This window comes from Cyprinodon tularosa, unplaced genomic scaffold, assembly GCF_016077235.1.
Source record: "Cyprinodon tularosa strain WSP-4 unplaced genomic scaffold, ASM1607723v1 ctg298, whole genome shotgun sequence".
Lineage (NCBI taxonomy): Eukaryota > Metazoa > Chordata > Actinopteri > Cyprinodontiformes > Cyprinodontidae > Cyprinodon > Cyprinodon tularosa.
The window spans coordinates 830267-902355 of NW_024039005.1; the positions used below are offsets into that span (position 1 = coordinate 830267).

Sequence of the window (72089 nt, forward strand, 5' to 3'; positions counted from 1 at the left end):
GACCAGTCATGCTTGAATTGAGGAGGTAAGTGAGACACGTTGCCAATGGAATAAGACAATTTACATTTAAAATAAGAAAACACAATTGCATTGTCTTATTTCAAGAGCATTTTATCCAAATATCTAATTTTAAGAGTAAAAATACTCATTCCACTGGCAAATCATCTCATTTGCCTGCTCAAATTAGGAGTAAATACACTTAATTTAAGACATTTTTGCTCATTTTTAGATGGTTTTTCCAGTGTGTCTCATATTGTCCACAATAAATATCACCCTAGATGCAACCAAGCTGCTTGTTTCTAATGATTAAATAATGTTGAGCAACATTTTACCGGTGCAAAGTGAATTTAGACTTCCGAGACAATATCAGATAACAATGACAGGAGTTGAGTTGCATGTTTTTATTTGATTAGATGATAAAGAATCCACTTAAGTGGTAAATTACTTTCTAATATTGTTAAAGTGGTACAAGATAAAACATTTCTGATGTTCAGTAGAGCCGTATTACAGCAGTGTTGAGCTGCGCTTTCTGCGAGCACGTAGCCCTGCAGTTGTGGTGCACTCAGTATGGCCACAGCCACACTCCTCCACATGCATGTAGGTATGGGTGAACCTGCTTCCATCCAAGCACAGCAAATCAACGGTGCGATTACTGGATCGGGTTTCCCTACAGCAAGAGCAGGAATGTTCCATAGCAGCGGCAGCTTCAGAGTACCTGAAATGGGAGTGCATATTTTCATTATCTAAGCTCCACACCTGCATTTATTAGTTCTTTTAAATAAAGAAAGAAATTGTATTATCCCTACTTGGTGAACGTATTGCAAGATCCTTCACAGTATGGCATATCCACCTCCTGTTCAGACTGACAGCCGTCCCGTGTAACGCGAGTTTTCATGTTCACTATCTTGCAGGCTTTATCTTTCTCCACACCTTTAAAAAATCCTCTGGGTTAGGTGTTTTAAACCTAATAACGTTCATCAAACTGAAAGGAAAATATCATACTCACAGATTTTACAGCAGCCATTTGCTGCAGTTTGAATTGTGTCCTGGGGAGAAAAATATACATTATAAAATAATCTTTTACTTTCATCTTTTGTGACAAATCATTATTCCAGGTTTAATGGTTGACAATAATACATACAGGTTGGCAGTTACTCTCTTGGAAAGATGGACAGATGGTGAGTGAACTTAGTGCTGTAAGTGTGTCACCAGTCCTCATACAGGTGTAGCGCTCACACATGTTTTCAGGTGGTGACCAGGTTTCTCCTTCCTTCAGATCAGCAAGTAAAGATATTTAAACACTGCGTCAAATTGTACTAATATATATGGAAATACTGAACCAATAGAGGGGAACCAACTTACCTTTAAGAGTTGCTTGGTGCCATTAAGGTTCAGGACACATTGGTTCTGTACACACTTTCCACAGCATTCATCAGAGGTAGTTTCTACATAACCATATCCCTAAAATAAAAAAAAAAAAGCAAAAAAGTTAAACTCAGTCTCATACTGAGCAGGTCCTGTTTTACAAGAAGGCATTTTGTAAATAACTGAAATTTTCTTACCATGTCACAGGTCTCATCACATAACGGAAACTCGCACACTACTTTAAACAGATCCGATTTTGGGTCGACTTCGTTGGTGCAGATACATTCCTGGCATGGATTCGCAGGAACTGAGGAACCAGGCTGAGAAAAAAAAAAAAAATTATCTCATACATGCACTCAGATACAGTCACACATCAGGGAATTTATACATATATATATATAGGTATATAAATTTTTTACCTGGTATTCAACATCCTTATGGACACAAACTCGTTTAGGCTCTAGGAATGTTCAAGAAAATGAAAAAGATAAAGTTAACATGGGAGGGAGTCAAAGCCTGCAGCAGCCATGAAGCACACCAGAAGCACATGTCAAAATAAAAGATGAACCTTTAAAACAATTACAGATTTACCAAATACTGTGGTGGAGAGCTGCAACATGCATGTCATGTTTGAATAAGTATAATTTACTCCTTGGGTTTATGAATTTATTAAAAAAGAAATACTAGTACTTAGGGTTGTCAAAAGTATCGATATTCAAAAAAGTATCGATACTGAAACGTTGTATCCGGATACAATAGTCGTTTTTAAAAGTATCGATACAGTGCTACCACCAGTGGCACCTAAGCAGTCATTCATCTAAAGTGCAGAATAGAGGAAATTGCACTTTCTGAAGACTGTGATTGAATAATTCTACGCACTTTTCAGTTTCAGACTTTTTTTTGTAACAGCTGCAGCTGCTGAGAATTATTTTTGTTTCTTAACCAGTTTGGCTAGTGTCATTGTTATGTGTGCAAAGCATAGCCAAGGAAGGAACACTTCATTTTAATTTTATAAGTTTTTTATCAAGCTTGCTTAATATTGTACACAGCATACAACCGTTATTGTATTTATTTATTGTATTTTATTTATTAATGAAAATATTTCTGTAGAATTTTGGAGTCTTTGTTTTTATCCTTGTGGTATCGAGTATCGAATATTTTCCTTAGTATCGGTATTGAGTTGAAAAGTTCAGTATCGTGATAACCCTACTAGTACTATAAAGAAATACTAGTACTATAAAGATACTATAGGTGCACCGTCTTGTAGTCCGCACATAGGTTATACCACCAATCCTGCAGCACTGTCAGCATGTTCCTTTTTTTAAAAAACATGTTTGCTCTTATCACTTTATTATTACTTTAATAACCAGCTTGAGTTTATTAGTTTTATTTTCTCAGCATTTAGACCCTAATCATGTGATCAAATTTTAACATAGTTCTTGATGCTTAAACTTTATTCTGTTGTGGAAAAGAAATCTAGTTCCATCAAACCATAATCTTATAAACCGTGTCTCTCTTTCACGGTTTCTCCACTAATGCAATGGTAAGACGTTAAATGTTGCACTTAAACCTATTCTTTCATCCTTTTTCTTACTTTATATTCGCTGAATTTGGTGTAAATTTGAGTTGAATATATTTGTTTCACTTTATTACATGTTCTGTATTTTCCCATTAATGTTTTGTCTTTTCTTTTGTTTGGTTAAATATATAATAAAACTTTAAACTGAACCACAGTGCCTCACCACATGAATATTCTGGACAACATTTTCCTTCAGGAACACTGAGGACTGGCCTGTATCCAACAGGACAGCTCTTAGAGTTTACTGGGCACGTGTTGATTTGGCATTCTGTGAAAGATTAATACATTGGCAGAGTTAAATATTGAATAGCAGCAGCAAAAATGTTTAATTAAAAAACAGGGATTGATGATAGGTGTCTTACGACAAACATAGGTAAAGCAGCAGGGATCCGCAGGATTTGTTTGGTTCACAGCAACAAACCCTGGATCTGTGCAGAGTGCACTGGGTTGTACCGGGCATGTCTTAGGTTTGCAAATCACAGTTTTGGTCGGCTTATCACAAATGCAGTCCTGGCATTTGTACTCAAACTTCTCGTTAAACTGAAAGATTAAACCCCAGTTGTGAGTTAAAAGTCTTTTGCAATAGATTTCAGGAGTATACAATCAGGAGGAGCAATGTTGTCTCACCTCGCGGGAATTACCCTCTGGATCAAGACATCCTGTTAGAGAATTAAGAGCAATACTGAATCAATTTGCGTTTGATTTAATAAATAAATTGAGGTTTTTTGCAGCTTTAGGTGAGATATATCCTGCTTACCACACTTCTTAACACATATTCCTGATTCTTTGTTGAAGAGTTTCATTCCTTCAGGGCAGAAGCAGCCCTCAGTAGTAAAATTTAGGGTTGTTTCCTCTGGACTGCAAAGGACAATTCAATTGCACAGTTTAATTATATCAGGAACAACAACACTAGTACTTTTTTTGGATAGAGGCATAAGGAAAACATGTAATACAATCATTCCATATTCTAAATCTGTGCGAGAACGTACTTGTCTTCACAAGTTGGCTGTTCTACAGGACCACAAGGCTTATATACCTTGTCAGATGGGCAGTCGTTAGCTGTTGATAACAAAAGACCAAATACTTAAAAGAAAAGATCAAACAAAATGTTGTCTTATAAAGCGTGGTTTTGTGTGTTGTTTAAGTGCTTAATGATGCAAATATAAAAATAATCCTTTTTCCATTTCAATCTGCTGCCTCAGTATAAAATATGAAGTGTATCTTACCGCAGATTTTGGTGTGGTTTCTCCAGTGGATGCAAATTCCAGCCTGAGCACAGGCAGCAGCATAAGTCTGCAAACTTGTGCACTCTACTGTAGGATTCAAAACGTGGCAGCTATCAAAAACACAACCTTTGTAGAAATTGTCTGGGGAAACGAAGGGGTGACATTCTGCAAAAACACTGCAAAAAAAAAAATACAAAGATAAACAAAATTAGGTCGTTTAAACTTACTTAAGAAAATAATTTTAGGCATAAACAGTTGGTACAGGTCTGTCTACCTTTCCTTAATCATATCGCAAATGGAGTCTGGCTTGCATGGAGTTGGTTCTAATGGTGACTCAGGTACATCAGTTGGTACTGAAGGTGGTGTTGGGCAGTTGGGTTGATAAATGTTACCCGCTGGCCAATAGTCTGCCATCACTGCACAATTTCCCACCAGTTCGCCTGTCGGCAGCCTGCAGTCATCAGCCTGATTGTTGGTGCATGTTCCTAAAAATGGTTTTAAACAGTTTTAATTCACCTAACATCCTAAATTCTAATCCGAGTAAAGATTTGAGATAGAGCTCTTACCACAATGACCCTCTGTGTTGCCTCCAAAGTTCTGATATGGAAGGTTGACACTAAAGCCAGTCATTCCAAATGTAATTACAACTTTTAGGCGAGGGATCTCATAAACCAAGTTAATCCCAGAACTCATGATCTTAATCCCATCTTTTGAATGAGGTAGTTTCAGTTTTTCACCATTTTCTAATGCCTAAAGGTACATAAAACAAAATGAAGGAAAAATGTCATATAACTGATGGAAAAATTATAAAATGAGTGCTACTCCATTGGCATTGATCAAATATCACCTCAAGCTAGTTACTACTAAATAACTTTTTAAAATTTTACCTCTAGTTGTGGAGCTCCAACAAGGTTATGATTGATGAGAGTGACAATTTTAAATCCATATTCTATAGTTAATGATCTTGGACAAGAAACATCTTCAGTGGGATCACAAAATACATTGTCAATATATATCTTTAGATTGAATTTTGGTGTGATCTCCTCCATCAAAACATAAGTACAGTTTCCTTGGTAACTGTAGTATAAACCATCAAATGTGATGTAATGAGGATCTCCCCAGCCTTCGCATACACCTAAATAAAAAAAAAAGACAATGCAATATCAAAATATAATTTGACTTAAAGGGAAACTTAAATGTTAAACATACCGGTTAGTCCGCACAGAAACACTTACAGTCACAAACATAATGTTGGCAGCAGTAGTACTCATCATATGCAAGAACAGGTTTCTTTCCATTGGAACATGTTATGTTCTGGAGTGGTGGACACTCATACGGAACTATTTCAATGGTGTTGTTCTCAATGCATTTGGCCATGGTGCAGTTGCATAAGAAAAAGGTCTCATTTTGCTTAAAGGCAGAAAATAAAAGAAGACTTTAGTACAATTTAGGATCATTTAATACAAAAATTGTAACACAATTTCCCTTTGTGAATTTCATCATTCTGCCTCATTCTATCTCTATTCTCACACTCTGCAGAATCTGTTAGTTCAATCTCTAACATTCTGTTTTCTCTGCTTTTTCTCATAGTAGCTTCATCTGGTCTGTTCCTGTTTGGCTGTGACTCCATCCTGGAGAGAAATATGGCCGCCCTATACAGTTGCCTTTTGTATCTATGCTTCTTTTTCTATGTCTGCTTCTGTCTCCTTGAACCCCAGTGGGCCTCAGCAGATGGCCGCTCACACTGAGCCTGGTTCTGCTGGAGGTTTCTTCCTGTTCAAAGGGAGTTTTTCCTCTCCACTGTCGCTACAAGCATGCTTAGTGTGAGAGGGATTACTGAAGAGTCAATGAGTCGATGCAATCAGCTGGTTTTACTTAGATAGAAAACTTTAGATCAGTCTGACTGGATGATCTGGTGAACTGGAAAGTTCCTTGAGATGACAAGAGTTGTGAATTGGCGCTATAAAAATAAACTGAATTGAACTGTATTACTTCTGCAGTTAAAGTGAAAGAGTTAAAGTTACACAGCTAGTAAGATCATTTGAGAAAAAATATTTGTATAAACAATAAATAAACCCCATAAGCATTAATTTTAGCATGCTTATTAGAGTAAATAATTGTTTATTTTTGTGTTGTGTAAAACAAATAGTGGTTTGGAACAGTTGATATAGTTCAGAATATATACATAGGATTTAAAGGGGCACAGTCACATCACATTATATGCCTATACAAAAAAAAAAAAAAGAACCATTTTATATATCCTAAAAATATGGTTATAAACACCACGCATCCATCCTGGTATTTCTTGAATATATTTTTTTTTCTTAGCCTAAATGGAATCCCTGCACCGTAATAAACATGATTAGACATGATTAGAAAGCTTGCACTAAAGCTGATCTTTTTGGCCTTTTCTCTGACAGAAAAATGATCTCTATACCTTCCAGAGATGACTACTGCATCCGTAAGCAAACCAAGACTAATTTATCACGATACACTTCACAGTAAGCCTATCTATATACAGTCAGAACTAGTCATTACTACAGAGTTACTTAACACCAACAACACCCCCCACACCCCAATGGTGACCCGAGGTCACCAGGTGTAAATAATGTCACATGGTGCTATCTTTTTATGTAAACCCAAAACACTAGCCTCGTGAGACCATCCTGATCTTGCGAGCTTTCAAGGTTTCACTCGCAGATCAGTCTGGAGACTCTCCGTTAAAGAAAATTTGGAGCCGTTCACCAAACGAACGTCCAATCAGCGTTGGCTTTGAGGCGGGTTGAGGTGTGATGCAACGAGAAGCGCGACAGTTCAGTCTAAAGAACATGCCGGCTTCAGCCGATGAAACTAGCGTTAGCGTGGCTATCGAGCAAGTTTTATCGGAATTACAGAGTATTTCTTCACTGAAAGAAGAGCAAAACACTGCTCTGGAGGCTTTTCTCAGAGGAAAAGATGTTTTTGCTGTTCTCCCAAATGGTTTCGGCAACAGTTTGAGTGCTCCCTAGCTCTGTTAGTACGTCATATGCTTCGTTGATCTGATTGGTTTATTTGGCCCGTCTATCACCAACATAGGCCAATCAGCTAACCAGTATTTTCGCCCCTTCCCAAAATGACTTCAACGGAAGGTTTCCAGATGGATATGCGGAGCAAATCCATCTGGCGGAGTCAGGTTACCAAAACACATCATCACAAGGCAATACAGCCAGTCAGATTGGTAGTTTCTATTAAAGAAAACCAGCTGATTACTCCTCCTGGATCAGCTTGTGGCTCATTTACATCTTGTTGTTGAATCTTCAGTAATCACACCAAGCATGTATGCGTTGAAAGTGGAGAGGAAAAGTCCTGTTTTAACAGAGGGTAACCCCAAGCAGAACCAGGCTCAGTGTAACCAGCCTTCTGCTGACCCTGACTTTGGTGACTCTTATGGGAGATACAAAAAAAAGCAGATATAAAAAATGTAAGTATTAAATAGCCAGATATGCTGAGCTACATCTCATCTCAAAGGATGAAAGAAAGCAAATGCATTTAGTTACAGTAAAAGACACAAGACTACATTGAAAAAAAGCCCAAACCCTACATATGCAGACAAAGGTGCTGATGGCAGCAGCCCAGATGATAATTCTTTCTTGGATGCAGTCACAATCAAACAGAAACAGAACAGATTAAGCTAATAGGACAAGAAAAAAGCAGAGAACATAAGTTTTGGTTGGAACTAAACAATATGGCAGAATAGGAGAATATAGATAGAATGAAGCAACATTATGAAAAGGGGTATCTACCTCATCCAGTAGTCTAAAAGTATTCTGTAGCAACATAACTATAGAGGCATGAGAAGGGAGTATCTATCTGGACTGAAATCTCCCCCGCCGGATCAGGCCATTCACTAAACCTCCTCCTTACAAAGCAACTAAGCAAACATCACTTTGTTTTTAACTCTAAGCTTTATCATAAAGGAAAGTTTTAAGCTTAGTCGTTAAAGTAGACAGAGTGTATTTCACAAGGACTAAAACTGGTAGGTGGTTCCAGAGTGGAGAAGCTTGAATATTACCAGATCTGTCTCCCATTCTTTTAAAAACATTTTTTGAAATTCTGGGAACCACTAGTAAACCTGCAGATTGAGAGTGAAATATTTTGTTAGGATCAGAAGGAACAATCAGATCTCTGATATAAAATGGAGCTTGGTTATTTAGGGCATCATACGTCAGTGGGAGAATTTGAAATTATATTCTGGATTTAACAGGAAGCCAATAAAGGAAAGCTAAGTTAGCAGAAATGTGACCTCTTTTAAACATTTCATCCAAACTCTGGCTGCAGCATTTTGGATCAGCTGAAGACTTTTGTGGACTTCTTGATAGAAAATAATTCAAATAGTCCATCCTTGAAGTAACAAATGCATGGTCTAGTTTCTCAGCATCATAAATGGGCATGATATTTTTAATTTCTGCAACATTACTGAGATGAGAGAAGGAAATTGTATAAACCTGTTCGATATTGGGTTTTAAATTACATGTCCTAATGAAAAATAAAACCAAGTTTTTTTATTCTATTATGTGAGATCAATTTAATCCATCTAGATGAAGTGACTGACCAATCAGTTTCTAATTGTCTTTTAGACATTTTGCTTCTATGCATACATAAGCAGTATTTTACATCGCGACTGGTTGTGTTGCTTTTGTAATTATAAATATAAGGGCTTTAATCATTAACAGACTGACAAAAAGAAAAGAAAAATCCCCAAATAACAAACTATACACCAGCAGAAGGCGGCATAAAAAAAAAAAAAAAAAAGCTATGCAACATGTTTGAGCTACTGGACTGAATAAATTAAGTTATATAACGGTAATAAGTACCTTAAAAAGTCTTCAATAAAAGAATAATTTTCACAAGAAAGAAAGAAAATTCTTACAACAGCATCCCAGTCAGGACAGGATGGTATATAGGATGTGGGAGAAGGTGAAGGTGTTGCTGCTGGGGTGCTTTGACATAATCCAGTTTTGTTATGGATTTCACAAACATCAGAACAAATCATTGTAAGACAAATGCCTGATCCAATAGGGTGCATAAGAAAAATAGTCTCCCCTAAAAGGGTGGCAGATAATGAAAGTTAGTTATTGTAATCAGATTTTTAAAATATATGAGATGAGACATTAAATTCATTACCTGGCTGATAAATTGTGCCATCAAAAATGCAGAAGCACATTGTGGTTGTACTTGGTGTAGTTTTTGCTGATGGTGGGGTTTCAGTTGTTTGTGTTGTATGTTCACTGACAAGTGGTAGAGTTGACAAGACTGGGGATGTTGGCGGGGGGCCAGTAATAATTGATTGTGTGGTTGTTGTTAACTGGGGGCTTGTTGTGGGTGATGAAAAGAGAGTTGTCATTTCCATTGTAGTAGTTGTTAGTGGAGGTAACGTAGGAAGAGATTTAGTAGTGGTACTTGGCTCTATGGTCAAAGGTGGACGTTTTGTTGTTTTAGGTGGTTCAGAGGTTGGAGCAGGCGGTGGTGTTGGGGAATGAATGGCTTTTGTGGTTGTGGATGGTGCTATAATATGTGTAGTTGAGATCTCAATTGAAGGGATCACTTTTGTGGTGCTGGAGAGTTTTGGTGTTGTTGAAGATGATAATGTAGGTGTGGATATGGTGGTAGTAGATTGTTCAACGACTGTTGTGGAGGGTTGGGAAGTTGTTGTAGGGGATGTACTGGTTGGAGTTGTAATTTTTGTAGTTGTAGGTGGCCTTGGGGTTTGTGGTGTAGGAGTAGCCTTTGTGGCTGTTGATGGTTCAGAAGTTGTAGGTTTCTCTGTTGAGGAAGAAATTACCTTTGTGGTTGAGGACTGCTCTGAGATAGCTGTTGATGATGTTTGAGGTGGAAGGGTCACTTTTGTTGTCGATGATTTTGGTGTTGTTGTAGATGTTGGTGTAGGGATGATCTTGGTGGTTGTGGCTGGTTCAGAAGTTGCTGTAGGAGGTGCGCTGGTTGGAGTTGTAATTCTTGTTGTTGTAGGTGGCCTTGGGGTTTGTGGTGTAGGAGTAGCCTTCGTGGCTGTTGATGGTTCAGGAGTTGTAGGTTTCTCTGTCGAGGAAGAAATTACCTTTGTGGTCGAGGACTGCTCTGAGATAGCTGTTGAGGATGTTTGAGGTGGAAGGGTCACTTTTGTTGTCGATGATTTTGGTGTTGTTGTAGATGTTGGGGTAGGGATGATCTTGGTGGTTGTGGCTGGTTGAGAAGTTGCTGTAGGAGGTGCGCTGGTTGGAGTTGTAATTCTTGTTGTTGTTGGTGGCCTTGGGGTTTGTGGTGTAGGAGTAGCCTTCGTGGCTGTTGATGGTTCAGGAGTTGTAGGTTTCTCTGTCGAGGAAGAAATTACCTTTGTGGTTGAGGACTGCTCTGAGAAAGCTGTTGATGATGTTTGAGGTGGAAGGGTCACTTTTGTTGTCGATGATTTTGGTGTTGTTGTAGATGTTGGTGTAGGGATGATCTTGGTGGTTGTGACTGGTTCAGAAGTTGTTGTAGGAGGTGCGCTGGTTGGAGTTGTAATTTTTGTTGTTGTAGGTGGCCTTGGGGTTTGTGGTGTAGGAGTAGCCTTTGTGGCTGTTGATGGTTCAGAAGTTGTAGGTTTCTCTGTTGAGGAAGAAATTACCTTTGTGGTTGAGGACTGCTCTGAGATAGCTGTTGATGATGTTTGAGGTGGAAGGGTCACTTTTGTTGTCGATGATTTTGGTGTTGTTGTAGATGTTGGTGTAGGGATGATCTTGGTGGTTGTGGCTGGTTCAGAAGTTGCTGTAGGAGGTGCGCTGGTTGGAGTTGTAATTCTTGTTGTTGTAGGTGGCCTTGGGGTTTGTGGTGTAGGAGTAGCCTTCGTGGCTGTTGATGGTTCAGGAGTTGTAGGTTTCTCTGTCGAGGAAGAAATTACCTTTGTGGTCGAGGACTGCTCTGAGATAGCTGTTGAGGATGTTTGAGGTGGAAGGGTCACTTTTGTTGTCGATGATTTTGGTGTTGTTGTAGATGTTGGTGTAGGGAGGATCTTGGTGGTTGTGGCTGGTTCAGAAGTTGCCGTAGGAGGTGCGCTGGTTGGAATTGTAATTTTTGTTGTTGTAGGTGGCCTTGGGGTTTGTGGTGTAGGAGTAGCCTTTGTGGCTGTTGATGGTTCAGGAGTTGTAGGTTTCTCTGTCGTGGAAGAAATTACCTTTGTGGTTGAGGACTGCTCTGAGATAGCTGTTGATGATGTTTGAGGTGGAAGGGTCACTTTTGTTGTCGATGATTTTGGTGTTGTTGTAGATGTTGGTGTAGGGATGATCTTGGTGGTTGTGGCTGGTTCAGAAGTTGTTGTAGGAGGTGCGCTGGTTGGAGTTGTAATTCTTGTTGTTGTAGGTGGCCTTGGGGTTTGTGGTGTAGGAGTAGTCTTTGTGGCTGTTGATGGTTCAGGAGTTGTAGGTTTCTCTGTCGAGGAAGAAATTACCTTTGTGGTTGAGGACTGCTCTGAGATAGCTGTTGATGATGTTTGAGGTGGAAGGGTCACTTTTGTTGTCGATGATTTTGGTGTTGTTGTAGATGTTGGTGTAGGGATGATCTTGGTGGTTGTGGCTGGTTCAGAAGTTGCTGTAGGAGGTGCGCTGGTTGGAGTTGTAATTCTTGTTGTTGTAGGTGGCCTTGGGGTTTGTGGTGTAGGAGTAGCCTTCGTGGCTGTTGATGGTTCAGGAGTTGTAGGTTTCTCTGTCGAGGAAGAAATTACCTTTGTGGTCGAGGACTGCTCTGAGATAGCTGTTGAGGATGTTTGAGGTGGAAGGGTCACTTTTGTTGTCGATGATTTTGGTGTTGTTGTAGATGTTGGTGTAGGGATGATCTTGGTGGTTGTGGCTGGTTCAGAAGTTGCTGTAGGAGGTGCGCTGGATGGAGTTGTAATTCTTGTTGTTGTTGGTGGCCTTGGGGTTTGTGGTGTAGGAGTAGCCTTCGTGGCTGTTGATGGTTCAGGAGTTGTAGGTTTCTCTGTCGAGGAAGAAATTACCTTTGTGGTTGAGGACTGCTCTGAGATAGCTGTTGAGGATGTTTGAGGTGGAAGGGTCACTTTTGTTGTCGAAGATTTTGGTGTTGTTGTAGATGTTGGTGTAGTGATGATCTTGGTGGTTGTGACTGGTTCAGAAGTTGTTGTAGGAGGTGCGCTGGTTGGAGTTGTAATTTTTGTTGTTGTAGGTGGCCTTGGGGTTTGTGGTGTAGGAGTAGCCTTTGTGGCTGTTGATGGTTCAGGAGTTGTAGGTTTCTCTGTCGAGGAAGAAATTACCTTTGTGGTTGAGGACTGCTCTGAGATAGCTGTTGATGATGTTTGAGGTGGAAGGGTCACTTTTGTTGTCGATGATTTTGGTGTTGTTGTAGATGTTGGTGTAGGGAGGATCTTGGTGGTTGTGGCTGGTTCAGAAGTTGCCGTAGGAGGTGCGCTGGTTGGAGTTGTAATTTTTGTTGTTGTAGGTGGCCTTGGGGTTTGTGGTGTAGGAGTAGCCTTTGTGGCTGTTGATGGTTCAGGAGTTGTAGGTTTCTCTGTCGAGGAAGAAATTACCTTTGTGGTTGAGGACTGCTCTGAGATAGCTGTTGATGATGTTTGAGGTGGAAGGGTCACTTTTGTTGTCGATGATTTTGGTGTTGTTGTAGATGTTGGTGTAGGGATGATCTTGGTGGTTGTGGCTGGTTCAGAAGTTGCCGTAGGAGGTGCGCTGGTTGGAGTTGTAATTTTTGTTGTTGTAGGTGGCCTTGGGGTTTGTGGTGTAGGAGTAGCCTTTGTGGCTGTTGATGGTTCAGGAGTTGTAGGTTTCTCTGTCGAGGAAGAAATTACCTTTGTGGTTGAAGACTGCTCTGAGATAGCTGTTGATGATGTTTCAGGTGGAAGGGTCACTTTTGTTGTCGATGATTTTGGTGTTGTTGTAGATGTTGGTGTAGGGATGATCTTGGTGGTTGTGGCTGGTTCAGAAGTTGCTGTAGGAGGTGCGCTGGTTGGAGTTGTAATTCTTGTTGTTGTAGGTGGCCTTGGGGTTTGTGGTGTAGGAGTAGCCTTTGTGGCTGTTGATGGTTCAGGAGTTGTAGGTTTCTCTGTCGAGGAAGAAATTACCTTTGTGGTTGAGGACTGCTCTGAGATAGCTGTTGAGGATGTTTGAGGTGGAAGGGTCACTTTTGTTGTCGAAGATTTTGGTGTTGTTGTAGATGTTGGTGTAGGGATGATCTTGGTGGTTGTGACTGGTTCAGAAGTTGTTGTAGGAGGTGCGCTGGTTGGAGTTGTAATTTTTGTTGTTGTAGGTGGCCTTGGGGTTTGTGGTGTAGGAGTAGCCTTTGTGGCTGTTGATGGTTCAGGAGTTGTAGGTTTCTCTGTCGAGGAAGAAATTACCTTTGTGGTTGAGGACTGCTCTGAGATAGCTGTTGATGATGTTTGAGGTGGAAGGGTCACTTTTGTTGTCGATGATTTTGGTGTTGTTGTAGATGTTGGTGTAGGGAGGATCTTGGTGGTTGTGGCTGGTTCAGAAGTTGCCGTAGGAGGTGCGCTGGTTGGAGTTGTAATTTTTGTTGTTGTAGGTGGCCTTGGGGTTTGTGGTGGAGGAGTAGCCTTTGTGGCTGTTGATGGTTCAGGAGTTGTAGGTTTCTCTGTCGAGGAAGAAATTACCTTTGTGGTTGAGGACTGCTCTGAGATAGCTGTTGATGATGTTTGAGGTGGAAGGGTCACTTTTGTTGTCGATGATTTTGGTGTTGTTGTAGATGTTGGTGTAGGGATGATCTTGGTGGTTGTGGCTGGTTCAGAAGTTGCCGTAGGAGGTGCGCTGGTTGGAGTTGTAATTCTTGTTGTTGTAGGTGGCCTTGGGGTTTGTGGTGTAGGAGTAGCCTTTGTGGCTGTTGATGGTTCAGGAGTTGTAGGTTTCTCTGTCGAGGAAGAAATTACCTTTGTTGTTGAGGACTGCTCTGAGATAGCTGTTGATGATGTTTGAGGTGGAAGGGTCACTTTTGTTGTCGATGATTTTGGTGTTGTTGTAGATGTTGGTGTAGGGATGATCTTGTTGGTTGTGGCTGGTTCAGAAGTTGCCTTAGGAGGTGCGCTGGTTGGAGTTGTAATTTTTGTTGTTGTAGGTGGCCTTGGGGTTTGTGGTGTAGGAGTAGCCTTTGTGGCTGTTGATGGTTCAGGAGCTGTAGGTTTCTCTGTCGAGGAAGAAATTACCTTTGTGGTTGAGGACTGCTCTGAGATAGCTGTTGATGATGTTTGAGGTGGAAGGGTCACTTTTGTTGTCGATGATTTTGGTGTTGTTGTAGATGTTGGTGTAGGGATGATCTTGGTGGTTGTGGCTGGTTCAGAAGTTGCTGTAGGAGGTGCGCTGGTTGGAGTTGTAATTCTTGTTGTTGTAGGTGGCCTTGGGGTTTGTGGTGTAGGAGTAGCCTTTGTGGCTGTTGATGGTTCAGGAGTTGTAGGTTTCTCTGTCGAGGAAGAAATTACCTTTGTGGTTGAGGACTGCTCTGAGATAGCTGTTGATGATGTTTGAGGTGGAAGGGTCACTTTTGTTGTCGATGATTTTGGTGTTGTTGTAGATGTTGGTGTAGGGAGGATCTTGGTGGTTGTGGCTGGTTCAGAAGTTGCCGTAGGAGGTGCGCTGGTTGGAGTTGTAATTTTTGTTGTTGTAGGTGGCCTTGGGCTTTGTGGTGTAGGAGTAGCCTTTGTGGCTGTTGATGGTTCAGGAGTTGTAGGTTTCTCTGTCGAGGAAGAAATTACCTTTGTGGTTGAGGACTGCTCTGAGATAGCTGTTGATGATGTTTGAGGTGGAAGGGTCACTTTTGTTGTCGATGATTTTGGTGTTGTTGTAGATGTTGGTGTAGGGATGATCTTGGTGGTTGTGGCTGGTTCAGAAGTTGCTGTAGGAGGTGCGCTGGTTGGAGTTGTAATTCTTGTTGTTGTAGGTGGCCTTGGGGTTTGTGGTGTAGGAGTAGCCTTTGTGGCTGTTGATGGTTCAGGAGTTGTAGGTTTCTCTGTCGAGGAAGAAATTACCTTTGTGGTTGAGGACTGCTCTGAGATAGCTGTTGATGATGTTTGAGGTGGAAGGGTCACTTTTGTTGTTGATGATTTTGGTGTTGTTGTAGATGTTGGTGTAGGGATGATCTTGGTGGTTGTGGCTGGTTCAGAAGTTGCCGTAGGAGGTGCGCTGGTTGGAGTTGTAATTTTTGTTGTTGTAGGTGGCCTTGGGGTTTGTGGTGTAGGAGTAGCCTTTGTGGCTGTTGATGGTTCAGGAGTTGTAGGGTTCTCTGTCGAGGAAGAAATTACCTTTGTGGTTGAGGACTGCTCTGAGATAGCTGTTGAGGATGTTTGAGGTGGAAGGGTAACTTTTGTTGTCGATGATTTTGGTGTTGTTGTAGATGTTGGTGTAGGGATGATCTTGGTGGTTGTGGCTGGTTCAGAAGTTGTTGTAGGAGGTGCGCTGGTTGGAGTTGTAATTTTTGTTGTTGTAGGTGGCCTTGGGGTTTGTGGTGTAGGAGTAGCCTTTGTGGCTGTTGATGGTTCAGGAGTTGTAGGTTTCTCTGTCGAGGAAGAAATTACCTTTGTGGTTGAGGACTGCTCTGAGATAGCTGTTGATGATGTTTGAGGTGGAAGGGTCACTTTTGTTGTCGATGATTTTGGTGTTGTTGTAGATGTTGGTGTAGGGAGGATCTTGGTGGTTGTGGCTGGTTCAGAAGTTGTTGTAGGAGGTGCGCTGGTTGGAGTTGTAATTTCTGTTGTTGTAGTTGGTCTTGGGGTTTGTGGTGGAGGAGTAGCCTTTGTGGCTGTTGATGGTTCAGGAGTTGTAGGTTTCTCTGTCGAGGAAGAAATTACCTTTGTGGTTGAGGACTGCTCTGAGATAGCTGTTGATGATGTTTGAGGTGGAAGGGTCACTTTTGTTGTTGATGATTTTGGTGTTGTTGTAGATGTTGGTGTAGGGATGATCTTGGTGGTTGTGGCTGGTTCAGAAGTTGTTGTAGGAGGTGCGCTGGTTGGAGTTGTAATTTTTGTTGTTGTAGTTGGCCTTGGGGTTTGTGGTGTAGGAGTAGCCTTTGTGGCTGTTGATGTTTCAGGAGTTGTAGGTTTCTCTGTCGAGGAAGAAATTAACTTTGTGGTTGAGGACTGCTCTGAGATAGCTGTTGATGATGTTTGAGGTGGAAGGGTTACTTTTGTTGTCGATGATTTTGGTGTTGTTATAGATGTTGGTGTAGGGATGATCTTGGTGGTTGTGGCTGGTTCAGAAGTTGTTGTAGGAGGTGCGCTGGTTGGAGTTGTAATTTCTGTTGTTGTAGTTGGCCTTGGGGTTTGTGGTGGAGGAGTAGCCTTTGTGGCTGTTGATGGTTCAGGAGTTGTAGGTTTCTCTGTCGAGGAAGAAATTACCTTTGTGGTTGAGGACTGCTCTGAGATAGCTGTTGATGATGTTTCAGGTGGAAGGGTCACTTTTGTTGTCGATGATTTTGGCGTTGTTGTAGATGTTGGTGTAGGGATGATCTTAGTGGTTGTGTCTAGTTCAGAAGTTGTTGTAGGAGGTGCACTGGTTGGAGTTGTAATTTTTGTTGTTGTAGGTGGCCTTGGGGTTTGTGGTGTAGGAGTAGCCTTTGTGGCTGTTGATGGTTCAGGAGTTGTAGGTTTCTCTGTCGAGGAAGAAATGGACTTTGTGGTTGAGGACTGCTCTGAGATAGCTGTTGATGATGTTTGAGGTGGAAGGGTCACTTTTGTTGTTGATGATTTTGATGTTGTTGTAGATGTTGGTGTAGGGATGATCTTGGTGGTGGAGGATGGTTCGGAAGTTGTTGTAGGAGGTGCACTGGTTGGAGTTGTAATTGTTGTTGTTTCACATGAAACTGGACAGCATACCCTAATTTCGTAGTCAAAGCACTTTCCTGGGCGCAGAGGCTGGTCTTCTTTTTTACAGATTAATCCATATTTTATATCACAACTTACAACCTGTGCATTTTCCTGTACAAATTTGTCAAAATCCATGTCTGGTACAAGTGCTGATCTACAATCAACTTCAGTCGGATTGTCACATATATGTTTACCACCTTTTGTGATATTTTCGTATGTTTCCCAGTCACTTTTGTCTGTCTTTGGATTATGGACATTGTACCAGTCAGACCACTCACAAGTTGAAATACATGGAGTTGTGACTGAAATTGGTTCTGTGGTTGTGGATTGTTTTGACATAGTTGTAGTTGATATTTTAGGGGGAGACGTTGTTTTTGTTGTTGTTGGCGGTTCGGAAGCTGTTACATAGGGGGTGGTGTGTGGAATTGTGGTTTTTATTGTTTCACTTGTCTCTGTGGTTTCTGGTGTAGGTTTAGACTTTGTGGTTGTTGATGGTTCAGGAGTTGTAGGTTTCTCTGTCGAGGAAGAAATTACCTTTGTTGTTGAGGACTGCTCTGAGATAGCTGTTGATGATGTTTGAGGTGGAAGGGTCACTTTTGTTGTTGATGATTTTGGTGTTGTTGTAGATGTTGGTGTAGGGATGATCTTGGTGGTTGTGGCTGGTTCAGAAGTTGTTGTAGGAGGTGCGCTGGTTGGAGTTGTAATTTTTGTTGTTGTAGTTGGCCTTGGGGTTTGTGGTGTAGGAGTAGCCTTTGTGGCTGTTGATGGTTCAGGAGTTGTAGGTTTCTCTGTCGAGGAAGAAATCACCTTTGTGGTTGAGGACTGCTCTGAGATAGCTGTTGATGATGTTTCAGGTGGAAGGGTCACTTTTGTTGTCGATGATTTTGGTGTTGTTATAGATGTTGGTGTAGGGATGATCTTGGTGGTTGTGGCTGGTTCAGAAGTTGTTGTAGGAGGTGCGCTGGTTGGAGTTGTAATTTCTGTTGTTGTAGTTGGCCTTGGGGTTTGTGGTGGAGGAGTAGCCTTTGTGGCTGTTGATGGTTCAGGAGTTGTAGGTTTCTCTGTCGAGGAAGAAATTACCTTTGTGGTTGAGGACTGCTCTGAGATAGCTGTTGATGATGTTTGAGGTGGAAGGGTCACTTTTGTTGTCGATGATTTTGGTGTTGTTGTAGATGTTGGTGTAGTGATGATCTTAGTGGTTGTGTCTAGTTCAGAAGTTGTTGTAGGAGGTGCGCTGGTTGGAGTTGTAATTTTTGTTGTTGTAGTTGGCCTTGGGGTTTGTGGTGTAGGAGTAGCCTTTGTGGCTGTTGATGGTTCAGGAGTTGTAGGTTTCTCTGTCGAGGAAGAAATGGCCTTTGTGGTTGAGGACTGCTCTGAGATAGCTGTTGATGATGTTTGCGGTGTAAGGGTCACTTTTATTGTTGTGGATGATTTCGGTGTTGTTGTAGATGTTGGTGTAGGGATGATCTTGGTGGTGGAGGATGGTTCGGAAGTTGTTGTAGGAGGTGCACTGGTTGGAGTTGTAATTGTTGTTGTTTCACATGAAACTGGACAGCATACCCTAATTTCGTAGTCAAAGCACTTTCCTGGGCGCAGAGGCTGGTCTTCTTTTTTACAGATTAATCCATATTTTATATCACAACTTACAACCTGTGCATTTTCCTGTACAAATTTGTCAAAATCCATGTCTGGTACAAGTGCTGATCTACAATCAATTTCAGTCGGATTGTCACATATATGTTTACCACCTTTTGTGATATTTTCGTATGTTTCCCAGTCACTTTTGTCTGTCTTTGGATTATGGACATTGTACCAGTCAGACCACTCACAAGTTGAAATACATGGAGTTGTGACTGAAATTGGTTCTGTGGTTGTGGATTGTTTTGACATAGTTGTAGTTGATATTTTAGGGGGAGACGTTGTTTTTGTTGTTGTTGGCGGTTCGGAAGCTGTTACATAGGGGGTGGTGTGTGGAATTGTGGTTTTTATTGTTTCACTTGTCTCTGTGGTTTCTGGTGTAGGTTTAGACTTTGTGGTTGTTGATGGTTCAGGAGTTGTAGGTTTCTTTGTCGAGGAAGAAATTACCTTTGTGGTTGAGGACTGCTCTGAGATAGTTGTTGATGGTTTTTCAGGTGTAAGGGTCACTTCTGTTGGTGTAGGTATTGCTGTGGTTGTAATTGATATTTCAGGGGTTGTTGGCAGTGACGAAGGTGCAGTTGTTGTCTTTGTAGTCGTGCTTTGCTCTGGGGTTGTAGGATATGGTGTTTGTTGAGTAGAGGTTGATCCCTCAAAAGTTGTAAGTGAGGGTGTAGATTGAGCTTTGGTGGTTGTTGACGGTTGTGAGGTTATAATAGGGGTTTGAGTAGTAAGAGTTGTAGCGTTTATGGTCACGGGTTGTTCTGGGGATGTTGTGGGAGAGGGTGTAGCTTTTTGCGTTGTTGGTTTAACAGAGGGAGTTTCTGTTGGCACTGTTGCACAGGGTTCATTTATGTGTATCACAGTTGAATTAATGCATATTGCATAGTAGCACATTCCCATGTTGTCTGTCACATTATAAATCACATCATTATCTTCATATATAGTCCCATTGTACAAGCAATAGGCACATTCTTCCACGCATGTTTGAGTCTTCTCATCAAAAATTGGTTTATCTTCTGGGCATACAGGATAACAACCTAGAGAAAACATAACAAAATATAGCATCTTATATAGATGCGCTTTCAACGTAATATTAGTCATTAAATGGTATCCTTACCCTCGAGATTGGGTATTGGATTGTTACAAATTCCTTGTGGGTTTAAACAAGTCTTGTAACAAGGTGTGTGGCAAGGACTGTAATGCCATGTACAATCTTCTGGGTTGTTATAATAATCACAAAAAACAGCTGAAATGAAAAAAAAGAAGTAGGAGAAGTTAGTTACATTCTAGGTAAAAATATATACCTTTGAATTGTTAGAGTAGAGAGGAACTGTAGAATTTATTGTAGGCTTTTTTTAGGACAAAATTTACAACTCTGTCTTTGGTTATGGGGGGTGCTGGAGGGTGGTCTCTGAGTGTTTTTGCCTTTAGGCCTAGCAGAGGGGGCTTTTTAGCACCCCCTGGCTGTGGTTCTAAACAGGAATCTATCATTTTACCGGGAAAATTGAGCACACAGTTCAAACCACTACAACTAACAACCACCAGTGATGGCCGAAATCTTGGTGTCATTATTATACCTGAACCTTAAGAGGCATATAAAGGCAGTCAGCCCTTTATCAGCTGAAGAACATCTCCAGAATTAAAGGACTAATGTCCAAGCAGGATCTAAAAACGTCAGTGACGCCTTTATCTTTACTGCAACAGTGTAAAGTCTACCAGATAGCAGTAGCTGATCCAAAACGTTGCTTCCCGTGTTCTCACAAGAACTAAGAGCTTATCAGCACAGTTGTGAAGTTCTTAAACAGGATTTCAGTAGCCCAGAGAATAGACCTGAAAATCATTCTCTTAGTTTAAAAATTGATCAGCACTTAAAAACATAACAGATATGTTAACAGGTTTGGCTGCCCTTCCACGCTGCAAGCAGGCCAAAAGCCATGGCCACCACCACACCGCCACTGCTCCCAAGGTCTATTTGCCCACCTCTGAGCTCAAACCTTTCACCAAAGCTCAAAGAACTGCGGTAGCTGAGAATTACTTCATAGATAAGAAACCTTTATTCTATGGAAGAAAAACATTGGATTCTGCCTTTTTTTTTGTACACCAAATTTTAAACACAGATTTTTTTTTTTATCGTATTTTAAACTCTGATTTTATTAGCAACATAACCTAACAAATTTTAAAATTTTAAATAATTTTTACAAATGAAGTTCCTTACTCTGAATTTTTATCTGAAGAACAATCAGCTGCGAAATATTCAGCTGCAGGGTGGGCCCAACCGATTCTGATCACTTACTGATCGATATGCCCAACTCCACTACTTCCTGAACTTAAGCCAGCTTCTTATTGTCTTTTATTACTTGACAGACTGAATAATCCAGGTGTGTCCAGCCATTCTTGCCATGGTAACTGAGGTCACAAACACCTGGATTATCAGTTTGACCAGTAATATAAGAAAGAAAGCAAAGGAGCCAGCTGAAGTTCAGGAAGTAGCGGAGTTTGGCATATAGCCTATTGTAGTTTGCAAGTAGTTTAGAAGTGCTTATTTTAGATTGCTTGTATACCTGTCTTAAAATGTACAGTATACTGGAGCTTGGTTAGTGGAAGGGCTTGCAAAGGGCTTTGAGAATCTTGTTTTATTTTTCCCCTAAAAACTTGACACGGTTGTTGCGAAATTAAGGACTAAATCTAAACTAATTAGCAAAGATCTCTACAAAGTTTCCCTCAAGTAAGAAATGACAAACCAGCAATTGTTTTTGAAAAAGTATATTTATATTGTGTGACAGTGGCTGCTTAAAAAAACAAAATCCTTGAAAAATTATTTTATAGTTTACTCACGACAGATGTCTGGGGTTCTCCATGCAACACAAACGCCAGCCTCGTTACAAGCCTGAGCGTAGGCTGCTACAGCTGAGCAGAAACACTCACAGTCTCCTCCTGTGTCGCAGGCACATGAGTCTTTCACACAGTTTTCATAAAATGGGCGGGGATCAGTCTATTTGTTCACAAAAGAGGAAACATTCATTAAAACGTTTTTTGGATATCTGAGTTGAAGAAACACCTCCAAGTGTTGCAGACCTTGTTATGGCAGTCTTTGAATGTATTGCCTGTTATGATGCTACACATCATTTTTGCCCAGTGATGTCTCATGGGTGCAGCTGCACAGGAATCCACATTCTCTTCCACATCTGGGCAAGTGCTTGACACTTTCCAACTGTTTGCAAACTCTAGTGAGTTGCTGACCATCATCTGACCCTGAATGGTGTAGTCATTCAATCCATTTCCATCAAAATTTCCACACAGGCCACAGACTTCACCCTGTAAAACAGTCACAAGGCTAGTCACCCTCACAAACTACATTTTCTGAGAGATGGGTTTGTTAAACTGGAAAAACAGTCTAGAAATAAGTAAAAAAAAATCTTAAATTAAGTGTACAGTATTTATGCAGTTGACACGAGACAATCCAATAGTTTTTTCTCTTTTAAGTATAAATTGTCTTGTTCCATTCACAACATGTCTCTTTTACCTCCTCAATCCAAGAACAAATGCACTTATTTTAAGAAAAAGTGACTTTTCTACATTTCAATTTTTTCCAGTGTACCTATTTGTAAAAGATTTCTGTCATCATTAATAAACGTTGAATGTTATTTACACTGTGCTGAGGCTCCAGAAGAATGCGAACAGTTGTTTTGCGATCCCACAACAATGCCAAGCCGATGTCAGATTCTACCACAAGGTACAGGCCGACCCTCCTTATTCTGTGATGAATCAGAGGACCCTGTCCCAGATCTTCTTCTTCGTATTTCCCCTTTGTTAGTTTGATTTCTGTGCGCTATAAAAGAAGAAATTTTTATATCATTATCTATACAAACTAAACAGCTTAAAAAGATAATTCAGATGATTTAGGCTAAGAGGGTTATTATATATTTTTGTCTTACCCCAAGTTGAATTCTGACAGTTTTAGAGCAGGTAGTGCCTGTAGAACCACACGGCATGTTTTCTGTGATAATCCCAAAGTTGTTCTCCGCTGTTTTATTCCCACATTTATTCTTAGAAAAGAAAATTTTGTTAAGTGTTTGTTTTTAAGCACATTAAAAAGAAATGCATCTTACTGAGAATACAAACTTTCAAAGCTCAACTATACTGTCAACATATCACCTGTAAAACAAAATCATACATTTTGTGCATGCCTTATTACTGATTATCTGTCATTTTAAAAACAAGTTTTGATGCCTCAGTTTTAAATGTTTTATCTCATATCTGGTGGGTGAAATCTATAACATTTTTTAACTTTCTTTTTTGGGTCTCGATAAAAACAAGTCTTTTTCGTGGCACAAATCAGGTCACATCGATGAGGTATGTGTGGCTCCCTTGTTAGGTTTATGTGTATTGGGAGTTTAATTCATAGCCCACTTTAAAATCAGGAGAGGCACAACAAACATTTTGTTTTATTTTTCCCCTAACTTGCTGATCACCTCAACATCAAGTCATAGAAATTCACTGCTTCCAAGTGACCAAATGATAATAGGCAGAATTAATTAGAAAGTAAGTCAAACTGCTTCTTGTTGGAGGAAGGCCAAATATTTAGCAGGCTGAGCTCAGTGATGACTGAATCTTAGTTATTACTGCTATCGCTGTAATATTTCAGTAGCACCTGCATTTGCTTTGACTTAATGCATGCACTGTGGAATTCCACAGGGCAGTTGCCTTGGGCCACTTTTATATGCCATCTTCACAAATGATCTCACAATTTATGCAGATGACACAACTGTCTATGCATCTGCAAAATCAATATCTGAATTAACTTCCATTTTAAATAAGGACTTAAAAATTGTAGAGCAATGGGTTTTAGATAATAAATTAGTTTTGGACATCTCAAAGACAAAAACTTTAGTACTTGGTTCAAACAAGTCTCCTAAACATGACCCAAAGTTAAATTTGTTAATAAATAATACACTCATGGAGCAAGTAACAGAAGCTAAGCTTCTTGGTGTCTATTTGGATAATAAACTGTCTTGGTCAAATCACACTGAAGCTGTTGTAAAGAACATGGGCAGAGCTTTAGCTATATTGAGAAGATGTAGCAAGTTTTTGCCAGTTGATTTGACTATTGCTTATAGTAACACATTAATAATTTCTTAACTTGACTACTGTCAAACAATATGGTCAAATGCAAAAAGAAAAGAGTTAGAGAAACTTCAAATAATGCAGAATAAAGCTGCCAGTGTAGTGTACATAAATCTGCTTTTAAAATGCAACTTAAGAAGTTTTTAGGGGCAACTTATTTCTAAATGAAATAGTTTCATATTCTCATTTATTGTAACTTATTCATATAATGTTAGAATTTTAAATTGTAACTTTCCCCTTTTCTATGAAGTTCAGTCTTATTGATATGTATATGATATTTGTCATCTGTCAAACATGTTCATGAATTTACATTGTATACTGTATTTTAATGATGTGGACCCCAGGAAGAGTAGCTGGGTGTAAAGCACAGCTAATGGGGATCCTAATAATAAATAAACAAATAAACAAATGCAAATCTTACTGACTTGCTAGAGTTTTAAAATTATGAGTTGCTAAAATTATTAGATTTGTCCTAGCTCATCTTGAGACCAGATTTCATGTAAGCTATAGTATTAGATCTATAGAAAAAGGAAAGTTGAAGCATTATGAGCCTGAATTAGCAAATCCTTCTTTACAACTGAAATACAAGGGAGATACATAAAAGTGAGTTGTGGTATTGATGTTTTCCTCATTTCTGTGCATCTACAATAACTAGATCTAGACTGAAATGTGACTTTGATTGAATCCAATCCATAGTCTGAAATTTATTTTGTGTTTACAAATGTCAAGTAACTCTGTTTATTACTTACTCTGCTGTAGACTCTACAATGCCTATTTTTTGATCAAAGGAATAGTGAACAGAGGAATAATCTCAGACGCATTTATTTTGGATCATTTTGATGTTCGTTTGATTTACCTTAACAGCAACATATGCACATTCTCCCTGAAATCCATAGGTCCACTGATCAAATGTGCTGTAGTGCCCACTTCCATAAATAACGCAGGTTCCTGGACATTTTTTCTCAGTACACTCCCATCTCCCACTTTTACATGTGCTAGATTTCAGGAATATTATGAAAAATGCCTTGAATTAATTTGTATAAATGACAGGTACAATTATAAAAACTGATTGAAAAGATACGCTTTACAAATTCTGCGTTGCTTTTCAAACACTGGCTTACCAGGTGTTGCACTGGTTTGGAATTTTTGCTCCTGCACCATAAATACGTCCATCATGCTGACATGTACATTCAGTTTCTTTAACACAGGAGCCTTTGCCGTCCTCCAGGAGACCATCTGGACACCGACAGCCAGACTCACACTCTGTAGAGTCCTGGAAGGTGAAAATGATTTAGAAAATATTCTCCCTTATTTCATACACTGGAAAAACGATCTAGAAAAAAGTGAAAATTTCTTAAATTAAGGGTATTTTCCCTTAATTTGAGTCGGTAAATGAGATGATTTGCCAATGTAATGAGTATTTCTACTCTTGAAATAAGATAATTAGATAAAATGCAATTGAAGTAAGACAAAGCTATTGTGTTTTCTTATTTTAAATGTAAATTGTCTTGTTCCATTGACAAAATGTCTCTATTACCGTCTAAATTCAAGAACAAATATACTTATTTTAAGAAAAAAATGACTTTTCAAGTGTATTTATGTATTATGCTGTGGAACACGCCTGGTGTTTACATGGCAATTAATAATTCACAGAATAACACTGAACAAGGCTTTTGGAGGTTTGGTGATATTTGCAATAATTACTCACACATTCATCACTGTCCAGATTTAAACAGGTTTTAGCACACTGCAGTCCAAGGTCTCCTGCAGATGCAGAGGAACAGTCGAAGAAGACTTTTGGAAATGGACATACTATAAACGGAAAAAAAAGGGTTTCTATACACTAGATCAAACAAATGAGGAAGCTATTGAAGGAAGAGGACAGTAGAAAACAAACTGACATGATGAGCGGCTTCTCCAAGAATGACAATGAAGCATTCCATTGTTGCAAACACTTTGCAAAGAAAGGAAAAATAATGTAAGATACAAAAGTGATATTATGCGAATAGAAATGAAATGTACATCAAGTTTTCATTTTCTCACCAGTGATCATCTCTGATGTTGATGGATTTTCCTGGCTTAACGTAAACGCCGTTATGGTAGCAGGAACATTTTTCCATTGGGACGCAAATACCGTTTTCATCCATGAAGAGCCCCTCAGCACAGGCGCAGCCATCGACAGGCAAGAAGTCGGAGGTGCAGCTCTGCTGATCTGAGCTCAAAGATCTGCATGTCAGCTGGCACCTCTTGTTTGTGTAAGAGAAGGTCTGAGAAGCTGGGCAGCTTTTTGTGTACGTATCTGTTTGTTGGATTATGAGAAGATCATTGCTCAATAGTGTTACAGCTTACAAATAAAGGGGGGTAAATATTATCGAAAGGTTTATCTGAAATAATTATCATTTTTCTGGTTTACAAAATAAAGATTGATATTCTTACCACAAACACTCTCTTTCCAGTTTGTTACAAAGACTCCCTTTTCTGCACAAGCTCGGGCGTAAGAGGAGAAGACCGCACACAAACAGGCCTCACTTTTCTCGCAACTACAGGTGGAATAGATGCATCGCTGCAGAAGACAGAAAAATATGTTTAAAAAAAAGTACTGTTCTATTAAATATAACCAGCAGTAGGTATTGAAATCGGAAATATGGTTCATGCTCCAGTTTTTACATTGTTTTTTAATCAAAAATGCTTGTAAACTCAAATAAAAACACGATAAGAATACATTGGACTCAAATTACAGTTTTATATACCTTTATTTTATTTGTTAAATTGAAAAACAAACAAATAGAGGCTAGAGAAGACTGCGATAGGCTTGGCTGCCGTTCAGGCACTAAACATGATGAGAGTTAGAAATGGGACTATTTTTGTACCTTATAAAACATTTCAGGATCCACCATCGATCGGCACGGAGCGAATGTACTGTTTGGGCTCAGGAATAAGGAGCACCAGTGCTTAGCATAGAACTCTGAGAAAAAAAATTGTTATATAAGACATGTACCAGAAAGGAACTAAGAACAGCACGTTTTTCTACACACAGCAGCAACTAAAAGAAAAGCAGAAAACTTATTTACCATTTTCCAAACTGAGGGAACACGGGTCATCAAGTCTCTCCTGTCTGTCTGAGCACATAAGGTTTGCCTTCCAGGAGTTACTGAAGGTTGCTGCCGTTCCCTCCACGATCCCCTGAGGGGTCTTCATTTCATCACTTAAAATCATGTTGAAGTTCCCACACAAACCTGAGGACAAAGATTAAATTATCTTTAAAGAAATGAAACGGTTTTTTCATTGAATTGTGTGTGGCTTTTTGTTTTGTTTTTGTTCATCTTTGGGAAAATATAAACTTGACACAATCAAAAATATAATTATGTTTTATTGGAAGTAAATCCTTGTTAACACTATGTAAATTAAATACACTGCAAAAAATGGAAATCTAAATAAGTCATTTTTTTTTTCTTAAAACGTGTGTGTGTTCTTTGATTAAGGAGGTAAGTGAGACACTTTGCCAGTGGAACAAGACAATTTACATTTGAAATAAGAAAAAACAATTGCATTGTCTTATTTATAGTGCATCTTATCTAAATATCTTATTTTAAGAGTAAAAATACTCATTCCATTGACAAATCATGGCATTTATCTACTCAAATTAGGTAATGAATAATCTTAATTTAATACATTTTTTCAGTTATTTCTAGATCTTTTTTGCAGTGTAAGAGACCAATTCACTTTATGTTTTTATCCAAAATCTCATCATCACAGCTGGATAAGACAAAGAGCTTTTAGAAAACCCTACACAACCTCCTCAGGAGTGTCTAAAGTTATTCCTACATCCTGGGGTCCATTTAATGAAGCATTTTTTAACAAACCGAGATTCAAATCCGCTACTCTAAATTGATCTAGAATAAAGTCGGGAACTCTGAGTTTTCGGTTTCACAACAGCTGCCATTAATTAGTTCAATCAACTCTTAGTAGGTCCACTCAGAGTTGAGCGCATGCGTGACAAGTTTAAAAAGCTATAATCAGTGGAGCACGAGTCACCATGACAACTGGCACCAGGAAGTGCTTATTTCACCCCAATGGAACTCGAGATATTTTGTGTTTGTGTGTTTAATAGACAGAGAAACAGCTGCAAAGGAGAGGAAGATGGAGAAGGAGAAGATTGCTGTTCGAGCTAATGCGTATGTATGGCAGGCCATGTTTACATTTATTAAAAGCATTCTCCTCTCTCTTGATACATTTGTGCATCACTAAAACAAGGGATAAAATCACATACCTAAACTGAACTGTAATAATATATTTTCTAAGTTTACATTTTTGGAGCAGAATCTCACAATTTCACAAAATAAAAAAACAAAACAAAATTATACTAGTAAGAATTAATTTTATATATCTAGAAATGTTTACACATTTTAAGTGGCCATTGTGACATTTATCAGCTTGACTGAATATGTATTTATGATGTGAAATACATTTCTTCATAGTGAAAATCATACAAATGCTGATCACTAACAATAGGAATATGGAGATCTGAAATTATTGTCTAGACATCCACAATATTTATTCTAGATGTGACAAATGTCATTTTGTTGAAATAGTCATTTTGACAAGGACTTTTTTTTTTCCAGATATCAGGAATACATATTTAGTAAAACTTATACTTTTTAAAGCGACTTGCCATAGCCTGTTGTGACAATGATAACATTACGGGTTTATTTATTGAATGGTAGTGGATCAATGTGTCTGTTTAGGAGAAATAATCTGGCAGCAGATGAAGATGAAGAATAAAAGCATTGTTCTAATAGATGGAACCTGTTCACCATCTCATGGGTTCCTCCTCAGTTTGATTCTGTCTTCCATCAGACGGTAAATACTAAATGTCTGTTTGCAGCCGCTTCGTATGTTATCATCCCAATAAATCGTTGTTATTAGCGGCTATCAGTCCCATAAAATGGCTTCAGATTGTTCCAGTAGGTTGTTATCACTGAGTGAATCATAACTGTAAGGTAATTCCTTTTCCCCATGGAATTAATTAGTCTATTTATCTGTTATCTGAACATATTTGCAGTAGCTCTTAATGTACTCTAAAACTAACTATATATATATATTTAAAAAAAATTATCCGCCTGTTGCTCAAAATAACTAAACCAAAAACAAATAAATCTGAAATCCTGTCAACTCCTAATAATTTTGAATCCTCTGTGAATTAATGCTGATCATTCTTTAATAAGATCCTTATCAAACGGACATGCAATGTTTGTTTTTAAAAGCCAATGTGGATCAAGTGAATAGTTTTTTTCTTTTTATGCACAAAACTACAACAAAAACCTTACTGAATCAGGAAATAAAACAACGTGATTTGCTGTAAGGAGGGCAGAGACAGAGGACACTCACACTGGGAGGATGTTACTATGGCAACAGAAACAGAGGTTAAGGAAACTCTCTTTGGGAAATGGAAAAGTCAGAGTTTCCCCAATTTCAGATCTAGAAAACTTTGAGTTTTCAGTAAAAAAGTTACATACATGTTTTTGTAATCTCTTTGTCATCAGCTTCAGCCTTAATACGGCTGGTGACTGAACATGACTGAACATACAATCTGTGTTTCACACCAACGATATATCAAACCTACCTACAGAGAAAAATCAGAAAAGATATTAAAACTTACCACGCGTCTTTGATCTATAGCTTTGCTCCAGGCTAATGTAGACTTGCATGAGAGGGACATGCTGGATCTGAATCTGCAACCCAAATCTTGTCTGTAGCAAGATGTGAAAGGAGGAGGCCTGGAAAATGCTGATGTCTCCTAAAATAAACAGGTGGATATAAAATCACACCTTAAAGCAGGAGCTTGAAGAATAATATTTGATTCAGAATGATCCTCTGACCCACCTGAGTTGTACGGTAAAGTGACAGTCTGCTGGTTCTGCATAACTGTGCCATCAGAGTTGAATGTTAGGACCTAATAGAATAAACAAGGAGTCAAAAAAGTTGCAGGCTCCAATTTTAATCTTTTAAAAACAGATACTTTTGTTTTTTTTACTTACGTTGTTTTTGTCATTGTTTAGCAGGATTTTCAGGGCCTTCAGGCATGTGTCAAACTGTTGGTGAGTGCAGGGAACCAACTGGGCCAGGAGTGTAAACTTAGGGCTCACTTCATCCTGAAAAGGATTTTAGGATTTATTTTTTACAATTGAAAAAAGTCTGAAGAAACTGTCATCATACTGCACTAGTGGGGTTGCAAACTGAATAAAAAAAGGGACACCTCATGTGCGTCCCAGCTGACCCGATTGCCTTTACCCCTCCTGTGGTGATTTCTTTTTCAGCCCCCCTTTGAGTGTGAAATAATTTTTTAAACTATTTGACTGAAATCTGCATTGAATTAGTTGCATCTTTGTGAGAGACATGAACACATGGAAAACTAATTATTATCCAGCAATTCACTTTAATGCAAAATAACAAACTTTGCTGAATGTGAATATGCATGAATATAAAACTCAAATAAATAGTGCTCATTTTAGGTGCAACAGCAAACTTGTGCAGATTTGTTAACATATTTGTGCCTTAATTGCAATGACTGTAGGCTACAGTTGTAAAACAGAAAAAAATCATTAGCTCAATGCAACATAATGTGGTTTGCAGCAGTGAGGAGTTGTTTGTCTTTCAGTGCTGCAGAGTAAAACTCTGAGCAGGACAGTTCATGATTGAGGCTGACAATGAGCTCAGCTTTAATCAATTAAGTGGAAAAAAAAATTCTGCTCTTCAGTCCATTTGTTCTTCATTCAGGAGAAAATCCTTTCCACAAAACCAGTGGATGATGGGATGCTGAGGACACAGCAGCTTGGATGTTGGGAAGTTCAGCTGCCTGAAGAACTTTCATCCACCTCTCTGCTGTTCCTTTGGACTGCCAGGATTCCTTTTCCTTTAAATTCCTCCTTTCGTCCCCCATCCTACTCTGTTGTCTCCTGCTATCTTCTCTGTGAGCAAAACTTGGCTCGACCAATGGGATGAGGGGATTTTGGACCGTTACATATATGCTGTCAGCTTATTGGTCACAATGCAGGACAGGGAGGGGAACAAGTTTACTGTAGGTTTTGTATCTAACGTGCCCTTGTTCTTCATTTTCCATTACTCTCACACTAAACGGGACAACGTGTGTTCCTTTTCCACTAAATACGGGACAGGTGCTTCTATTTCTAAATACGGAACGATTCCGTTTTTTAAGGGACGGCTGGAAACCCGATGCACTACACACATCATGTTTACACCTACCACAAAAATTTCATATAGATATTTTACCTTGCCTTCCACCTTTGCCAGAGTGTAGAAACAGTCTCCATGAAAAATGTAGGTTTTCCCATCAAAAGTTGTAAAATGAGAACCTCCTTCAACTGCACAGGTGGCAGGTTTTTCAACACTGATACAATTCCACAGGCCCTCAAAGCATGTGCTTTAATAAAAAAGCAAGAACAACATAGATTTAGATAGTCTAATTGACACATTTGGCATAGATATATATACACCAGACATAAGGTACCATTCCTCTCGATCTTGTTGGTAAATCTCTCCAGGGTTGTAGATCTTGTCATGCTTGCACTGACATTCAGCCTGAGGAACACAGCCTCTCTCAGAAATATCATCAAACACAGTTCCTGAGGAAAAACCATTTTAGCTGAGGTCAAATTTATATAAAGAAATACAGTTTGCTTTTATTTGGTAGTGGGATGTAAACTAACCAGAAGGACAGAAGCAGCCGTCCATTTTGTGGTCTTCACAGAATGAACTAACATCTTGATGTGTGCAGGTATCCATGCAGGGGGAACCACTTTCTTCATATACCATGTTGTAAGGACACTGTTTCTCTGCAGGATGAATCATGCCAGTTAAAAGCATTTCAGCAGACTTGTCATTTAGGAATTTTTGGAAAGATGTTAACGGAAGGTATTTAAAGTTTTTGTGTAATTTTTTTGTCTGATTATTTTTTATTTAAATATTTTCAAAATATTTTTTTTAAATATGATTTAGAAACAATGACTGAACCAACAGTTTTGTGACAGATTTAACAAATGGGTGATGTTATGTCATGCAAAGACAAAACTTTAAAACACAAACAATTTGAACAGCTAGTCATTTTAAACGAAACAATAAATGTAAAACTAGAAAGCCTTGCCAAAGTAATCATACCCTATAAAAAGCATACTAGAATGTTTTACCACTAACATGATCTGAATTTGTAATGACCCTTCCGAGTCACTGCTATGTGTATTAACCAACCTTTATAAATGTGTGAAAACTTCCAAACCTGTATTAAGATCTATAAATGTGTAGATCGGTCTATAAACACACAGAGTCACTTGTGTTTATAGACCGATCTACACATTTCTAGGTCTTAGTACATATTTACAGATATGAATACAGATTTGTGGATTTTTAACTCTTTTGCAAAATCAATTGCACACAAGTTAATTTATGCATTTGCAGATACTCCTACAGTCAGATAAATCTCCTCACACATTTTCAAATCCCACTGCACACACACAAATCTAGATACAGACACACAACTCTTGATTTCTAATCGACTCGAATCGATTATCTCTCCACTGTCGCTACAAGCATGCTTAGTGTGAGGGATTGCTGAAGAGTCAATGAGTCGATGCAATCAGCTGGTTTTCCTTAGATAGAAAACTTTGAATCAATCTGACTGGATGATCTGGTGAACTGGAAAGTGACCTGAGATGTCATGATGTGAATTGGAGCTATAGAAATAAACCGAATAGAATTTAATCGAAATTATTATTATTAATAGAATTTAGCCACAAAACAGTGTGGGACAGTCGTTCAAAGTATACAACAAATTGTTTACCACAGAACTGAGGTGTCCTCCAGTTGGGGGGCTGTCCTCCTGCATGGGAACACTGGCGAGAAAACTCCGACAGTGTGCTGCAGATGCAGTCGTCATTGGTACTGTTACTACAGCCACACATGTCCTTCACACATGCCTGGATGTAAACTTCGGGGTTAATGAGTTTAGCGCATGAGCTCCATGAGTCTGACAGAAACATTTGTTCACAGATTGTTTGCTGTAAAGGACAAACAGATGAACAGTCTGGAGGTTAGCACACGATTGTGTATTTTTAACAGCACATTAACTGGATAATAAACTCACAACTTCTTTGCAGGAATCTGGCAGAGCCACAGCCTCCAGCAGCTCATCCTCCTCTTCATAGGGGTCGTCACAGTCATAGTTGGGGAGGTGGGCTTTGTGTTTATTGCCAAATTCGATGGGGCTGATTTTTCGGCCTGTGTGTGACATGATCAGAGCTTCACAACCCAGATTCTAAAAGAATCCTTCTAAATAACCTTAAACTTACCGCTATGGATGAACTCGTTGTAAACTGGAACACCATTGAAATCTCCACAAAGACCGCAAGTTTTGTTTGCAAAGTCGCCATCAATTTCCACCTAAAATAGATCAAATAAAGTTCTTAAAACTAAATTTAACAGAATCCACAGTGCATCAGGCGACTATTTGAGTTAATTTCACCTTTTGCTTTGATCAACTTCATTAATAAGTTTTTTGATTTTTGAATTTTAGTTTTGTACAAGTAGTCACTACAATAATAAAGATATTTATATGCATAAATCAAGCCGAATACTATGATGATAGCCATAGTGTTCGGCTTGATCTGTTGGGCTCTTTTTGGCATCAAGAAAATTATTCTTTTTACCACATTGCCAGACAGGACACTGTAAAAAAATAAAAAAAAAGTGAAAAAGAAAATCTAAACTAAGTTCATACACTGCAAAAATGATATAGAAATAAGTAAGAATTTCTTAAATTAAGTGCATTTATCCTTACTTTAAGTAGGTAAATTAGAAAGTTTGCCAATGGAATGAGTATTTTTACTCTTAAAATAAGACAATTAGATAATATGCACTTGAAATAAGACAATGCAATTGTGTTTTCTTATTTTAAATCTAAATTGTCTTGTTCCATTGGCAAAATGTCTCTTTAACCTTCTCAATTCAAGAACAAATGCACTTATTTAAAGAAAAAATGACTTATCTAGACTTCGATTTTTTTCCAGTGTAGAGGCCTAACATAATGTTCTCTTTTTTAAGAAACCATAAATGTGCCTTCATGTTAAAGACTATCCAGTTTATAGTCACCAAAGCTTTTTAACATCTATCAGAAAGCAGTTAACTTCAGCTTAAATCATAAATATGTTCCAAAAGTTTGCAGGTTTTTACCATCACTGCATCATCTCCGTTCCACATGACAGTGATCCCCACTTTGGCCTGAAGTTTGATGTAAGCAGCGTTATTTTCCACTTGAACCCCTCCCTTGTAATAAGGTAGATGAACTCTGGCAAAAGAAAAAAACAAATAATACATTTTCATTACATGAAAAAGTGCTGTTCATCTCTCAACTTTAGACTTTTTACTTACTGCTCATTATTGACAGATATCCAGCTCTTACTGAGGTGGAACAAGACTTCATTGATGGTGATCGCCAAGTAACTAATTGTAGGGTTCCCATCGTTTTCTGTCCTCTTTATGTGCACCGCAAACTCCTGATAGGACTGGTAGCAGTCAGAGACCAGGTTGTACTCACACATGCCAGGAAACTGGTAAACATCACCATCAAAAGTCTTGAAGTGCTCTCTGCCCCATGTGCTGCAGATGCTGCTGACATGGTTGCGAACTAAAAAAAGGATTTATGTAGAGATTTTAGGAAAGTCTCTGTACAGCAGATGATAGAAACAAATAAATCAAACAGTGAATACCTAACTGTAAAGAAAACCATATTTATTAATCTCATTTTTTGTCTTACCTAGTCTGGCTTGGATGTCGGGGAAACTGATGACTGCTAAGGTTAGGAAACTCCACAACCCAAATCTCCACCGCATGATTGCCGCTGTAGGCCGACAGTGTCCAGCACTAGAAATGTTCCCTCAGTGTCAGGCTGCCATATATATGGAGATTGCACATTTCTTTGCTCACACCCTCCAACCAAATTGGACATAAGATTTTATTGCAATTGACATGGCAAACATTTGCTGTAGAATTGTCTGACGCTTTGCAATAGCAATATAAGTCCATTATAAATCATTCTAACATCCTCCTCATGTCTTTTAATTGACCCTCAGCTGTTAGTCTAAGAACAAGCAAGGAGTCTGATTAAACTTAGCAGTTTTTCATTTCTTTACCTCTACCATGGAGGTTATATTTTGAGGAGTTTGTGTGTGTTTGTTTTTTTTTTGTCTGTGCGCAGGATGAATTGAAAAGGTTATGAATGGATTTTAACAAACGTTTTATCAGCTGTTTGCCGCATGTCAAGGAATAGTTCATTAAAATGTCATAATGATCCAGATCATGCGTGAGTTTGAGCTATATATTTAAATCACAAGATGTGGGACAATTTGCTGCATGGTGGAGGTCTGCGCCTCGTAGTCATTTTCTAGTTTATTCATGAAAGCAGAATGGTGACAAAAAAAGATTGTTTCAAATTGAAATAATAAAGAAAAGAAATACAGTACAAGTGATTTATAAAAATCCGAAATAGGGATTCATTGGATGATAGGTGTTACAACAGTTTAATGTAATTGATCAAATATGAGCCAGATCTTATTATTAAAATAAAATGATGTTTGATGTTAGATCTTGGCCTGTTTTCCAGTGTAGTCCTGTTTCTCTTACTATGACTAACTGAAGGAAGCTGATTGACACTATTCTAGCAGATTGTTGCTATCTGCAGTGGCTTATCTGTTGCTGACAGGAAGCGGCTGGATCAGCTGATCAAAAAGTCCAGCTCTGTGATTGGATGCCCTCTGGACTCAGTGCAGGAGGTGGGAAACAGACGGATCCTAACTAAATGAACATCTCTGTTGGAGATGCATGAAGCTGGTGCTGAACTGGAGAGCTCCTTCAGTGACAGGCTGCTGCACCCTAAATGCACCAGGGGGTGTTATCACAGATCCTTCCTCCCAGCAGCTGGAAGACTCTAGAACAGGGGTCACCACGCGGTGCCTGTGGGCACCAAGGTGCCCTCAAGGACCACATGGGGGGCCCTCAGAGTCTTCTAAATAAAGAACAACCCACCAGTGGGCTAAGTTTGAAATTTTATTTTATTCTGTTGCTCTTCTTTTTAATCATTTATAGAGATTTCAAAATGACAATGTCTAAATAAACTTAGAAATTAACAGAAACAATAAAAATATGTTGATAATGAACAAAGTTTAGGCTAACGCTAACCCCTGCAGCTCATGGGTCAGTAATGGTCGCCCTCCCTACGTCTCGGTACCCTTGAAGTTGCCCTCAGCCTTAAAAAGGTTGGTGACCCCTGATCTAGAACCACCACTGTTCCCAACAACCTCAGTCAGTTCTTCCATTCATGCTGATTTTGCACAGTTTCTACCTTAGTCAGTTAAATAACCTGCTGCTGTCATTCTGCACATCTCTGATGTTGCTGCTATTTTCAAATATGCTTTACTGTAAAAATGTCCATAGCTGCATATTGGTTATTAATTCTCCAGATGCACAGTTTATATTGTTAAAACACTTTACAGTACAGGGTTTTATTGTTTATTTTTTAACTCTTCACTGTTATGTTATTCTTATACATTTTTCTAAGGTCCAAATTTGTGTTACCATTTTTCTCTAACCGTTTTGCTGCTGGAAACACCAGAATTTCCTCATTGTGGGACAATAAATGTATTTTCTGTTCTATTCTATTCTATTCTACTATTTTCCAGACAATTTATATGAATCAATAATCATTAATCCATTATCAATGTCAGATCTTAGGCTTCTTGTACTGACAAGTTCATTAAGTGCAACATTTTGTTATCTTATTTGCTTCTATCTGTGTTCAAAAGAAAAAACTACTAACTATTTGGAGTGAAAAAGGAGCAAAGGAACATAAACTTTCTGTACTTCCTCTCTTAACCTTTGATTATTATTCACCAGGCAGAAAAAAGGCCGTGTAAGATGGTTGCCAAATGAAAGTTATTAAATTTAGATCTGCACTTCCCAAATGTTTAGAATCTGTTCTATTGTATTCTATATTTAATTATGTAGCCATTTTTCCAGTGGTAGGTTATTGAGTCACATGACTTGGACTTGAGTTATTGATTTTATAACTTTAGACTTGATGTGATGAATTCTCAGTGACTTCAGACTTGATTTGAACTTTTGAAACAGTGACTCTGGACTTGAATTAGACTTGGACCTTTTTACTCAACAAAAACTCGACAAAACTCTACAAAAATAAGCATTATTTTAAAAGTGTGCACCAGTAAAACAACAAACGACAGACTATATTTCTGTCTCTCCACACTATGGTTCTATATGTTCATGAGCCTCAGCACAGCCATTTAAATTAACAGGATTTTTCTAAATAAATACAAACGCTGCTCCAAAGAGTAGTTTCTTTTGAGTGCATAAACTTCAGAGTAATCACCAAAATTAAATGTAATATCAAAAACATGCAAGAAGAGAGTCAAAGATGGAGACCAAACAACTATTGCTCTCAGGAAGAACAATCTACGACCAGAGCTGCTGCGGACCTTCTATCGCTGCACGGTGGAGTCGGTGCTGAGCTGCGGCATCTCGCTGTGGTTCTCCAGCTGCACTGCAGCAGAGAAGAAGCAGCTCCAACCGGTCATCAACACCGCCCAAAGACTGACTGGCTGCCCTCTCCCCTCCCTGGAGGAGATTTACTCCACCCGCTGCCTCAGGAGAGCCAGCAGCATCATCAGGGACTCCTCACACCCCGGTCACCATCTTTTTGAACTGCTCCCATCTGGGTGACGTTTCAGGGCAATAAGGACAAAAACAACCAGACTGAGAAACAGCTTCTTTCCTAGAGCTGTTGTTGCCTTGAACGCCTCACGTACAATGTAACAACTGTAACTATCAATAATTCTACCTCACGTGCAATAACCTGTACCCGCTACATCAGGAGAACCCGCAGTATCCCTTTTTAAACTTTTTTCGTATTTATTTATTTATTTAATTTAATTTTTTTATTTTATATTTTTAAATTTGCACTAATTGCTTGTACTGTTTTTTCTTTTTCGAGTAATTTCGTTGCACCCCTGTGGAGCAATGACAAATAAAGAATTCTGATTCTGATTCTGATTATTTAGCTAGCTTCAGACTTAGACAAACTTTATTGGCAAAAATGAAATTTTGATGCATACAGCTTTTCAAAAGTGCAGGAGCAGTTTAGTAGTAAAATGAACATTTCCATTAATAAATGACGGAATGATGATGAAGATTCAGAGCTAAATAAATAAATAAATATGGTGAAAAATGCAGCAGATCACTCAGCTGAGTTCTCTGTTGGGATCTGGAGCTGTACCACCTTCCTCCAGCAGAGTGCGCCATGGGTCTCCTGTAGCTGGAGTCTTCCAGCACACCTGAGATGCATCTACTCATCAGGAGACCTGCCCTTTATAACCAGCTGCCAGACCTTGCTTCGACGCCGCAGTGTTGACCTTAGTTTGGTTAGCGACCCGAGCCTTCGAAACTGATAAGAATCTTAGTTGTCTCTAGAGAGAGATCTGATTCAAACTCTCTTCTGTTTTTGTCTCTCAGGAAACCTGTCTCTAGCCTGAAGCTCTGGATGAGCTTAACCTGCCAATCTGCCCTGGAGAGCCAAACCTGAAGATTCCAATGTGGATTCTCCTGCTGCTCTTAGTGAAGAGCTGAAACTCTAATCAAGGTCTGCCATTCAAAGTGAGAAGCTAGACGCTGCAGCTGCTCGTGTACTCTGCTGAACAAACAGTCTTTGGACCCAACGGTTCCTCCTCTCTCAAAGAGAAGCCCGGATTCAGTCAAGGTAGAATTCTGAAGTATCTAAGGACTCATGCTCATCTGCCTGCCTTTCTAATCAAACTATCATCTCTGCAGACTTCAGTGAACCAGCCCGGACCAGTTCAAGATCCTGTATTTAACTTGTATTATTGCACATTCAATAAACTCTGTTAAACCTTTTACCCAGCCTCCGTTGTGTTCTGCATGTGGGCTAAGCAACTAAAACCCATCATGACATTCTGTTTATATAAAAATTTGTTATATAAAAATTTGCCATGTAGTGCAAATATGATGTTCACAGTGTGATGCAGAGTCTGGATTTGTGACTTGATTAGAGTTTCAACAGTCTGGTGGCGGGGATGAAGTTGTTGCAGAACTTGCTGGTCCTGCATCAAATGCTGCAAAGCATTTTCAGCCGCCACTGTTCGCTCCGTTCTGTTTCTTCTGGACTGTTACCTGGATTCTGCCGGCTGCTGACCTTGGACCTGTCTTCTGACCACGGTTTGGATTACCCTCCAGGATCAGTTGGACCCTCTGTCTGAAGCATGCTGTTACTTGGCCATTATGACCAGTATACCTGGCCCTTCAGCAGACATCTCAAAGGAACTATAAAGTTACAGAGCCGCAAAGATGAGAAATATGCACTACCCATCATATTTCCTTAGAGGAATATGTTTGAATTAAGATTAATACAACCCATTCAGAAGGTATTTTATTGCATTTCATTATTTGTCAGAGATAGGGTTTTGTTGTAATTATCTACATACTTTAGGTTCTGATATCATGTTTTTCCAGTATGAACTGGAAGAGATCTGGAATACGATGGTGATACAGATTGAGAAGTTTACTTAGTCTGGAGTTGATCCACCTGTTCAGTCCCTATTCTGTGCCGTTTGTCGTTCTTTGTTAAAGTTTGTAGTTTCCTTCACATGCTGCTCTTGGTCTTATAAATAAAACTTTTTTTTCTTCATCTCAATCTTAATCTTATTCTTAAATACTTTTAAGGCTAGGCTTAAAACTTTCCTTTTTGATAAAGCTTCTAGTTAGAGTGGCTCAAGTTATCCTGAGCTATCTCTATAGTTCTGCTGCTATAGGCTTAGACTGCTGGAGGACATAGGGACCCCTTTTTCATCATTCTGCTTCATTCTATCTCTATTCTCCCACTCTGCAGAATCTGTTAGTTCAATCTCTAACGTTCTGCTCTCTCTGCTTTTTCTCATAGTAGCTTCATCTGGTCTGTTCCTGTTTGGCTGTGACTCCATCCTGGAGAGAAATATCAGCTGTGCTGCTGCCATCAACACCTTTGTTTCTAGATGTTGGAGCTTGGCCTGTTTTCCAGTGTAGTCCTGTTTCTCTACATGTTGTAAATTGGCGCTATAGAAACAAACTGAATTTAATTGAATCTGTTTTATGTATTTGGAATCCTTTTCAGACATGCAGCCTCAACTAATTTAGCTTTTTCCATTACAAACTGTTTTTTTTCATGAAGAACTTACCACTCTTGGTTATAGATGGATTTTTCTGTCAAAAGAATACGTATGAAGCAAAACCATATTACCATGAGGTCAGGAAATACAAAACAGATTTTATGTCAGTAAACTGGCAAAATGGGCTTTTGCTTCCTTTATCTTTTCTTTCATGGGTAAATCCTCAGTGCCTCTGTTTATGTTTGGCCACAAGAGTCACCATTTCAGTTTGAACTGGGTCCACTCAACCAGCTGAAAACAAAACCTTCACAAAATGAAAGGTTGAATAGCACAGAATTATCTCGCCAAAAGTTAATATTTGCTCTCTTCGTGCTTTAGTACCTATTCCATTATCTTAATTGCATCTGGATGACGAATGGGACAGGATGTAGATCTACAATGACAGAACTACATCCTTGACTGCTACCAATCTATACCTGCAATCACATTGACATAAACAAAATCTGGTATTTTTCATACTCTAATTTATTCATTGAGCTTTATGAACTATGTCTTTCTTCTTTGTCTGTTAACCTCTTTGAACATTTTGCAACTCTCACTTTATAGCATGTTTCTGTTCCTCTGAATCCATTCTAAGGCTGTTGGACCTACTCTGTGTTGGATTGACACCATGCTAATGAAGTGCAAGCCTTGCCCTGTGACAGGACTGGGTTTTAAGCGACTTCATCAGGTGAAGATTTTCCTTTCAAACTATTCCCAAATGTTCTTCTTAAATGTTATACAATTATTTTCATTATGACAGGTTACAAGCTGAAAACAAATACGAGCTAGTTGGCATGTTCTCAAATATCAAATTAAAGCCCCTCCAAATGCAAACAGGGCTTTGAACCACTCCCGCAGCAGGACAGCTGTGATATGACAAAGCTATGTAGTTATTACTGTGCTGTTGATTGAAGGAGGACGATGCCAGCTCAAAACGATCTCAAGACAGTACGGGTTACAGGAAGGATTTTAATATTTGCGTAATGACTGTTAACAATACTGTTTAACTTCCAGGATGTGTCATTGTTTCTCATAACACAGCATACGTCAAAATGCAACACAGCTAACATCTAGTGCAGTGGTTTAATTTCAGCTGGTGGAACATATTTAATCATTCTCTAGTAAAATGAGCTTGAAAATTTTACTTTATATCAAAGAACAAACTCTGACTTGTGGATTTTTTAAAGTCCAATGTTTTTTTTTAAGTGCTACAATCAGGGATTGTTTTGCCGAAATGAAGAGTAAATAAGGGAACTTAATGGTCATGAGTTTTCAGGTCAAAAGTGGAAAATGTTTTGCAAAAGAGCTGTGGAATGCTTAAAGAACAGTAACGGTGTCTGAGTAAAAGAAATCACAAACATAATCCCTAAAACAGCACAGATGCACTCAAAGTACAACTGCTGGTACTGAAAAGTCCAACAGATTTCCTTAATTAATAAATCAACATATTGATTCTTACTGTGCCGAATGGTGGCTGTAGTTCAATCCAAAGATCAACTCCACTTTAGGCGTACAAACCTTTGAACAAAAAAAAAACTTTTTTATCTCATCATAGTAGCTTAATCTGGTCTGTTCCTGTTTGGCTGTGACTCCATCCTGGAGAGAAATATCAGCTGTGCTGCTGCCATCAACACCTTTGTTTCTAGATGTTGGAGCTTGGCCTGTTTTCCAGTGTAGTCCTGTTTCTCTGACTGTGACTAACTGGATGTGCTCTCTTCATCCTCTGACATGGGAGCTGGCTCGGAGCTCGTCTGCCTGGCTGTGTGTTTCAGTTTAATTTAATTCAGTTTATTTCTATAGCTCCAATTCACATCATGTCATCTCAGGTCACTTTCCAGTTCACCAGATCATCCAGTCAGATTGATTCAAAGTTTTCTATCCAAGGAAAACCAGCTGATTGCATCGACTCATTGACTCGTCAGCAATCCCTCACACTAAGCAGGCTTTAAATGGGTTGTTCACAGCATTTAACCTTCAGTTATATTTGCTATTCTCTCCCTTCCAATATCTTATAAGGCTGGACATTTCCTTATCTTATTTTATTCTTATGTATTATGTCATGCTGGTTACAGGGGATGGGTTTAATTTTACTGTCTGGGTTGTAATTTTACTCATTTTATTCTGTCTCATATTATATTTTGCTCTATTTTACTTACAATTTAATTTTTCTCTCTTCTGTAAATGGTTGCATTGCAAGAAAACAATTCCCCACAAGGGATTAATAAAGTAATTCTGATTCTGATTTTCTTTAAAAGTTTAATAAATCAACAAAAAAGTCTTATTTATGAGAAGCATTAGGTAATAGGCCTACCACTTACAAATAAAGCATCATCAAAAAGAAGAAGGAGACTTTTCTGATTTTTAACAATACTTTATTTCAAGAGTCAAATTATGCCAAACAAGTTACTTAAATCTATTCAATAATATTTATATATATTTATTATTGTACAATAATGCAATATTTCACTTAAATAACAATTTACATAATATTTACATAATGAACCTGTTATACAACTCTCCTTTGTCTGAAACTTTAACTAAAACCAGAGGTGGGTAGAGTAACCAAAAATTATACTCTAGTAATAAAAGCACTACTTTAAATTTTGTTTGCTCAAGTAAAAGTAAAAAGTTGTCCTCCAAGAAATTACTAAAGTAAAAGTAAAAAAGTATTCAGTAAAAAGGCTACTTGAGTACTGAGTAACTGTTGGATAATAAGATCAGATTTAATGCTTATTAATGATGCTGGCAAACAGACTTCATGTGCAAATTCTGTCATTTTAAAGAGTCAAAAAACCTGAAGAATACAAATAAATGTCATAAATGTCAACAGAAAACTAATCCTTAAAATCAGAACTGTATATATGTGAGTACAGAATGATAAAGTTCCACGGTTAATATCTACTGTTTGCTGTATGTTTACCTGATTTTGGAATAATTTCTACTCACCTCTGCCTAAAATCTTGTTAAAACCCAACAACTGCTTAAAATGCAAACCTTTGACTTATTTCTGTTGTTTGGCAGAGTTCTCCAATAAATAGTTTGCAGTGGTGGAAAGCAAGAAAGTAAATCTACTTGATTACTTTAGTTAAGTTGTTTTTTTTTTTTAGCATGTTTACTTGAGTATTTTTTTGGGGGTAATTATAACTGTCACTCCACTACATCTCACTGTCAAATACTTTACTTTCTACTCCACTCAGTTTCCAGGAAGCTGTTAGTTCCTTGTTCCTTTTAGCTCAGCTCAGCTTTTTAATCCTCTGTTGCTGTTTTTCATCCATCATGGCGGATAGCAGCCATTAGGACTGAATCTGGACGCCACTTATTTACAGATTTAATGACGTTCCACAGATGAGAGAAACTCAGAGCAGATATTATTACTAGTTTATAATTTTATTAAGGCGTTAGTTGTTACCATGTGGCCAAGTTGTTCAGGATGAGTCTGAATGCAGAGTTATAGTTTCTATTCTAGATTCAACCTTAAACCTCTATTTCATAGTGAAAGGATGAGGAGAATCAAAACGCTCCTGTTTTCTTTTTGGTTTATTTTTAAATAAGAAATAATAATCCAAATATCTGTCCTTATTTTCTGTGTCATTTTTATGCTGAAGTTCTTTCCAGGTGGTGTAGAATCTATAGCAGGTGGTTCTATGCATCAATACATCAGGAAGTTTCTGAAAGTTACAGGTTCTTTAAAAATACTCTGAAAATTATACAGACATTTACTGATATTGGAACATTTAATTTGTATTTTTGAACACTTGAGTACTTTTAAATGCATGTACTTTTGAACATTTAAGTGTTTTCAAAAGGGAATACTTCAATATTTTAACTTGGGTAGATTATTGACTGAGTACTTTTAAAGTACTAATAATATTAACTTTTACTTGTAGTTGAGTAAGATTTGACTATGAGTATCAGAACTTTTACTTAAGTACTACTGTTGAGTACTTCGTCCACCAATGATAGTTTGTATAAACTGTGCAAAAAAGACTAAAAACACTTTTAAAAAGGCCCAAAAAAGGGCTTCTGATGGAGAAGGAGCTTTAATATGATAGAGTAAGGTTTTATACATAATCAAAGAATATATATTTATCTTGGGATGTAAGTGATAAGTTAATATTATTTTATCAGACCGTAAAACTGATCAAACGGTACTGGGTTTAAGCATTCAGATCTGTCACTTCCGCTTGCTTCCTGCAGGGGGCGATATTGTCTTTTCACACGCCGGTTTTTAAACCAGAAGAAGGATATTCGCGCATGCGCAACCGGTCAACCCTCAGAAATGGAGGATGTTTAAAATTTAGCGGGGCTGCATTTAAAATGTTTTAAAACTTCCAAGTAATACCAAAATAACCAGTTAGATTCACGCAGAGCGGCCGTTATGGGTGAGACTGAAAATATATTTTTACTTTTAACATTAGATATTTACCTTTTGCCTGTTTGAGCGAGTTATAGCAGTTAGCTAGAATATATGAAGGAAAGAGATTAATCTATAAACATAATTATAGCCTACACTATCATCCCGTGTGGGATTACCGTTACATAAAAACGTCTAATAATTCAATCTTTGCAGGTAATTGCCTACAAAAAGTTTGGTCTTTGATGCATTTATTAAATAATGAAGGGATTATGTCTTATGAAGACTTCAGTATTAAATATAACCTGCAAATAACTAAAAGTGGATAAAAAAAATAAATTATTACAGCTATTCCTCTAAATATATTATGCACAGCTGAATGTTTTTATGAGAAGCCTGTTGACAGAAGCCCTTTGCTTCTCTGATTAATGGGGACAGTATCACAGATTATTAACTTAAAAACTCAAAAATTAGGGAATGTTTTACTAGTTATTTGTCTCCTTTTGTATTAAATCCAAATTTTATATCGCATTTCTTTTCAAAGGCTAAAAGGGTAAAAATTAGAAGAATTTATTTATATCTTCGCTTTCCTCCAAAACCCCAGGAAGTCCACTTTACAATCTTTTCAGGTGTTTACTCCTCTAAGGATTTGCCATTGATGGAAACACGTGTTTATTTAGTTACTGAGTCGATTGAACAACTTTTCTACGAATATTGCAAAGATTTGTGGGATGATGTGACCTACTCGCTTTTCCCTAAAATTCCAAACTTACCTGAATTCTCTAAGAAATACATTATTTTTTAGACTTTGAGAAAAGAAATTTGAAAGACTACTAAATGTAATAATCATAATGGGCAAGTTTTTCATTCACAAATGTTTTCTTAAACTCAAACCATCTTTTCCCACTTTTCACTCTGCCACCTCTTCTTATCTCTATAACTAACGGAGACAGAACACAATTCAGAACCGTATAATATGATGAAACAACCTGGAACTGATGAGAATCTGTTTTGTTTTCTTGGGGGTTTTGTTTTTTTGTTCTATTTGTCCTTTTTGTAAATATGAAAGCAACCAGGATCGGCTTCTCCAGGTTTTTCTATGTTTACATACATCTGATGCTGAAACCTTGTCTGTTTTATAAAATGGTTATAATAATAATTAAAAAATTATATGAAGGAAGTGAGCTGAGAGGGTTTAAGAAGCTAACATCTCAGGAGTCTAACATAGTAACACATTAATCAATATGAAACGAATGAAGGTAAATAAACTATATTTATGTGTTAAATATTATAGACAAATTAAATTAGAGCTAAAGAACGCTTCAAATTAAACATTTAACTTTCATTAAGGTTGTCATTACAGATACATATTTGGTGTGTAATTCCCTCTAAAGTCGAAAATCAGGAAACCAAGTCGTTCTTTTAGTTACTGGCTTTAATCACACAAGAAGCATGATAGTGTGAGATCTGTTAAAACATACAGAAAGAAAAGCAAACAAACTAATTATTTCCCCGAAAAGACATCAAAGTAAAAAAGCGGCCATACAATACATGACTCAACAGAAATTCTTCGCGTTACATCTTAACGGTCAAAAAAGTAAACAGTAAATTAAACTAAAATGTACCTCATTGGCCGCTTTCCCTTGAGAGAAAATTAGAATCTTCAGTCCCTTATCCAATGTTCTTATTGGATAAGGGATCAAACAAACAGTGTGTGTGGCAGTTTTACTTTCTAGCCCTTATTATATTGAGGAACTCGTATATTACTACTATTTAAAAGACCTTTTTCATGATTAAACTGTACAGTAACGTTATTGTTGGTCTATGACAATTTTTGTTTTTTCTGCTTCAACATTTGTTTGTTAAGGCTGGATTTGAATAAATTCTATTCAAGCTGAATGGCTCTGCTATGACCTTATTAAAGCATGCTTCTTTTTATTCCTCTAGACAGCAGTGTTGATGCTACAGAGCAGGAAGAAAAAGAGGAATCGTCCCCTCCAGATGGACCCCGGTCCCCTCATATGGATCGTAACCCGTCTCCTCCTCCAGACCGAGCTGATGGAGAGGAGGGAGATGATCTGGACGCCATCGGAGACACTGCTTACAGCAAGCACTGGCTTTTCAGTACGCTGACTCGACTTATTCAGGTAAAACCTTGCTCTCTTTTAATGCTGTCATTTTAAACTTTATTATCTGTTTGACGAGGGTTCTTTCGTGCTAACCAAGCTTTTTTACCCAGAGCTGCATTAGACATGAAGCGCTAACACAATCTGAGCTAAAAAGATTTTACGGATATATAAAAACAGGATTCTTTTTTCTTAACACCAGGACTCCCAGAATTCTGACCTTAGAACTCCCACTGGCCGTCAATTTGACGGGTGACATTTTTCCCCATGAGTAGTCATGATGTCATCAACTGAATTGGTTCTATTGTGCGATATAAACCCATGGTGGACTAACCTGACTCCGCCAGATGGATTTGTTCCATATATCCATCTGGAAACCTTCCGTTGAAGTAATTTTGGGAAGGGGCGAAAATACTGGTTAGCTTCAGATCAACGAAGCATATGACGTACTAACAGAGCGACGACGAAGAGGAGCCAATTGATAGATCAAACTCTTGCCGAAACCAGTGTGGAGAAGAGCAAAAACATCTTTTCCTCTGAGAAAAGCCTCCAGAGCAGTGTTTTGCTCTTCTTTCAGTGAAGAAATACTCTGTAAATCCGATAAAACTTGCTCGATAGCCACGCTAACGCTAGTTTCATCGGCTGAAGCCACCATGTTCTTTAGACTGAACTGTCGCGCTTCTCGTTGCGTCACACCTCAATCCGCCTCAAAGCCAACGCTGATTGGACGTTCGTTTGGTGAACGGCTCCAGATTTTCTTTAACGGAGAGTCTCCAGACTGATCTGCGAGTGAAACCTTGAAAGCTCGCAGGATCAGGATGGTCTCACGAGGCTAATGGTGGATATGTAAACCTTAAAAAGGTCCAATACATATATTTTAAAGAATGTATTGTATGCTATTATTATTTGTGGTCTAAATTTGTATTAAAAATAAATCATCAATAAATCACTACGCAGGTTCGAAGTTTGAAATTACAATTTTATTTACAGAAATTGATTGATTCCCCCAAACATTTCCCCCAGACCACCTGGGGGGGTTGGTAACCTGTGGAGCGCATGTGGTCGGCAGCAACATTTTTACCAGTTCAAGGATAAAATCTCTGCGTCAGACGGTGACGTTGAAACTGTTCCTGAGTAAAACCAACGCTTTTCCAGAATCCCTTCTAATCATCTGATCCAACACATCCAGGCCCACCTGTGTGTGGTTATAGTAGACCATGAGCTCTGGTTTGGCTTTGGGGCCGCTGAGTGGACCGGCTGAGGTGTTGAACAAAAGTTTCACTATTGTCTGATGGGTCACTGATACGTCTGCATTGATCATCCTCAGACTCGCTGTCAGAATCTGAGCCGCTTCCTCCCCTCATCGGTCTCTACCTCTCCGCCCAAATCGCCATCATCAATATTTTGAAGCATTTCTAAACCCTGTTTCTCTGTTAGATTTCTTCTGAAAGCCATTTTTCCGTATTAGCCAAAGAGTTTTAGGTTGAATGTTGGTTATCAAAAAAACTACCGTAGGTGAAAATGAAGGAAATATTGAAACAGGAAAAGTCAGTTAACATGACCAACATAAGATTAATGTAAATAAAGTTCTTTCCCTTTAAAATCTTTAAAATGACGGTTCTGAAATTTGGTCTGTTGCTTTTCTTACTTAAAAACTTCCACTGTTTTGCAGATGGTTGCAGAAGAAAAGCCAGAAGTCCACATGCAGCTCTCTGATGATGAGGAGGAAGATCTCTGCAGAGTCTGGGATATGGCCATGGACAAGGTGCAATCTCCTCCATGTTTGATTAATGATTGGATTACAAAGAAATCCTAAAATAAAGTTACTTAAAAACAGAAAAATATTATTGTGCTAAAGAGTGTTTTGAAGCACTTTTCAAAGATTGTCTTTTTATTAGATTGTTGTAAAATATGATGCTAAATTGAAAACTACAACTCCAGAGGCCGTCATTTTCACGTTTCTGAGATTTTAAAGTGAAAGAACTTTATTTACATTAATATTATGTTGGTCATGTTAACTAACTTTTCCTGTTTCTATATTTCCTTCATTTTCACATAGTTTTTATTTTATTTTTTTTGATAAAATAAAAATGTAAAAAAATAAATGTGGTTAATTTTACCTCAATCTCCCACAGCTGTGATTTTGACGGATCTATTAATTGCATTTTAAATTCTTCCCACATGTTCTGGTACTGTTGCCTAGCAACCAACATTCTACTTATAACTCTTTGGCTAATATGGAAGAAAAAAATGGCTTTAGAAATGCCTTCAAAATCTAGATGATAGAGGGAGAGACCGATGAGGAGGACTGGGAAGGAAGTGACTGAGGATGATCACCCACCCCCGAGAAAACGCAGATGTATCAGTGATCATCAGTAAAAAGTGAATCTTTTGTTCTAGTTTTGGATAGCGCTGCCACCACCTGCCGGTCCACTCAGCAGCCCAGAAGCCAAACCAGAACCTGTGGTCGGCTATAATCACACAGGTTGGCGTGCAAACCTCATGCGCTCTGCAGGTGAAGAGCAGCTTTGGCGAATCAAAGGAAACAGAGCCAGGGGCTTCAGCGCTGCACAGTATGGAAGCCCGTTTCCGCCACTCTGTAAACAAAAAAAAAATAAGATTATCTCGTTATATTGAGATAGTAACTTGATATAATGAGATAATTTTTTCTTTTTTTTACAGAGTGGCGGAAACGGGCTTCCATAGTACAGAAAAACGCTCATATGATGTCTGTCATAAATGTCAGAAGGTGGTCTGCGGGAAATATGCGGTGGGAATCGATCAATATCTGTCAATAAAATTGTAATTTCAAACTTCAGTCTTATTTATTTCTAATATAAATTTAGACCACAATTAATAATAGCGTACAATACAGCCTTTAAATATATTAGAGCTGAAATAAAGGTTTACATATCTAAAATTAGTTTATATAGAACATATGAACCATTTCAGTCGATGACATCATCACTGCTCATGCGTTCCATGGGGAAAAATGTTGCCCATTAAATTGACGGCCAGTGGGAGTTCTAGGATCAGGATACTGGGAGTTCTGGTGTTAATAGCATAACCTGAAAACCGGATTGTTTACAGTTCTCATATTTACTGCTTAGGATGTTGCAGGTTTTTTGCAAGAATTCAAAGCGGCTGACATCCTACTTGGAATCATAGCCAAATCTCGTTCCCCACGTCTTACGGTGAGTGGCATGGTCTTAATGCATGCAAGATTTTAATCTTCTATCATAATTCAAAACTTTGTTATATAACAAACCTATTATTTCCATGCTCTTGTCTTTTTTAATAGGAAATTTGTGTCGGAATCTTAGGAAATATTGCCTGTTTTCCTGACACATGTGCATCTCTCAGCCAAAACGATGACTTGGGGTGAGTCTGACTCCCACAGAGACACGGTTCCAGCTTTGTCTCAGATAACTAAATCCACTCCCTGATTTGTCCACAGTGCTGTGCTATTGCTTCTTCTGGGAGATGCAGACCCTCCTACCCTTCTAGAAACCACCAGGTAGCTTTCTAATCTTCCCTGATCCTATGAAAAGTACGAACCACGAGAGTCATATTAATTTCCTTCTATGTTATTTACAGACTGTTGCTGACCTGTTTGTCTCAGAAAGAAGTCTGCTCACTATGGCTTCAGCGAATACGACAGCAGACATCCGTTTGCTCCAATCTGTGTTTTATCATGAGCAGTTCTACTAACAGTACTTTACTTTTACTCTATACTTTCTATTTATTAGCTGATTACTTGCATGAGTTGACAAAAAATAAACCTTTTTCATTTGGCATAATGACTTTAAGGTTTTCAGTTGTTTTTTTGTTTTGTTTTCTGGTTTCTAAGCCTCCTAATCTGTCATGTGTTTCCAGCGGATTTACTGGAGAAAGTGGGAGAGCTGGTTGATAAACTGTTTGACCTTGATGAAGAATTAATGAAGTGCTGGCTCACATCTCAGCCGAGGGAGAACGAGGGAGATGGAGAAATCCAGCTGGATTTGAGCTCATGTCTCCTTGAGGCAGCAAAGCAGCTCAGGTAGGAAAGTAGTTTGCTACCCTTGAAAAGATGCTTGTGCATCATTTCACGGGAATTACGCTGCTGTGCGTTACGCATAGCAGGGTTTCCATGGGTCAGTAAAAATCATTTAAAATCATTAAATTATAATTTTTTTAATTAAGGCCTTAATTGGTATTAAAATTCATAAAATGTGATGGTTGTAGCATTTAAAATGCTTTATTTAAAAAAAAAACGTTTATGAAAACAATTTCTTCACATACAGTGGGGAGAACAAGTATTTGATACACTGTTGATTTTTCAGGTTTTCCTGCTTGCAAAGCTTGTAGAAGACTGTAATTTTTATCATAGGTACTCTTCAACTGTGAGTGATGGAATCTAAAACAAAAATCCAGAAAAATACAATGTATGATTTTTAAATAATTTCCATTTTAATTGCGTGAAATAAGTATTTGATACACTAGAACAATGAAACTTAATATTTGGTACAGAAACCTTTGTTTGCAATTACAGAGATCAGACGTTTCCTGTAGTTCTTGACCAGGTTTGCACACACTGCAGCAGGGATTTTGGCCCACTCCTCCATACAGATCTCCTCCAGAGCCTTCAGTTTCGGGGCTGTCGCTGGGCCACACGGACTTTAAGCTCCCTCCAAAGATTTTCTATTGGATTCAGGTCTGGAGACTGGCTAGGCCACTCCAGGACCTTAAGATGTTTCCTACGGAGCCACTCTTTAGTTGCCCTGGATGTGTGTTTTGGGTCGTTATCATGCTGGAAGACCCAGCCACCACCTATCTTAAGTGCTCTTACTGAGGGAAGGAGGTTGTTGGCCAAAATCTCACGATACATGGAACCATCCATCCTTCCCACAATATGGTGCAGTCGTCCTGTCGCCTTTGCAGAAAAGCATCCCCAAAGAATGATGTTTCCACCGCCATGCTTCACTGGTTGATAGATGATCAAATACTTATTTCACACAATAAAATGGAAATTAATTATTTAAAAATCATACATTGTATTTTTTCTGGATTTTTGTTTTAGATTCCATCACTCACAGTTGAAGAGTACCTATGATAAGACCTATGATATGACCTTTCCCATTGAGTTGCGTCCCAGTGTTCACGGGGATGGACGTCTGTGTCTTCGGCAGGCGTAGAGCTAACAGAACTGGCAGCGTTGCGAGGCAAGGGCTCAAACATGTACGGCTGGAAGCCTTCTACACCAAACCAAGCTTCTGCCGCCCTGGCGTCCTCTTCCACAACATCTTCGTCCCCGCTTTCCTCCTCTAAATAAAAAATGGATGACGGAGGAGACTCATCCACGACCTCCGACACTAAACTCTCCTCCTCTTGCATGTTTCCGCTGTCCATAGCGTTCCTTGACAGCGTCGTTTCTAAGTGCTACTTGGTCCCAATGGAATTTCCCATTGGGAACCTGCTAGCACTACGTTGCTAACTGGTTAGCAAGATGCTTCCCACAAACCGGACACAGCCAAACTTGCCTGTGAACCTTCCCCTTGATAATCGACCAATCAGATTCACTTTATTCACCCGTGTAAAGTCGGGCACCACTCCGGAGAATTCAGAAAGGTGGGAACAGCCGCTTTCCTACGACTTTAAGAGTATTTCTAAGAGCATTAAAAAGGAACCCTGCAGAAGTTAGGCTGTAGTTGGACAGAAGTTCTGGACTTGTTATAAATACTCTATGTATACGCCCAGAATAGAAAAAAAATACATAGAAAATTCAGCTTATTCTAAGTTTTAGAAGATCCTGGGATGTTGGGCTGGATAAATCTGCAAGGTGTGACAGGGACCTAAGTCTTCTTTGAAAGTATATTGGTTTGATGGTGAGTGTGTATAAAACTCTGATATTCACTGAGGATTGAAGCTTCTATTTAAAATGGCGGAGCAGGTGATCGAAACGCTGAGAGAATAATCTCTGACGCAGGCGTTTACTTCCCAACTCTGGGCCGTTTCCTCCAGGTCTCTTCCTTCTCTCTCCACCCTTCTTCTTGCATTCTAACTAATGAATAAAGTACATTTGTATGAAAATCCATAGTAATGACCTTTATTCAGTTCAGTTTATTTATGTAGCACCAATGCATGTCATCTGGAGGCACTTTACATAGAGAATACTGTCAGATTGGTTAGGAAAACCATTTTATTTGCATCCATTCATTGACTTGATATTTCGCAGGTCTGAGAGTTCACATGGTCTTGAGGTTTATTTTCACATCCTTCAACTTCTAACCACAGTAGAGGAAGGCCTTCAGATTTTTGGTATGTTTTTCTTTTGTTTGTTACCGTTGTGATGCAACACCAAAAAAAGAAGGAAGCATTTATTAAAGGAAAACTTTATGTTCTTGTTTTCCTCAGCGGCTCCCGACGGACCGGGCAAACCAGCGTGGGAGTTTGTTAGCGACGTTGTGTGCAAAGACCTCTGCCAGCCGAATGATCTTCCGGTCATCCTGCTTGAGCAGAAAGGCATTTTGATTCAGGCATTGTCTGTGCTCCAGGCTCTTTATAGATGCCAGGATCAGTGGTGCAGCAGCAATGACACCGGTAAGCTTTCATAGAGCTCCGCTCTTCCACCTCTGTTACTTCATTTATAAAAACAGATTCTGGAACTGATTTCCACACTGATTCTTTAAAAAAAAGTTAAAATTAATCCACTGGACTTTGTTTCCAGGTTTGAAGACGATTCTCTTCCATCCAGGAAGATTTTTCAATTCAAAATGTCAGAAATAGCGTTTACCGTAAATCCTCTAATATAGGCCGGGGCTTTTATTTCACTCAGGTACATCTTGGTCCAGGCCATTATTGGAAGGAGGCCAGAATTAGAGACAGGCCTCTATTTCTATTTGATCAAAACAGACGACCAGTGGAATGAATAAAAAACAGATTTTGTGTCTCTTTGAACCTATAAAATACTAGGTTCATTTATTGAAAAAGTACAGTTACCATAACGGTACACAGAACATTATTCAGAGATCTTCCAGCAGCTGCAATTTTTCTGAACGGCAATACAAAAAAAAAAAAAAAAAAAGACAGAGTGGAATCTTGGGCAAACTGACTTGCGAAACAAAGTTTTATAAAAAATGAATGGAAACTGCTCTGCCATCATAGCGAAATTTTATTTGAGGCAGGCTAAGTGGAAGTTGGCTACCAGTATCATATATTTCAAGGTAAATTTAGAACAACGAAGACCAACGAAAATCTGTCATTTTAACGCTGCCTGGTTACCTCCAGACCTACCCGTGATCACATTTGTCTTTCAGATCAGAACGATTGTGAAAGGCCACTACGATCTCTGTGTAAGGATGGGACTTCCCATGCTAATGGCTTGGATTTGTTAGCAAACATTGCCCCCCTGTGGTACTTGTATGTTACTATCACAAGTTGTTGAGGACTACCCAGGAACATCGTTGGTTTTAATTATAGCCCCGGCCTGTATAAGAGTCACTATTTACCTCCGCCGACAGCCAGACAGGCCATTATTAGAGACCCGGCCGCTAATGGAATACAGGCCAATATTAGAGAATTTACGGTAGTTCCATTTTTTATACAGTAGCCCAACTGTTAGAATAATTGTATATAAATGTATCTCTGTATTGTTATCATGCATAAAGCTGTGTGCTATGTGCATGTGTTCATAGCAGACATGGGCAATGTGGAGTCAACAAGTCATCTCCATGTCATGTATTTGTTCTACCCAGCCACTGAAGCAGGTGAGTCCAATCTTCACCGTGAATTAACCTGTGCAGATCGGACTCACCTGGTTAATTGGCTGGCTAGATTAAATACATGACATGGAGATGACTTGTTGACTCCACATTGCCCATGTCTGGTTCACAGCCACCTTTTCTGAAGTATACTGTGATTTGTAGATTTGCTTTTGGGGAGGTTGTGGTCGATTTACGAGCTGCACTCAACCTGTTGAACTTTGGTGAACAGCTTCAACAGCTTAAACTTTGACTGAACCCTGAGATTTAGAGGACATGTTTCTGAGACAGCAAGTCTGAGTTCCTTGTCTTGTCCCCCCCCACCCGTGTAGTCTCAGCTGTTGGAACCAGGGACGACTAATTCCAATAAATAGCGAGGAGAATGCTGGGACTGCAGAGTGGTTTGGAGATTTGTAAACTCTGCAGTCTCTTCCTACTTAATTGTCTCTGTGCCGTCTTTCTTTCCCTGTATGTATGTATGATGATTTAGGTGCTTAGACCTGACACCAACAAAGCCTGGTTTTTGTTTGGAAAACATGCACACAAAAAAATTGGAATGGAGATCGTTTGGCTTCTTTGTCATGCTACGTTCAGACCGAACGCAGCAGGAGCAGCAAAAACCTGCGTGCTGCTTCATGTTTGATGCTTGTACCAGTTTAGTTCTGACACACGGCTGAAGCATCTTTGCTGATCTAGCTGCGCGGTCGAAAGGTGTGTCTGATGCGCACCTCTTCCTGCATACACATGAATAAAAACATTTATTGAGCAGAGTGAAATTAGCAGTAGATTGACAGTGTATGTTTACCGTCGTAAAAGCCTGGAGCCCGATTTCCTTGCTAATCCTCCTCCAGTTAAAGACCTTTCTGCTCCTGTCTCTATGCTGATAACAGATTGGTCGTAAATAACTGGATGAGAGCAAACAGCGACGATCAATTTCTCTTCCATTGTTGAAGAATTCCCGGGTTTTCTCAGTCTTTCCCTCCCGTCTGAAAACAAAGCAACGTCATGTGGCCGAGCTTCTCGCTGATTGGTTGAGGTGGCGCGTTGAGCTGCAAAGGTTAATTTTTTTCCATCTCCAGTAGCTGCAGCTTCTGAAGCGCGTTGTGCTTGTCAGAAGCTCGTGACACGCTACTTCGGCTGCTCTGAGGCGCTGCAGGACCTTTTGCTGCGTGTAAATCATTTACTTTGCATGTAAACCAGTAGCTTCTGCTGCTCCTGCTGCGTACGGTCTGAACGTAGCATTAGCCTGTAAACCCCAAACCTATCTATGTCTCTGAAAGGGCGGTCGTTCAGAAAGACAGACAGGTTTCAGTTATTGCAGGCTAACAAAGAAGCCAAACGACCCCCATTCCAAAGGGGGGGACCCGTTCATCCGTTTCTATCTGCATGTTTTCTAAACTAAAACCAGGCTTTGTTGGGCTGCTGGATAAATCCTGGAACTAAACGCTATTTCTGACATTTTGAAATGAAAAATCTTCCTGGATGGAAGAGAAACGTCTTCAAACTTGGAAACAAAGTCCAGTGGATTGATTTTAACTTTTTTTGGACTGACTATGACCTGAATGACTGAGAATCTCCACCAGACTCACTGTTACTTCATGTTTTTCACCTTGTTTTGCTCATAGTACTTAATATTTAAATATAAACTCAATCTTTGTCATTGTTGTTGTTTTTTTTTAGCAATTCTAATTTTTTTGTAATTTAGAATTTTGTAAAGATCCTTTTTTTTCTCGCCCAGGTCTTTCTCTCATCGGGTCAGTCTTTCGGGTGTGCCAGCATCACAGTGAGTTTAAACCTGAAAGCTCTGATAAAGATGCAGCAAACGATGAACAGCTGCAGACGCTCGCAGAAATCACCTCTGAGTTTCTGGCCGACTTCTGCATTAATATTCAGAAGGTAATATTCCTTCGCCATTCAGTGAACTAGCTTCACTCTTTCTTTGATATTAACACAGATGTATAACTGGATAATAACGTTAGGTTTTGTATTCTGTTCATTGTAGGACACTGTTGCAGATTTGATAAGGAAAGGTTACCTCACGCCAACAACTTGCCAAGCTGCAGCATCCTGTTTACTTCCCAATTTTAAGACTTCTGTAAGTACTCCCTGCAGACAGATTTATATTTGAACTCTAAATTACTCTGAAATGCTCAGATTTTATGTGTTTGATGTATTATCTGTTGAAGGCTACTGTCACAAACAGACTGATAGGATTCAAAAACATAATGGCTGAAAATTTCAATATATCTTCACTCCTTTGAAAAAAAAAAAAAAAAAACTTGTATTTTATATGACGGGGTCTCCAACGCAGAACAATAAGGGCCCCTCAGCCTTCTGAAGAAAGAACAACTCTTTTATTAACAATTTTATTCGGTTATTTATTCTTTTTTTATCATTTATTGCACATTTTGATTGATTGATTAATTGATTGGTTGACTTTATTGATCTCAAAGGGGAGAAATTCTCTTAAAGGAGGAAAAGGGTGCATGGGATATATACAGTATGCAGAGTATCCACAAATGACAGCTTTTTCTTTTCTTTTTCTTTTTACAGTAGGTTCATTATACAGGGTTATTGTACAGGGTGTTTTAATGAGTATTTCTATAGATGGATATTTATTTTTCTATATGTAGTTATTGCACTGGGTGTCAAATATAGAGGAACAGGTTATTGCAGCAGTTATTGCGTTTGTAGTGTGGCATTGTAGCAGGGTTCCCGCGGGTCCTTAAAAAGTCTTAAAAGGCATTGAATTCTTCAAAATAAAACTAAGGCCTTAATTGGTATTAAAATGTCTTAAATCAGTCTTTCGTAGGTCTTAATTTTTAAAACATCTTAAATAGGATTATTTTTATTAAGACTTATATTTGTAATCTAAATAAAACGTTAAAATTGACAAAAATATATTTTTATTTAAAAAAAATAACGGCTCTCCATCATTGGTTCCGTCCCGATAGCGGAACCAATAAAGCGTTGTTGCCGCCGGGACATTTGGGAGATGCGCCATTTACTTTTTGTCTGGAAAATCTGAGCAAGTGTAAATGTAACCAAAATTGTCTCCAGCCAAGAGTTTCCTCCATGGCTAAAACCAGGGAACATCCATGAGGCTCAGTGGATTTATGCAAGAAGTCATTCAAGCTCAGAACGATGGGAATTAAGGCAGTGGAGTCGCACATGCGAAGCACGAAACACGTCAAAATTGAGTTACCGGACAGTTTAGTTCCACCCTTGTCTCTGCAACGCCTCCACTTATCACCAAATCAAACATACTAAGAAAACCATACAAAGAAAAATAGCTGCAAAAAAGACTTAGCACTGGTTATGTTGTGTTTTTATAGGTCCTATTGTACTGCTGCCCCTTGGCCAGGTCTCCCTCGAAAAAGAGATTTTATCTCAAGGGACTTCCTGGTAAAATAAAGGTAAAATAAAATAAATGTTGGGGCTTTAAAGCTGATTTGTTTTGTTCCCTGCTAAAACAAAGTTTTTGAATTCAGTTAAATAATTGTTCAAATATATCTGTCATTTGTGTGTTTTTAGCTTTCTTCCTGTATCGGAAGCTTTTCAACATTTGAAACATTAGTGCAGTGGTTTATGTTAAAATAAACCTTTGGGTTAAGTTGTCGCAAGCAGGTTTTTCTTGTGTTTCTTGTGAATTTGGTCTTAAATTTTTATTTCGAGTGGCATTAAAAAGTCTTAAAAAGTCTTGAATTTAACTCGCCTTATGCTGTAGGAACCCTGTGTAGAGTCTGGTTGCAGCAGGGATAAATGCGCTCCTTTTTATAAACAGGGTGCAAAAGCTTTCTTAATCAAAATGTCAGAAATAGCGTTGAGTTCCAGGTTTTATCCAGCAGCCCAACAAAGTTTTGTTTTTGTTTTGAAAACATGTAGATTGAAACGGATGAAAGGGTCCCCCCCTGTGGAATGGGGGCCGTTTGGTCTCTTTGCTTTGCTCCGTTCATACCGCACGCAGCAGGAGCAGCAAAAAATACCCGTGCTGCTTTATATTTGATGCTTGAACAGGTTTAGTTATTAGTTAGCCTGCAATGCCCCATACCTGTCTGTCTCTGAAGGGGGGGTCGTTAAAGGGAATAGTTGGCCTGACTGAAAGGTGAGGTCTTCTGTTCTGTTGTTATTTTGGTGAAACATGGTGTACCGCAAATAAGAACCCAAAATGAAGTTTATCAGAAATTAAGAATATTAAATAAGACCAATAAAAAAATTTCTTTTTTTTTTTACCTACTGAGAGGTCTAGTCCAAGTACTGAATAGGATATTGACTCAAACGTCAGTGAGTGTGTTCCTTTTACATACATTAATGCTTCGTCACATAGAGGTGATTGTGATTCTGGTTTAATAAGGAAGCCCAGATTACATTTTTAGCAGCCTTCATGTTATCATCATTAAAAGGCTTCTCTATGCAATACTCTATATTAGTCAGGGTGTGTCTGAGGCGCGCACTTCATGGCTGTCCAGATGTTTTTGATAGGGTTATACATCTGGCACACCAAAACCAGCAGTTGATTCAGACACTGATTAATATTAAAGGATCAGTTTCCGTAGATCTGATTAAAAAAAAAAATGATAAAACAAATTAAAATTAAAAAGAGGAAATAACAAAAAAGTTAAAAAACAATCAATTTTGAATTGAAAACTCTTCCTGGATGGAAGCGAAACGTCTTCAAACTTGGAAACAGAGTCCAGTGGATTGATTTTTAACTTTTTTGGAATGACTCTGACCTGGATGACTGAGAATCCTCACCAGCATGTGAGCAAAGTAAACATTTCAGTTTTTTTTGCTATTTATAAGTAGAGGTTTTATTTTAGAACTGATGTTTAATTAGTCTGTTGGACAAACTGTCCCATAAAACCACGTCCTGTGGAAAATAACGGCGTTATTTCCACCCTCCCCTTTCTTTTCTTGTACAGTTTCAGCACCTGCAGGCTGCATTATCAGAGACTGATCCCCAACTGGCAGATGTGATGAGATCTGAGGCTCCCTGATGATCACAGTTTGGCTCATTCACTTTCCCCCTGCTGCTTATTATAGCAGCTCGACTTTCCTCTCCAAATATTTGCATTTCCATGGTTAAAACGTGACCCTTTGTTAAACGTTATTGTTTTCTTTTGCTGGTTTTGTATGATTAAAGTTCTGTTTATGTCAGTGCTTTTAATTAAGGACAAAACTATGTTTGTACCAAGTGATTGAAAGTGTTATTAATAAACTATGTTTGCTCAAAGGATGTTATTGATTTCTCAATATTGTAGCATGAGAGAGAGACATCTAAAACAAACAGTAGATCAAGACGAGTTCCATCAAACACCAAAAAAGTCATTTTATTTGCTTAAGTGAAGAATCCAAACTTCAGAAAGTTCTTTAAATGTGAAATGATTCCATCCTGTTCAATAAATGATCAGTGTTTTTAATTCAGAGTAATTTTCATGTGAATGTTCTTTACTGGAGGCATCCATGTTTGTCAAAGAACACTACTGCCACCTACTGGTTAGTGACGTCACGGTGCGGTATCAGCTGTTGATCAAGTCCCAGTGCTGTATCTGGTGTTTGTCACAACGCGCTATTATCCAAGTCATCTTGAAAACATTCTTCTTCCAAATGTTGGCTACATATTACGGGTTTTTTCTCTGGCCAGAAGTTCGATGGCAAATCCTCCCTCTTCAAGTTGGCGATCCAACGACCAACCCGTCCGTGGAGGATCAGGAATCAGAAAGGTGGAATAACTCTTTTTTTTCACTTTTACCCGATGTATTCCAGCATCCAGCTGCCAGAATGAAAAAGAAATTGACTCAAATTACAAAAACAAAAGTGGAAATTATCAAATTTTTAGAGCATCTCCAAGTTATTAGCATTTTAAAGAAGCACAAAAAGTTATAAAAATTAGAACATTGCCAAATTTAGAAAACGCCTGTAAAACCTCTGAACATCACATCACAGATATTAGAGCTTCTAAACTAAATGTTTCATTAACGTCATAACGTTGGGATGAGAATCAGCTCCTCCAAGTCCGAGGCCATGGTTCTCGACCGGAAAAGGGAGGCTTGTCCCCTTCAGGTTGGAGGAGAGTCCCTGCCTCAAGTGGAGGAATTCAAGTATCTTGGGGTCCTGTTCACGAGTGAGGGAAGAATGGAGCGGGAGATCGATAGACGGATCGGTGCGGCTGCTGCAATAATGCGGCCGCTGCACCGGTCTGTCGTGGTGAAGAGAGAGCTGAACGAAAAGGCAAAGCTCGCAATTTACCGGTCGGTCTACGTTCCTACCCTCACCTATGGTCATGAAATCTGGATCATGACCGAAAGAACGAGATCCCTGCTGCCCCCGCGACCCGGTTCCGGATAAAGCGGGAGAGTACGAGTACGAGTCATAAATAGCGTCTGTGATTTCCCTCAATCTCTTCCTGTTTCTCTCTTATGGGACAGATTTTCTAAACGACGAGGCCAACGCCATCAGCTTCACGGCTGATTTATTGAACGTTTTAAAGGAAAAGTCTGGTCATATTCAGAATTCCAACTTCTGAAAATTTCACGTGGGCATTGTTAGTTTCACTATAGCTCTGGTGAATTTCAATGGTGAAGTCCTCTGGAAATCTTCAATAATTGTTGTTGATTGCAGATGTGTCTAGTAGTTCCCATTGATTTAGCTTGGAAAGCGGGGAGAATGGCGCTAGGCTTACCGCACCGTGACGTCACTGCTGGAAGATGGCAGGAGGGAGGGGCTACTATATTTGGGCAAAAATGGCCGCTCCCAGACTCAGTGATCGCGCCGGAAATTATTGTTTTTATTTGTTGCTGATATGAACCTCTAAAGCCTGCAGGACAGCCGCCCCTGAGGACCTACTTTGGGGATGCCTGATGTAAAACATAGAAAACTACTTTGGAAATTGTGCTAAGCTGGTGTGCCCAAATATATAGCAAGATGTCTGTGCTACTGGTATGCTAATCAAACTGTGCAGGTCACTGTGTGTCTGAATCATTTCGTGTTGGCAATGGAGTCAGACAAGGAAGCATTTTATCTCCTATGTTGTTTAATTTTAATATGAATGACCTCTCTCACCAGCTAAACCAGTGTAGAACTGGCTGCATGATGGTGATTCTATTATTAATCATTTAATGTGTGCTGATGACCGGGTGGTTTTTAGTCCAAGTTCAGCTGGTCTTCAGAAGCTGCTTAATGTCTGTTTGGCATACGGCGAACAACTTGATGTCAAATTCAACCCATCAAAAGGTATCTTAAATCAAAAATAGATTATTTCCTAATTTCAAACAGTCTGGGACTTTATTGAATGTCTGAAATGAGGTAAAATCTTTTGGCAATGTGTTGACAGACCGTCTGATGATGAGGAGGACATTTACCATGAGGTTCGAATGTTAAACACTCAGGCAAATTTCCTTGTCTGTAAGTTTGGATTCTGTTCTGATGAAGTGAAACTGAACCTGTTTAGGTCATATTGTACATCTCTGTATCCTGCATATCTGTGGGGCAACTTTTAAAAAGCCAGTCTTTAAAGACTGAAGGTGGCCTATAATTGCGTATTAAGACTTTTGATAAATGCAGTGAGGAATGCTCTGATCTTTATATTGGAGAAACGCATGGCCCGACACAGAAGAGCGCCCTCCTCAGGATTCTGCTGTACATCTACACCTTATGGACAAAAAGACATTCTTTGGAGGACCAGAATGTTCACAGTTTGGACAAAGAAGACAGGTGGTTTTCAAAAACCTCCAATGCAGCCATAGAGTTGATTCCTTCCCGCTATCAATGCAGCTCCAACCCCTTTACAGGAGAACAGAAGACCTCACCTATTCAGCGAGGCCAACAATTCCCTCTAACGACCCCCCTTTCAGAGACATAGACAGGTATGGGGCATTGCAGGCTAACAAAGAAGCCAAACGACCCCCATTCCAAAGGGGGGGACCCGTTCATCCGTTTCTATTTGCATGTTTTCTAAACTAAAACCAGGCTTTGTTGGGCTACTGGATAAAACCTGGAACTAAACGCTATTTCTGACATTTGGAATTTAAAAACCTTCCTGGATGAAAGAGAAACGTCCAGTGGATTGATTTTAACTTTTTTGGAACATTAGTTAAAGAAACCCTGATAGACCAGTGCCAGTGTTTGGATCTGCTTGCATACGCACTTTGTTGACTGTTTTCAGAAAGTCTATATATTTATTTGTCAAAAAAAAAAAAAAAATGATCTTACTGTTGACCAGAGATGGGAAGTAACGAAGTACAAATACTTCGTTACTGTACTCAAGTAGATTTTTCTGATATTTTTACTTTACTACTTATTTTTATGGCGACTTTTTACTTCTACTCCTTACATTTTTACACAAATATCTGTACTTTCTACTCCTTACATTTAAAAAAATTGGCTCGTTACTTTAGTTTTGAATCATTTCAATGGAGTTACCGTTATTATTTTTCACGTCATCAATACCAAATTCAATCTAATTGGATGGGAATCTACGTTGCATTTGACGCACCACTACAAGATGAATCGACAGATTCGGCGGTATTCATTGGCGGCAAATCATTGCAGCTTGGTGGCAGTGGCGTTAGCATAGTAGCATGGACGACGAGATGATTGAAAATGAACACAACGGAGATCTAGTCCTATTGGCAGACATCCATTTAAAATGTAGGCAACGGCATGAAAAAAGTGGTTTCTACTTTTACTTTTATACTTTAAGTAAATTTACAAGCCTGTACTTTGTTACTTTTACTTGAGTAAAGAAGTTTAATCAGTACTTCCACTTTTACCAGAGTATTTTTTAACACAACTTTCTGTACTTTTACTCAAGTACGGAAAGTGAGTACTTTTGCCATCTCTGCTGTTGACTAATGTTAAACATAGTGCAGTAAAATAATCCTCTCTGCTATTTAGACTTTTATTCTTTTGTCATTTTTTTTTCTTTTTTATGTAATTTGGACGTTGAGTCTGTAATAAATCTAAAATCTGCTTAATCTTTTTTTCTTTTAATATTAATAAATGCTTTTCAGTTGTATTTTATAAGTATACATTTTCTGCATAACACAAAATAGCGTGGAGTCACCGTTTTTAAGCATATGAGTAATGATGCTGATGACGAGATCGAGTCACACAGCAAAGATGAAAACAAGCAGGAGATGAAAGGCTCCAGCCTGGAAACAATAAAGTGATTTGGTTTCCAAATGAAGCGCTTCGCCCACTCACGGAGAACAGCCTAGCAGCCTGAGCACTTCCAGCATCTCACCAAGGCCTCTTGAATATAGCAGCTCTTTAATTAAAGCTTGGATTGATATGTAGAAAACTCTTTCTAATGGAAATCCCTGAATGTGAGAAAGGAGGTTCATCCTATGATGGTGAAAAAGCCCCGTTTTTGTTTTTTCTAAGGTGTCTCTGCACATCTCGAACCTGTGATGCTGATGGGTTACCATTGTCGTCATCAGGAAGCATTGCCAAGTTTGTGTCTTAATGACCCCCCTGTGGCTGATCATGCTTGGCCTTTCTCAACTGCTCGCTGTCAGTGACGATGGACCGTCTTCTGTCTGCAGGCCGTGCTGCCAGGCTGGTCACGTCAAAGAAAATCAGAGTTCAAGCCCTGATGTTTTCTGCTGCTCTGCCAAACTGAATTCTTTGCCTGCCAATCTGTCCAGCAGTATGATTTAACCCCATTTCATGAACAAAATTCTTAGCTTTTATTGTCATTTTGTTAACAGAGTGTAGAAAACCAAATTTAGTTTTGTGCTGCTTTCAGACAGTAAATTAGCAGCAGTTTAGCAGTGAAATGAACATTGGCATTCATAAAGTGCAGCAGTGATCGAATGGAAACTGTGGGAGAAAAACATGATGCCAAAAGGCATTGATGTGGAAGTTCAGTAACCTGACAACAGCCAGATGCATGTCTCGCTCCGCCTAGCTATGTGAGTGGAGCTAGGCGGAGCGAGACATGCATCTGGCTGTTGTCAGGTTAGAAGTTCAGAGCCGTGCCAAAACAAACATGTTTATGGTGCAAAAAACACTAGAAAAACATTTTAGTTAAGTTCTAATTGGTTTGATGTTATCAGTGTGATGCAGAGTCTCAATTTGTGACTTCATTAAGAGTTTTTTTTCTTTTTCTTTCAACAGTTCATCAGTCTGATGGCGGCGGGAAAGAAGCTGTTACAGAACCTGCTGGACCTGCATTGCATGCTGTGAAGCATCTTCCCAGCAGGGAGAACAGTCTGGGGTGGGGGGGTCATTGATGATGTTACGGGCTCGGGACACGCAGCGCTGGGATGAAATGTCTTTAAAGACATGTAATCTGTAAAAATGTAATCTGGGCTTCCTTAATGTCTTTAAAGTCGCAGGGAAGTAATATTTAAATTTTAAATTATTCTGGCTTAAACATGTATATAAATGTTCTCTTTATCAGACCATATTGTCCCAAAAGTTAGAAAATGTCTATTTTTACAAATCAGTTAGGGGTTTTTTCCTCGTTATCTTCTTCAGGCCAGTTAGTTCTACGTCAGCCTGAACACCTAAATTCAGCCAATCATATATCAACAGTCATCTGTCAATCAAATGTTTTCGGTCATAGCATCTTCATTCATATGTCGCAGCTAATATACGCAGCGGTTGAAATAAGAATCCTTTCCTTTCCCATTGAGTTGCGTCCCAGTGTTCACGGGGATGGACGTCTGTGTCTTCAGCAGGCGTAGAGCTAACAGAACTGGCAGCGTTGCGAGGCAAGGGCTCAAACATGTACGGCTGGAAGCCTTCTACACCAAACCAAGCTTCTGCCGCCCTGGCGTCCTCTTCCACAACATCTTCGTCCCCGCTTTCCTCCTCTAAATAAAAAATGGATGACGGAGGAGACTCATCCACGACCTCCGACACTAAACTCTCCTCCTCTTGCATGTTTCCGCTGTCCATAGCGTTCCTTGACAGCGTCGTTTCTAAGTCACCAATTTAATGCTACTTGGTCCCAATGGAATTTCCCATTTGGAACCTGCTAGCACTAAGTTGCTAACTGGTTAGCAAGATGCTTCAGACAAACCGGCCACAACCAAACTTGCTTGTGAACTTTCCGGCACAACAATCCCGCCCCCCTGATAATCGACCAATCACTTTCACTTTATTCACTCGTGAAAAGTCGGGCACCACTCGGGAGAATTCGGAAATGCAGCGGTTGGAATGGCCGCTTCCCAAAGACTTTAATGGAGGGAAGAGGGGGCTGCTCAGCTGAACAGTGGGTAGCACTGCTGCCTTGATCCGGGTTCGATTCCCGGCCCGGTGTATTTCTGCATTGAGTTTGCATGTTCTCCCTGAGCATGCGTGGGTTCCTTCCGGGTACTCCGGCTTCCTCCCACAGTCCATAAACATGACTGTTAGGTTAATTGGCTTCTCTAAATCCTCCTTAGGTGTGAGCGTGTGAATGGGTGTTTGTCCTTGTTGTCTCTGTGTTGCCCTGCGATGGACCGGATACCTGTCCAGGTTGGACCCCGCCTCCCACAGCTGGATCCACCCTCACCCCTCTCAACCCCGCTTGGGATAAGCGTGACGGAAAATGGATGGAAGAGGAGCCCTGATGATCCTCTCTGCTGTTCTCACCACTCTTCTTCCCTTCTGAGGCGCTGCAGCCTCCACATCACACAGTGAGACAGATGGTCAGAATACAGCTGGCTGGTATTTATGTGTTCAGTGCATGAAGCGCACACATTGCAGACACTGAGAATTCAGGTGGATCGGATGCGGATGTGAAATACCACAAAGTTTTCTTTAAACAACAATTTAGTGTTGAATTTGACCCCAATCTTTCTAATTCCTATTGGAATATCCAGTTTTACATAACTTGATACTGCTTGAACTATGATAGCCAATAAAGTTAACATAAAGCAGGTTATAGTAGTACATTGAAAATAATACCATACATTATTTTCAGATTTTCTTCTTAAATTTAACAATCTCAATCCCAAGGCTGTTTAGAACCAACTTTCATTTAAATCATAGCTGCAGATCTGTATTTTATGTAAGGGCTGAAACAATTAATTGTGATTAATTGATTATTTCAATATTCATCAACTAATCTATTGATGAATTAATCGGAACTGGACTATAGAGACCAAAAGATGACTTTAACCGCTTATTTAAGATAAAAAAACAAAAATCTTACATTTCATAAACAATCTTCTTTGAGCAACCTTTGGATATCTGATTATTAATCGATTAATTGGAAAAAATAATCAACAGATTTGCAAAATAATACTTAGTTGCAGCCTTTTTTCATATTACATCCTCTTTAATCTTTCCTGGGAGAAAAAAAGCTTGATGCCGTCTCAGAACAAACCTCTAAATCCTGGGTTTATATGGAAATTAAATTACACAAATTGACCCTCAATTTTCCAATTATGAAAGTATTTGGTTTCATTAATTGTTACTTTAGTGTCATTAAAGGTGGCTAAAACTACCCATATAAAAAACATTCAGTTGTAGTTGTAACCAATTTTTACTAAGTGTTCTAATGCTGTACTTTATATATAAAGAGTAAAACAATTCTTGGTTTTATAATACACTTAATTAAATTAAACGATACAAGGATAAATTTAGTGGTTTTCTCCTCACAGTAACTCTTCTGAATGCACAATAGTCCTCATAAAGGTCCTATTTTTGTTAGTGTTCCCCTTATGCTGTGATATCAGTTGTCACCAGGGGAGGATGGTGGATGGACGGGGGATACGTGTGCACTTTCACGTAGCCTCCCCTTTGATTCAGAGGACTCACCCATTCACCAGCACCTGCATGAAGAAGGCATGTTAACAAAGAGACATGATGCTAGTGGATGCAATCAAAGCCCAGTTCAGCTCATTTCCTGAGTTCCCCGCCTCGATCTCTTGTCAACAGGCTCACAATGAAACGTTCCTTTTTACGTAATTTTCCCAAACATCACACGCTCTGACCTTTACTGCCTGGTAAGACAAGTGATGCTGATATTTGAATTTATTTTAACAACATGGTCTTTTTCTGCTAGCTTATCAGTAGGAACATTATAATAATAAAGTGTAAACTAATCATCCGGACAAATTAAGATCTATGACTCTGGAAATTAATTTTAAGAGTTATCTACACATTTTAATTTGTGCAGAGCTGAGGATGGTGGACTTTGAAAGAGTCATTACTAAATAAACATGATAATTCTTTGAAAGTGGCTCTAATAAAAAGGTATTTGATAAAGACTTGTTTGAAATTTATTGTTTAGTTAATAAAGAAAAAAGGCTCCTGTTCGCTGTATACCCATATAAAAGTAATAACTATCTGATTTTTAAACTACGGCTCAGCCTTTCTCATTAAATTTATTGTTTCATATTTTATACTGCCGTAGATTTATGCCATTTATGTCATTCCAAAAAAAGAAAATTAAAAACAATCCACTGGACTTTGTTTCCAATTTAAAGACATTTCGCTTCCCATCCAGGAAGCTTTTGCAAAATGTGACATTTTAAATTCTGTACATGGCTAAAAAAATCTTTGCCACGTACAGAATGAGGATTATAACTGTATATAGCCGGACCGAGGAACTGGCCTATTTAGATCAACTGCTGGGGAAAACATCAGTTCTGACAGGCAGCTGATATTAAGGTGTAATAAACTCAAACATCATCAATGATAATTATCAACTGTGTTTTGCTGCTGCTACTCTGAGCTGAGCTGTGGAGGAGCTCTATGCTACTGGTGCTACTGCTACTCTTCTACCACCAGGCCAGGCATCAGCCTTCACCACCAGGCCAAGCCAGGAGCCTCCTACATAAGGCCAGGTATCTAAAATGCCACCTAAAGGATCAAAAGCAGAAATGAAGACAGATGAGGAGTATGTGTCACTCAGCCAATTAACCGAGTTGATGCAACAACAGAAAGACATGTTTATGGCTCTGCTGCAACAACAACAAGAAAATTTCAAAGGCTTTGTCCAAATTATTATGGACTCGACGAACAACAGAATGGAGTCATTGACAAAGAACATACAAGAAGTGAAAGTAAGCCTACAGTTCACACAAAAAGAAGTGGATGACCTGAAAAGTGACAGCAGAAAACATGCTGAGCGATGTGAAATCATGCAAGCAGATATCTACAAAGTTTGTGAAAGTCTGCTGAAAATAACAGATAAAATGGAATACTTGGAAGGACAGACAAGACGCAACAACCTCATATTTGAGGGAGTACCTGAGTCATCCAGAGAAACCTGGGCCGAATCAGAGGAGAAAATCAAGAAGATACTGGTGGAAAATTTACAACTACAGCACAAGGTGGAGCTGGAGAGAGAGAACACCGCATAGGGAAACCCGGCAGAGGCGAAAGAACTAGGCCTATACTTGTTAAATTCCTCAGGTATAAGGACAGAGAGACCATATTACAACGTGCAAAGTCTCTCAGAGGAACAAAAATCTACATCAACGAGGATTTCACAGACACAGTCAAGCAAAAGAGGAAAGACCTGATGCCTGAGCTGAAAGCTGCCAGAGAGAGAGGGGACATTGCCTACCTACGCTACGACAAATTGGTTGTTCATCCACGCACTAGCACACCAAAACAATCGTAAAGACATTGGACAATGGTATGTTGAACAACTTTTCATATGACACTTGAAACTACACATCCTAAATCGGAAAAATTGTTAAGAAAACTTGTTGAATTGAACCATCTGGAATCAAATACTTCAAAACATACTGCATACAAATCACAGGCCAATCAAATTGATATTGACCCAGATATAAATTTTTTTCTTAATAATGATGACTGCCAATATTATACTGATGACCAATATAACAACACTTTTAAGACTGAAAATAAAATCTCATTAATCCATATCAATAGTAGAAGCTTGTATGCTAACTTCAGTAAGATTAAGGACTATTTAAATCAATTTACACAGTCGTTTAATATAATTTTGGTATCAGAAACATGGATTAATAATGAAAGGGGCATGGATTTCGAACTTGATGGATATGAGTTGTTGTGTGTGAACAGGAAGAACAAAAATGGTGGTGGTGTAGCTATGTATGTGGATATGAATTATAATTATAAGGTGATAGAAAATATGTCAACTGTGATAGATAATGTGCTTGAATGTATAACAATAGAAATAAGTCGGACAAAAAAGAAAAATATCATTGTAAGCTGTATATATAGAACACCAGGTTCAAATATAGATACTTTTAAAACTGGATGGAAGATCACTACACAAGTGCAAAAAACAAAGTCATGTTTATTGGTGGCGACTTTAATATAGATTTGATAAATCCAAATAAACATAAGATGACGGATGAATTTATAAATACAATGTATAGTATTGGGTTACATCCCAAGATTACCAGACCCAGCCCAATCACAACTCACTGCGCAACGTTAATTGATAATATATTTTCTAATGAAATGGATAATAATACAGTAAGTGGATTATTAGTAAATGATATCAATGATCACCTTCCAGTCTTTACAATCTATAATGATGATCAAATTAAAAATAAACAGGGTAAGATAACACTGTACAGAAGGGTGAGGTCTGAAGAAACTATGGATGCATTCAAAAATGAGTTACTAAGACAAGATTGGGAGTTCTTGTATCAAGAAAATGATACTGATAAAGCATACTATGAATTTTTAAGAACATTTAAAATATTATATGATAAAAATTGTCCAATTAAACAATACTACAGAAAACAAAAGTATAGGAATGATCAATGGATGTCAAAGGGACTGAAGAATGCTTGCAAAAAGAAAAATACACTATATAGAGAATTTATAAAACATAGAACTAAGGAAGCAGAAGATAAATACAAGAAGTATAGAAATTAGTTAACTAAAATTATGAGGAACTGTAAGAAAGATTATTACAAGAAGTTACTGGATGAGAATAACGACAATATAAAAGGTATATGGGATATTTTAAATAGTATAATTAGAAATAAAACTAGAAATATTAATTATCCACAGTATTTTATAGAAAATGAAAAAAATATAAATAACATAGATGATGCGGTTAACAAGTTTAATGAGTTTTTTGTAAATGTCGGACCAAAACTTGCAAATGAAATTGAAGATCCAGTGACATTCAATGAGGGTAATCTAATAGATAGAAATCCAAGCACAATGTTCCTTAAACCTGTGGATGAGAAGGAAATCATAGATATTGTTAGCGAGTGTAAAAGCAAGACATCTACTGATTATGATGAAATAGATATGAAAATAGTAAAAAAGGTTATTCATGGGATCTCCAAACCATTAATGTATATTTTTAATTTATCATTACAAACCGGTAAATTTCCCAATAATATGAAAATAGCTAAAGTTATTCCTGTGTACAAAACTGGGGACAAGCATCATTTCACAAATTACAGACCGGTTTCTCTTCTCCCACAGTTTTCAAAAATTCTGGAAAAAGTTGTCAATTACAGGTTAGACAATTTCATGTGCTACGGGGACTTGTCATCTTCAGTCTGGCTGCGTCTTTGCTGGGTTCAAACCCAGTTTGGTGTAATTGAATAAGTCAATGAATCTGTGTAAAAGAATTAAGTTGTAAAAATTATTTTTTTGTTTTTGTACATCAATTGTTTGTGGAGGTAATATATGGACAAAACTGATTTATGAGAAGAAATCAGAAATAAGAGAGCCTGAGGGGCTTAAACTATTTAATGAGCGCTGTGGGAAGAAGAGAGGCCATTTCTGTTTTCTTTTTCTTTGTTACATTGCTGGTAACTGGAGGGAGGCTGAGGCCCAGAGTGTCTTGTATATGTTTAGTTTCTTTTCAAGTCAAGTCAAGTCAGCTTTTATTGTCACTTTCTTCATATGTACAAGACATACAAGGGAAATGAAATTACGTTTACTCTCTACAATATACAAATATACAAGAAATATGCACCCTGTTTTGAGTTTCTGAGCACAATAAATCACCAACACCGGTAACCCGACTGAGCCTGGATTCTTGGAGGCCAAAGAACCCCGTCACAGTGACCCAAATCATCACTGTTACTGTTATTATATAGTAAATTAAATCATTACTGTTAAATTGTATGTATTGTCCAATTGTTTATTTGAATTCTTATTCCGGATTAGTTGGAGACATACACTAGGCTATATCAGCCCCACCAAAAATATTTTTCACCAGCCGCCACTGGAGCAGAGGCATATTTGTGTCAACTGCGAAACACACGAAGACGACCTGGTTTCTGAGAATAAATCAGCCTTAAGTCAACAGAGGAGGTCTTAGACATTAACCTTTGACCTGCTTACAAAGCACTCCTGGGAATAATACCCAGAAGATTCACCTCCCACCTGTCCTCACCTGACTCACACGTCAACAAAGCATGTTACCAAACCCAGTCTGATGAGGGAGTTAACGACCCATCAGAACGACCATTAACCCCCCAGGTGACCCCCATGGTCAACCCAGAGGGATCAGAGCCACCTTTTTTTTTTTTTCCTCCAATTCTTCGCTACACCAACAGTATATTACTCTCAGTGCTCCACGCCACTAGTTAGAACTGAGAAAGCCTGTTGGATGAGAGGAGAAACTTCATGTACAGTGGCCTAAACTGAACCTTTCAAGCATGGCACCTCCAGAAATGATTCATAGGGGGGGCCAGATGGGGCCACTACATATCTTGGGGTGGCCACTGAAACTAAAAGCCATAATTTCAGGGTTTGAATCTCCCATAGTGGTAAACCTCCTCAGATCTTATTGTGTGATTTTTAATGTTACGTCGCTGGCTGTGCAGAATCGGATAAAAGCTTAAGCTGATGCTACTGGCAGGTGGGGTGGCCAGGGTGGCCGTGCCCCCCCCTGGTTACGTC

The 72089-nt window shown here is 38.8% G+C and overlaps 2 protein-coding genes across 2 annotated transcripts; one reads left to right on the top strand and one right to left on the bottom strand.

The window, feature by feature from the left end:
- Positions 1–396: 396 nt before the first annotated feature.
- Positions 397–34674, bottom strand: muc5.2 (mucin 5.2). The gene is made up of 45 exons (XM_038291311.1): positions 34599–34674; positions 34214–34469; positions 34016–34130; positions 33136–33226; positions 32931–33064; positions 32628–32844; positions 31501–31626; positions 31302–31416; positions 31076–31214; positions 29812–29925; positions 29657–29726; positions 29433–29570; positions 26845–27009; positions 26644–26738; positions 26210–26336; positions 25817–26072; positions 25675–25727; positions 25482–25585; positions 24895–25046; positions 24630–24768; positions 22585–22695; positions 22299–22478; positions 21725–21964; positions 21485–21641; positions 19767–19895; positions 19009–19686; positions 9334–16797; positions 9080–9252; positions 5406–5580; positions 5058–5305; positions 4737–4920; positions 4445–4655; positions 4171–4346; positions 3934–4003; positions 3702–3802; positions 3572–3603; positions 3307–3484; positions 3108–3212; positions 1785–1825; positions 1563–1685; positions 1363–1461; positions 1142–1270; positions 1007–1046; positions 807–930; positions 397–715 (listed from the first exon to the last, which is right to left on the bottom strand). The coding sequence occupies exons 1-45, from the start codon at positions 34672–34674 to the stop codon at positions 505–507; spliced, it is 14061 nt and encodes a 4686-aa protein (XP_038147239.1). The 3' UTR covers positions 397–504.
- A 9628-nt stretch (positions 34675–44302) lies between these two features.
- saal1 (serum amyloid A-like 1) lies at positions 44303–59508 on the top strand. The gene is made up of 13 exons (XM_038291246.1): positions 44303–44435; positions 46355–46554; positions 48206–48298; positions 49644–49727; positions 49835–49914; positions 49991–50050; positions 50131–50246; positions 50410–50572; positions 52748–52830; positions 52927–53112; positions 56011–56168; positions 56275–56367; positions 59195–59508. Exons 1-13 carry the CDS (start codon positions 44432–44434, stop codon positions 59267–59269), a joined length of 1395 nt encoding a protein of 464 aa, XP_038147174.1. The 5' UTR covers positions 44303–44431; the 3' UTR covers positions 59270–59508.
- Positions 59509–72089: the final 12581 nt, after the last annotated feature.

What these genes read in the sequence shown, in the direction of transcription:
- muc5.2 (XM_038291311.1), bottom strand. Translation starts at nt 34,674, where the DNA reads ATGCGGTGGAGATTTGGGTTGTGGAGTTTCCTAACCTTAGCAGTCATC. An exon ending in ATCCTGAAATGTTTTATAAG is followed by an intron (nt 26,337 to 26,643) that starts GTACAAAAATAG and finishes TGTCTTCTGCAG; the next exon opens with CGATGCATCTATTCCACCTG. An exon ending in AAATGGCTGCTGTAAAATCT is followed by an intron (nt 931 to 1,006) that starts GTGAGTATGATA and finishes GATTTTTTAAAG; the next exon opens with GTGTGGAGAAAGATAAAGCC.
- saal1 (XM_038291246.1), top strand. An exon ending in TCTGCATTAATATTCAGAAG is followed by an intron (nt 56,169 to 56,274) that starts GTAATATTCCTT and finishes TGTTCATTGTAG; the next exon opens with GACACTGTTGCAGATTTGAT. An exon ending in TTCCCAATTTTAAGACTTCT is followed by an intron (nt 56,368 to 59,194) that starts GTAAGTACTCCC and finishes TTTCTTGTACAG; the next exon opens with TTTCAGCACCTGCAGGCTGC.